General features: G+C 45.8%; 3 protein-coding genes and 1 long non-coding RNA gene across 5 annotated transcripts; 3 read left to right on the top strand and 1 right to left on the bottom strand.

Moving 5' to 3' along the window:
• Positions 1-7722: 7722 nt before the first annotated feature.
• LOC144100012 (uncharacterized) lies at positions 7723-12221 on the top strand. Its single transcript, XM_077633061.1, has 2 exons — positions 7723-8022; positions 11517-12221. The coding sequence occupies exons 1-2, from the start codon at positions 7812-7814 to the stop codon at positions 11753-11755; spliced, it is 450 nt and encodes a 149-aa protein (XP_077489187.1). The 5' UTR covers positions 7723-7811; the 3' UTR covers positions 11756-12221.
• A 5769-nt stretch (positions 12222-17990) lies between these two features.
• On the top strand, positions 17991-26957 carry LOC144100841 (uncharacterized). The gene is made up of 4 exons (XM_077633729.1): positions 17991-19082; positions 20455-20621; positions 22766-23015; positions 24775-26957. The coding sequence occupies exons 1-4, from the start codon at positions 18771-18773 to the stop codon at positions 24913-24915; spliced, it is 870 nt and encodes a 289-aa protein (XP_077489855.1). The 5' UTR covers positions 17991-18770; the 3' UTR covers positions 24916-26957.
• Positions 26958-39963: 13006 nt separating this feature from the next.
• On the bottom strand, positions 39964-47281 carry LOC144100840 (uncharacterized). Of its 2 annotated transcripts, none has more exons than XR_013307860.1 (3): positions 46715-47281; positions 43497-43643; positions 39964-42860 (listed from the first exon to the last, which is right to left on the bottom strand). It is a non-coding gene; the product is annotated as an uncharacterized LOC144100840 (long non-coding RNA). The 2 variants fall into 2 exon arrangements; XR_013307861.1 differs by having other exon boundaries at positions 47013-47281.
• Positions 47282-48101: 820 nt separating this feature from the next.
• On the top strand, positions 48102-53724 carry LOC144100839 (juvenile hormone acid O-methyltransferase-like). The gene is made up of 3 exons (XM_077633728.1): positions 48102-48697; positions 52152-52317; positions 52551-53724. Exons 1-3 carry the CDS (start codon positions 48197-48199, stop codon positions 52715-52717), a joined length of 834 nt encoding a protein of 277 aa, XP_077489854.1. The 5' UTR covers positions 48102-48196; the 3' UTR covers positions 52718-53724.
• The last annotated feature ends 18365 nt before the right edge of the window (positions 53725-72089 follow it).

Raw genomic sequence — 72089 nt, 5'->3', positions numbered from 1 at the left:
CGCTATTAGCTGACGTGGTATTTAAGACGGTATTAATTAGGACGGTTGACGGCCTTTGTAAGTGAGTGCATATATATGCACTTTTCAACTGTCCAAGTATGCCTCCATCATGCCCAGTAAGTTGACAGAAAAATATTGGAATGGTTTTGGCACTGGTTCACTCCTGGTTTGGATCTAGTAGGATAAGCAACTTCCACACTTTGGCCATACTTAGCGTATCTTACATGCGGTCGCAGAGAATTCGCCAGTTGCTGCTGGTAACTCTGTGGCGTAATTCCCGGCCTTGACCGTTAATAGGGTGCGCCGACAGAAAGGCGCCTAGCTTTTTTTTTATTCTGAATGTCTAAAGCGCCCCACGGGCCGTTCAAACAGCTCAATAATGTCTAATAATTGTCGAAGACTTTAATGAGCAGCACCCAACTTGTGGATGAGAAGCAAAAAGCGCCAAGAGACGACGCTTAGCTCGAATAATTCCAAGAGATATCCCTCGAATGCACCGCAATTTTTGCCAGTAATGTTCCAACTTTTGAATTTTTTTTCTTTTTCAGTCTGCAGGAAAGTACTACAAGGAGAAATTTCAGCATTGCCCAATCTCCAACGGTTCAAAGATAGGAAGTCTACACAGGAATCTAAGAATCTATCATTTGCCGTTGGCTTAAAATGAAAAAGATTCAAAACTCACTTCACCAAAGTTTAGCTCGACGGATAGCAATTATTGTGCACTTTAGCAGCTTTAAACTTCATAACACGCTTTGAACAGAGGAACATGGAAAATTAATACAATTATGTAGTTTCTCTATGTTGTGTACGTTAGAAGAGTGTAAAACAAAACGCATCATTTTTTTATATTTCGTGATAGTATTTATCGATTTGAACCCTTTATTTTAGAAGCAAGAAAGTTAATCAATATAGAGGAAACCCGCGCTTCATGCCTAGAATATTAATATAAAAAATTCGATGCTATTGCTTTTTCTGTGATATCTGCTGCAACATACTGGACTTCAAATGCAATGTGATCCGCATCTTGAATCCGGACTCATGACCTCACTTTCCTGAGTGTTTTGAATATAGTAATAATTTTTTTCCTTCTTTCTCTCTCTTTTTCCGCACTTTTGTCCAGGGGAAAAGACAGCGGAAGTGGAGAGAAGCGATGGTGGCGCCGCGCACGAAGACGAGCATGGATTTCCACGCTACGGCGGCACTTGTCCCTTGAGTCGCTACGGGATACGCTATGATAAACTCGGAAGGAGACGTCCAAGTAGTACCGAATACGGCAGAGGCCGCGAACATCCATCCAGTCTGGATCCGCACAACCTGCCACCTTCTAGCATATTCTCAGGCAGTGCTCGCGAAGAGCTTAAGCGTGCACCGGCGCAGGGACATTGAGTTCCTTTTGACTGGATGCCAACTACTTTTCGTCCTACTGGGTTTCTAATAGCCTATTTTAATTTTTTTCGACCACATTCAACAGGATTGTACCAGTCCAGAGAAAACAGTCTATAAATACATTTTAACGTATAAAAATGCATCTTATACTTCGATGCCCTCGTTATGAAGGCGAAGGATGTTTGCGTCAGTTTTTCAATCTATTTGGATGGAATGTTGAGCATTTGTTTGGTTCCAACCAGAAGCAGCAAGCTTTACGGTTGGATAATCGTAGCATATTTATGCACATGTGCATGAATAAATAAACTCTGAGATAAAAATATTATCGGTGCTTGAGTACACCTCATTCTGTCTTAATAAATTTCATTTTCCGTCTGTTTATTATTTATCAACCGATTTCATACTACCAGCCTGTATTAGGCAGAAGCGGGTGGTATGGCATAGTATTCATCAATACAATGTGTGCCAATTCTCAGGAAATATAGCGTGAAGATAGGATGAACAACCCATACAAAATGAAATAAATTAGGAATACTGTGTAAAGGCAATACGAAATCAATTTCCATATGCTAGGAAATATTATGGTTTATAGAGTACATATTTCAGCTGCTGTACAGATGTTCTGAGGATGTTTGAAGAAGCACGGTTGCTAGAATAAAGAACGGCCGGACGCATATTTTTCGTTGCTGAGCTATTGAATATATACAAAAGAATTTTATGCGCCCCATTCCACGAGATACAGTCGTAGAAGCAAAACCCTTTCAGCTTTGGACCTGCCGCGGTCGCTTAGTGTCTGCTGCGTTTCGGCAGCTCAGCCCGAGGACTCCGGATCGGATACCGGTCGTGGCGACCACATTTCGATGGAGGCAAAATACGAAAACATCCGTTTTCTGTCCCGTGCGAGAGCGCGCTAAGCGACCAGGGGTCGTATTCCATAACTCTCCATTGCCCATTTCATTATCTGCATTCGTCAATGAATTACAGCTGCGGCTCTCAAGCGTCCATTTGAAGCGACACGACCATTGGGTAATTGACGATCGGACCTAGCTCACCATGTGTTGCCTGTGGCCGCCAATGGCAGCCAATGATGAGGTCCGGTCGCCTCCTGTTGACAGGGCGCTGCAATGCACCTCACCATTGGCTGCCATTGGATGCATAGCTCAGCCAATAGCAGGCAATGATGAGATCCGGTCGCCAACCACCCGGCGGTCGGATCGCCCCCCACTGGCGCTTGAAAGCCGCGGGTAATCTCAGTGACCAACGAGAGTGGACCAAATGGACAAATCAACAAAGGACAGTTATGAAATACGGTCCCAGATCGCCGAAATTGATCCCGGGCCCTCCACTGCGGCGTCTCTCGTCGACCATGTGTAGCTACGGCATGTTAAACCCCACATACTATGCCACATTGAATAGTCCCATAAGGGAACAGCAGTTTACAATTGGCAGCGATACGCTGGAAGTGGTAAGGGAACACGTCTACTTAGGGCAATACTGACCGCAGATACGCATCACGAGAGTGAAATAACTAAAAGAATAAGAATGGGGTGGAGCGCGTGTGGCAGGTTCTCTCAGATCATGAATGGCAGTTTACCAACATCCTTCAAGAAAACAGTACAGTGTGCAGTACTTTACATTTGTGCAAAGAGCGCTCAGGCGGTGCACTTCCGTGGAAATTCAGATCTTGTCGCACGACTCTAGGGTCCAAAGTTAACACTTGTGCGGAAGTTGTGAAAGATAGAACAACAAAGTAGACACGAGCACTTATCCCAGAAATCAGGGGCGGCTCTGTAATTTCAGTTTGCTACCAGGTACGCACTGCTCGAGCGCTCTACACAAGGGTGACGCGGACTGTACATAAAAATTATATTTTACCAGTACCCACCAATGCGGCAGCAACACGGAGGCCAACGAAAAGGTTTCAACTGAAATTGACGACAACGCAACGAGCTACACAGAGTAACATAATAGATGTATCGTTAAGAGACAGAAAGATAGCAGAGTGGGTGAGGAAACAAACGCCGGTAAATGATATCCGAATCGAAATCAAGAATAAATGGGCCTGGGCAGGGCAAGTAATGCGAAGGCAAGTTAACCGATGGTCTTTACTGCTAATGGGCTGGATTCTAAGAGAAGGCAAGCATAGCAAGGGCTGGCAGAAAGTTAGGTGGGCGGATGAGATTAAGAACCTGGCAGCAATGTGGTGGTCGCAGCTGGCGCAGGACAGGGTGAATTGGAGAGACATAGGACAGGCCTTCGTGCTGCAGTAGGCGTAGCCAGGGCGATTATGATGATGCTGACTATACCTTATTAGATCGTACTTGAACTTTCCTTGTAAGAGACAGTAAGGTGAATTTTGGCTGTCGTTTCAAGTAGCAGAATTAGCAGTGCTTAGTTCGGCTATTCGCACAGATCCTCCCTTTTTTGCTTGAGACAAAAAGGTATTACATTAAACAATCGTGGTTCAATAGACGCGACCCAGTGTATAATTGAGTTTGGAAAATTGGAAGGGTTGTCCGAGCAAGGTCCACGGGCTTTGCCAATAATAAAGGGTCCAGAGGGTTTCTCTCTGGGCCATCCTGTGCGGCTCGTTATGCACTGCCAGCGCTTCATTTCACTTGGCGGTGTCAGCACCTGCAGTCTTCACCCTTGACAGATTTTTGACCTCAAGGAATGCGATAAGAGCCACGCAGCACGCACGGTTTGCAAATGAGTTCCTTGGCCTCATTACTGTTTACAAAGCCTGTACCTGCAGATTTTTCTCTCTGTAGCTCTCTCTCTCTCTTAGCTTACCCTCTTACAGCCACTTCGACCCATTCCTCCCCGCGCTGTTCAAGTGTCCACCCATCGTGAGGCAATTAGCATGCCTTTCCTTTTTTTTCAACCTAACGTAACTTTGTGAAAAAAAAACGGCCAGTGTCATAGTAAGTACGACACAGTACCGTCAACCGGGACTGCGGCAATGGCACCAACGACGACGTCTGAGGTAGCGCTGAAAGCGCAGGAAATGCGCACAACCATTTTGGATGCATTTCTTGAAGAAAACGCTCAGATAACACGAACTGAAACTATGCGAATTTGTTTCACGCATCCTCGAAACGCACGATGTAAGGAATGCTGTCTTTAGCGTTACGAAAAACCACCGTGTCTCCGCACTTATTCTACGAAATCTCTGTTCTTTCGAGAATCACGTTAAATGTTACTGCTTAGTGATAGTTAAAAAAGCGGCAAGTATGGTGCACAACATGCACGAATATTGCACACATAGGCTAACGTAGGACAGAATGCGCACTGCTGAGATGTGCCTAGACGTATCCACATGCGATCCCTGAGAGTCCTCATACTACTCCTGGCGCAGTGGTGCAGCGGTTAAGCGATGCGCCACTGTTCTGCGATGGCACGTGCTGCCACCGGTGGGGCTTGTTTATTCAGGTTGCTCTTCCCAAGCGATCTCTCGCGACCAATCATTAATTGAACTGCCTCCTGCCATGGTAGTCAGTTTTCTCACAACCCGGTGGGTAGGTTGTGATGACGACAGAAGGTCGCGTCACCTACGTAGCCACCCTATGTTGCCGGAGCGGCCGGTTGTGTCCGGCCGCTCTGGCTGCGGGGCTTGAAACGGTCGCCAACGCCGAACATTTTTTTCCGACATTGGGGTACTAACGCTCTCGCTTGAAAATAATTTGTCACTGCCATGGAATCCAGCATGAAATGAATGACTGCCAGCCATGGCAAATTGTGGAGCCAGAGAATCCAGCACAGCCACACATGTCAGTCTCATCGTCAGCAACACGCTATCTCGAGCTGAGGCGCAATGGAACGGCACCTCCTTCTCGAGCCTGCTTTCTTTGCTTCGATTGTGATCGTGTTTGGCGTTTGGTAACTTATTTTTCCCAATGCCACATGGGTCTTTTTTTTTTCAGGCATTCCCACGAAAAATGACACCTTTATGCTTTTTGCACTGATTCTAGGGTGTTTGTAGTCATTTAGTGTAGTGCTGATCCGAAAAACGCAGCTTCGATCCAGGCCGCGGCGTTTGAATTTCAATGAAGGCGAAATTCTGGAGACCCGTGTGCTGTGCGATGTCAGTGCCCGTTAAAGAACCCCAGGTGGTCGAAACTTGCGGAGCCGTTCACTACGGCGTCCCTCATAGCCTGAGTCGTTTTGGGACATTAAACCCCCTGAACCCAACCAAACCATCATTTAGGGTGGTTATATATGGCTTTCGGTGCACGAGCACGCAAAAATTACCAGTTGCGAGATTGTGACTGTACATAATATAAATGGTCAATACGTCTACGGGACCCGAGCCATTCTATAGGAGTCGTTCACACGTGGCAGCGACAATACGAATTTTTCGTTGATTTTAATTAGAGACTAAATAACTTCAACTTAATTAAGCAAAATTTCAGACTGGCTTTCAAACTGCAGCTACACCCTCAGCATGCATCTTGTAGCAGAAGAAACCCCATGTAGCGTGCCTGGCATCTTCGAGCCCAGAAAAAAAAAGTTATTTGAATTTTCGATGACCGGTCCCGTGCAGGAAGGTCCTGGAACAGTTCAACCTTTTATTCAGTCCTGTCATCTCTATGTTTTTTTCATTACTGACAGATTTAACGCACACTCGGAAGAATAAATTCGATTGTTATCCAGGACTCAGCAGCGCATGGCTTTTCCGTCAACACTGAGTTATTTGTATTCAAGAAAGCACCCACACGCATTGTTGGCACTTACAAGCTCTTCGTAAACTGAAGAGACCTGCAGCGCCAGCACATTTGGTGCTCCGTTTTGATGTGCTAGAGCTTCTACGAAGCCTCGCGAGAGTTGTCTTAAGGACGCTTGTTTATCCAGTCCGCAAGAGACTCTAAAAAAAAAAGAGCACCTGCAAGGCAGGTAAAAGGTGTACGAGGCAAGTTTTTACCGTGCACTGTACCGTCGCGGCGCTCGTAAAACTTGATGTAAGCTGTTTTTCTATGCATTTCGGATCCAGGTTGCTCAAAGCGAAACGAATCACCACCCGCCTAGCAGTATTTTTGTCTGACAACTTTGGTTGGGGGCCAGCAGGAACCTTTCCCAAGCTTTTTACATCGGCGAAAGCCAGTCAGCTGGCCGGAGAATGATCTTTCTTTCTAGGAACCGAAAGGTAGTAGGATTCGAAGCCACTACCATTCTTACAATACGTCTCTTGATTCCTACTCGACGTTGACCAATTTGAGCACAAGCTCCGTTATTGCTTTTTACTGATTCGTTTCCGATGTACAAAATTATAATATTAGCGAAAATTGTGGAGAAATTTGGTGCAGGTTTCCTGCAGAAACACTGCCAGGAATATTTTGGGAATACGGTTTTCTCAGATAAAATCGTTGAGAAAGCATTTATTTTCTTAGCAAAATAGCAATAGCCCGAAGAGAAACAACATAATTTAACACATCCGTGAAGTATCCATAAAGAAAAGAAAAATTCGAGCTTATCCGTACTTTCCCTCCTTACAAAGAGGACTTCGGAAGCAAAGCTGCACACATTCAATTTACCAGACGTACAATCAATTGTTCATCACCTTCATCAGCAGCAGCGGCAGCAGCCGAGGTGCATCTATTGGAAAAGAAAGGCCGGACTTGTAGACATCGCGTACTTTCTCCGAAAAAAAGAGAGAGAGACATTTTAATGACTACAGGGCAGGTTTTCTCCATACGTACCCAACAATTCTGGGCAAAAGCATTGTTGAGCGGGAAAACGCTTATGAACGCAATTTTTTCAAATAACGTATGATTTCACTATGACAATCAAAATATTCACAGGTCACCCTACGGCAGTCATTATCTTTCTTTCTATTAAAGTTTTTGCTATCGTCAAAATCGCTCCCTAATGGTTTTTATGGCAGTCATATCTTCGATGAAATCGATGGTAACGCTTTAAAAGAAAAATTTTGCTGCATATAAGAAGAATGAACCATTACCTTCAATATTTCCATAACAGTGCCTTACCAGTTTCCAATTTTCAAAATTTTAGTCCCAGAATGTTGGACATGAAAAGGGTTATGCCCCTGTCTGCGTCATTCGAAATGGGTGCATGCCTCCAACTCGCATTTGGACTTAACCTAGCTTCTCAAAGTCAATTTACTTGCTGTACTTGGACATCCCGGAGCGAGGACGCACGAACTTGGGCCTTGGCCGAGACAAGGAGAGAAGCGAGAGAGCCGGACTAACAAGTCCTCATCAGTCATCATCTTTCTGCGCGTGACAGTCGCAATAATACCAACAGCAGCTGCCCAAACAAAAAAGCAGAGAAAAAGCTGCGCAGAACTTTCTATTGTTGAAATTTGATAACTCTAAAAAAGTCAACGTCTTCGAGTTCATTCTCTTGGTGCACTAGATAGGTTGGCTCACAGACAGCGCTGAGCACTGTCGCTTCGGAGTGCGGCAATCATGGGAGCTGCACTGTTTTGGGCGGTAGTGTTGGCCTCAACCTTAGTGCAACATACGGTAGTGCACTGCTGGTCACTATTTTCCAACTCCCCTTGGGAGTTCCATGACTACTACAGCGGTCAGCGGTCCAACACATACGACCCATACTGGTCATCCTGGCAAACGGGTGGCTTGCAAGACATGTGGAGTAGAGGCCTTCATGAGGACACCGGTAAGTGCTTGCTTTTCCTGACGACAGTTTTTTCATGTTTGTTTGTTAAAAATGTCAGACATTCCGGCTTCTGTACGGAAGCCTTGGCCACTGAACACGTAGCGTCAAGCACGAAGCTTTACTGCGTCGCAGTAATCTCCCCAGGTATCTTGCGTGCTTAGGCAGAAGATTACTGTCATTGCGATCTTCATGCGTCAAGCTTGAAAAATAAAATTGCTCTCACGAATATGCTTGGCGCTCAAAAAGAATACTGCATTATGGTCAACAGCTGCTTCCTTGCAGACTGAGTTTGTAAAATACAAAGTACTTCAGCAATAGGGTAATATGTTGTGCTACAAGCTATAGTGCTGCTGTTAAAGGTACCCATTTTAAAGCGGAAATCACAGAAAACAGAACAACTGCAAATGCTTTTTCCTTCTCATGATTGACTGCTCCAAAAAGGAACAAATAACAAGACAACACAAAGGTGTATCAAGTAGCAAACGTATGTAGTAAACACCGCACAGCACGAAATACCCTTTGCACACCTTCATAAAAACTGTGTCTATAGGGTGATGATAAAACGTTTATTTAGTTAGATTCATGCGTTAGCGTCTCAATTTTTTGTTCTCTTTGAAAGGTATCTCAGACTGTATAAAGTACTGATAGAGTATAAAAACTCCTCAAGTTTGTACTCTTAAAAATTGGCGCTCTAAAAAGAAGCTCATTCTCGCTCCTGCATGGTTACACAAGGAACAAAAAGTCGCCTAGCTATCGCAGGCGATGAGCCAAACTCAGTTAAGATAACAACTATTACTATGCATACTTCATGTCATCAAGGTGCAAAGCACCTTTTTTTCTTTCTTCTATCAATGTGATTGTAGCTTGTCGGAGTCTCCAGGAAATTAAAATCCACAGAAGCCTCTCGACAATACACCGATGCAAAAACTAAATATATTTAATTACCTTTTTTTACACTCATGCCTAGTATAGCATACAGTTGGACAATCCCATTGACTCTCACGTTTATAACTGCAATTTACCGCTGCAATATTCGCGAGACAAACTGCTTAGATCTGGGTCGACTTACGTCGGAGTGCAGAAAATGCAAGCACCTTTGCGCTCCAACAAAAATATGGCATGTACCTTGGCTCAGAAACGAGAGATGCAAACTGCAGTCTGACGTCACTATTTTCTTGAAAAAACTCATGAACGCGAAAGAGATGCGAAATTTTCGGCCCGCGATCTTTGCCAGAAGAGCTGGATGTCAACCTAAGAGCCAGGGCGCATGTATAAACCCAAACCAAGTCCACAAGGGCCAAAAATGGGATCAGTTTTAACACAGCAAATCTGTAGTTTGCTCGAAAACTTCGCTCTGCAGTCGAAGATTAGCAAAGCAGTTTATGCTCTTTTTTGAGCGAAGAAAAAAATTAGCTGTTGTTTAGCTCTGGTTAAACCTGCAGTGCCGCGATAGCTACTACAGCTGGCCGAGTGTAACTCGCTCAGTCGAATTGCAAAGTCAGTCTTTCACCGCTCCGTTTCGCTGGGTGTTCCTTCTTCATCTTCGTCCCTGGACGTGAATTCACTCTCTCCGCCCTCTCCACTCCCCCCCACTCCCCCCCCCCCCCCCCGCCGGCAGCTGCTCCACACCACGTGACCAGCCACGGCACCGCCACGGTGGCCACGGCGCCGCCACGGTGGCCACGGGGTGTCCACGCTGAAGGCTCGAAATGCTAGCGCGATGTAGCTATCGGCACAAAACCAACATGGAACTGTCTTCAAGTTCTTTTCTAGCACCGAATAATACCGAGGTTTCCGCAATGTCTAAGTAAAATGTCGTGGTTTCGCTCAAAAACATTCCAGCGCTCTTGTATTCTAACGCGCACACCTTTTATATTGTATTGATGCCGACACATACATACGCACGTGCACAGTTGTGCAAACCGTGCAAGTTCATAAGCGGGCTGAAGATTTATGCGGCGGCCTTTCCTTTTAGCAATCAACAAACTTCCTATCGAGTGGTATTTGTAACGACGCTGTTACAGTTTCTTCTTGGATGAAATATGGATATTACTACTCTTAAGCAAAAGTCACTTTCCTAGAGTCGCCACATCTGGCAAGGACTGTTCTTTGGTGGGACAATATTGCCAACCAATCCATGTCTCGCGCTCCTCTAGGAGGATGCCAGATTGCCACAACCGCCATAACCTTCTTAACTTAAGATCATTGTGTGACTTGTATTTGGTAGCAATTAGTACTTCGCGAACCGATGAATTGATCAGTACCTCCAGCGCAACATGAGGGTAACAGTGGTGCCACCATGATAAACCATGAAGCCGGAATTAACTTACAATTTCTGTGCAATCAATCCCAAAAAACCAGCTTCTGTTCAGATAATCACAGACCCCGTTTGAAATTGACACAGCCTATGAGTCTTATAAAATAGAATTTTGGAAGCGTAACAGGAATAAAGATTACAGTAGAATAAGAAAACCAACCGTGTTGTGGCTACGCGCATCTAGAAAATCCATACGGTATGCGAAACGCTTCAGCGTGAGCAAAATGCTTACTGCTTTCCTGATGGCCTTGCTCTCTCTCTCTCTCTCACCCGCAATCCGAAAGGCAAGAGTAATGGTTGCCGGATGCTGGAGTGATCTTGTTACAAGTTAACATTTGTCCGCTGCAAAAATATCACAGCGAAAAAGGCACAGATTTTTCTGTGCTCACTGACAGCGGAGGGTCCGTGACAGGACGCCACAGTATGACCCTAGCTTACCAATCGCGCAGGTTGACCGACGCATTTAAGTCCAACCCTGTGACTGGTGCAAAATTTTGATTTTGACGTATGGTCAAGCCTCTTCCGGCGGCCAAATTAAGTGGGTAAAACAACTCATAATACAAAAAAAATGCTGCTTCCATTGCGTTTGTGATAGATATCGCTCATTTGTGGCGCCAGCAACTCCCATGACTTAGACAGTAACCGCGGGACATACCCAGCGTTTTACTAGGAATTCAAAAGTTATCGAAGACATTGCTTGAAGATTCCCTTACAAAAATTTCTTTAGACAGTCTATAGACTAGCCATAGACTTTTGCCTATAAAAGCTACAGACTCTCTATAGAAGAAACTCTAGATAACAATCTATAGGCAATACAAATCCTATAGACAGTCTATATACATTCTATAAATTTATGACCATACACTTTTTGTAGACTTTTGTCTATACAGTCTATAGACTATGAATAGACAAAAAAGAAATATTTATAGGAAGGCAATAGAGTATATAAGAAGTCTATAAACTGTATATAGGCAGTCTATAATAGACAAAAGAAATATCTATAGAAAGACAATAGAGTCTATAAGAAGTCTATAGACTGTCTATAGGCTATTTTTGTGAGGGCATATACACTGTAAGAATAGTAAGACCTGCTAGGAACAAATGCAGCGGCTTTTCGTGAGAAGGCGTTTAGTGTGCATGGAAGACGAACTGCTTTTTTTTTTCTACTATTCCACAGGAGGCGCAAGCATGGGCGATAGAAGCTCTTCTCATTTCGGTGGTGACTACGGCTTCCCGCGCTACGGCGGGTCCGCCCGCGTCAGCCGCTACGGAATCGCCTACAGAAGCCGTCACGATCGTCGGCGACTTTCGAGTGGCTACGGTTCTTTAAGCTACAGCGACAGCGGTGCCTACCCAAGAGTCACAAATGAGTTCCACGGCCGCGAACATCCGAGTTCATGGTACTCGTACTGGTAAAATGTTTAGGGGACTGGTAGGCCTGCGACTCGGACGGTGTGCAGCAATGCCAAAGCAATTCGCTTTCCGTCATCTTGATCATGGTTATTAGGCGAGTAGTAAGCGCGCTTTTATTCATTTAGTCCTTCTGTTCAGCTATTGAATGTTTTTTTTTCCTTGAATACAATCCTTTCCTGGAAATACCAATCACTAAGGGCTTAATAAGGGCTGAGTAAGTGGACAGATGACTAGAGTGGCTGTACTCACATATATAACATTTATTTGTGCACCCGTCCAACCCCAGGGCTCGAGGTGTCAACAAAGTTGTATATTAAAATGGCTTTTATTGCGGCATCTTCAAAAAAAAATTATTCGTTCTGACAGATGCACATCCGACCACAATTTTTTGTGTAGCCCTATTTTTTTCACATAATGTTTACTTATGGCACTTGTTTTATGTTCAATAAATGTTCTTTACAACTATTTTCCTTTGACTTCGCTTTGATTGCCATATTTGTTTCTGAAGCTGGAGCCGCAATGACGACAAACATGTTCGTCGATTCAAAATACGCATAGCCTTTAATTGTTCAGAGGTCCAAACCGTCCACTGGGGATAATATATGTGGCCAACACTTATCTTATTAAAGCTACCAGAAATTCCCGTATTTCTGTAAACGAATAAAAGCAATGGCTGTAAAAAAAGATGTCACGACGGTAGCTTAACGCGGTATCCTTAAGAAACTGGTGTTACCTGCCATAATCTGCAACCATGCTAATAAATATTGCTCTAAATGGTACATATTGTTACGTGGTCCAGGCGGGAACGACGCGAGAACGCCCGGGCACAGCACACAGGTCAAGAGCACAAGGCGGCCCGCACAGAGCACCAGGCACAGAGCACCGAATCCCAGAGCACGCGCGCCTCCAAGAGTCTTCATTCATCTCTTCTTCTATCCGTTGCATGGCCCCCGGTCGCAAAAAAAAAAACACCGTCTCGGTGGAAATTAGGGTGGGGCAAGGGATTGCGACACGTAGGGCTTGAGGCGAGAGACGTGGACAACGTCACTCTGAGATGCACCGGAGGTGGTCTCCGGAAAGGCCGGGGCAATCTCGTAGGTGACGGCGGTGACCTGGCGGAGCACACGGTATGGGCCAACATAGCGGGACATTAGTTTTTCGCAAAGCCCGACACGGCGTGTGGGCGACCAAAGCAAGACGAGGGCTCCAGGGGAAAAAGTTACCATGTGGTGGCGGCGGTCGTAATAGTCCTGCTGTGAAACCTGCGAGGCTTGTAGGCGGGAGCGAGCCAGCTGGCGGGCGTGGTCGGCGCGGGCAATAGCGTCATGGGCATATTCAGAAGGCGGGGAAGGAGATGTCGGAAGCAGCGTGTCCAAAGGTAATTGGGGTTCACGACCGTACAACAGATAGAACGGGGAGTAACCGGCAGTGTCATGGCGAGAAGAATTGTAAGCGAAGGTCACGTATGGAAGGGCAATGTCCCAGTCCCGATGGTCCGGGGAAACGTACATGGCGAGCATATCCGTGAGAGTGCGGTTGAGGCGCTCTGTAAGACCGTTGGTTTGGGGATGATAGGCGGTGGTCAGCTTATGTTTTGTTGAGCAGGAACGGAGAATGTCGTCGACAACTTTAGAGAGAAAGCAACGGCCGCGGTCGGTGAGAAGTTGGCGGGGGGCACCATGACGGAGGATGAGGTCGTAGAGGAGAAAATCGGCCACGTCGGTAGCAGTACTGGTGGGGAGGGCCCGCGTGATGGCATAGCGAGTAGCATAATCTGTCGCAACGGCAATCCATTGGTTTCCAGAGGTGGACTCCGGAAACGGGCCCAAAAGATCCAAGCCAACACGATAGAATGGTTCAGGGGGCACATCAACAGGCTGGAGCAAACCCGCGGAGAGCGTGGCTGGACGTTTCCGGCGCTGGCACTGGTCGCAGGCACGAACATAGCGGCGGACGGACTGGTAGAGACGGGGCCAAAAGAAGCGACGACGCACGCGGGCGTAAGTACGCGAGACACCCAGATGTCCAGCAGTGGGGAGGTCATGGAGCTCGTGGAGGACGTCGTTGCGCAGATGCTTCGGGACAGCGAGCAGTAGGACCTGATGACCGCCAGCTCGCCGCCAAGAAACAGCTGGCTACTCGAGCACAGTCTTCTACCGAGAGCTACGTGGCCTACATTCAGGACATCTTGGCGCTCTGTCACAAGGTCGACGCCGCAATGAGTGAGACCGATAAAGTGGGCCACGTGCACAAAGGCATTGCCGACGATGCGTTCCACTTGCTTGTTTGCAAAGACTGTACCTCAATTGACTCCATCATAAACGAGTGCCGTCGATTTGAGCAAGTCAAAGGCCGCCGCATTTCGCCGTCGTTTTCTTGCCTTCCTAACACGGCCGCGACATCTTCCTGTGAGGACCACCGATCACCATCCCGCACGCCCTCGGACGCCCCTGCCGTCACCGATTCAGTCACCCGGATCGTCCGACGTGAACTGGAGGCCCTCGCACCTGTGATACCCCGCACCTCCACCAAAGATGTTACGTGGTCCAGGCGGGAACGACGCGAGAACGCCCGGGCACAGCACACAGGTCAAGAGCACAAGGCGGCCCGCACAGAGCACCAGGCACAGAGCACCGATTCCCAGAGCACGCGCGCCTCCAAGAGTCTTCATTCATCTCTTCTTCTATCCGTTGCAATATGATTCGACGCATTATCACATGTTACACGAATATTACCCCATCAATGTTACCCATTACCTAATTTAACTATTACGCAACCATTAACAATTCAGTCGCTAACCATGACCACTAACTGTTATCCAAAGTTTCTACAGAGCATTCATTGTGACTTCTTAGATTCTATTCTTCCGGCCGCCGCGTTTCGATGGAGGCAAAACGCTAAGGCGCCCGTGCGCTGTGCGATGTCAGTGAACGTTAAAAGATCCCCAGGTGGTCGAAATTACTTCGAAGCCCTTCACTACGTCACCTCTTTTTTCCTTTCTTTTTTAACTCCCTCCTTTATTCCTTTCTTTACGGCGCGGTTCAGGTGTCCGCCGATATGCGACACACATACTGCGTCACTTCCTTTACCCAAAAACCAATTTTCACTTTTTATTTTATTCTTGCCAGACACGAAACACTTATGCACATTGCCAGGAGCACTGCAGAGCAGATCTACATCTTACATGGACTTGCCAATCTTTCTCGCAAGGGAGAGACAAAATTAGGCACATTCCACGTGATGACATGGCCGCACTAGCGCACCAGATACGATCTAGCACCGCAGCACAACATGCCATCGCAGCATACGGCAGTGAGAGGCCTGCTTCGAGTGGTGTAAGAGAGGCCGACTGATGTAAGACGCGCAGCTCTGAAGGCTATGAAGGTGACCTACTAGAGGTTGCCTCTGCACCTGCAACCCAATCCCTCCTCCTGATTCCTGAACAGCGACCGAGTGTCATCCTTACCTTGCAATAATGGCTTCATTCATACATCCATTAATTCATTCATTCAGCAGGGATCAGCTGTCTGGGAGTAAGGGTAGAATTGTGAGTGTCAAAGCAGTGCCTTGATTAAAGAAGCAACTTTGCCACAAAGTTTGTTCCCAACCTTCCAAGCAAATTGATTCTTTTGACTTGAGTATGGTATTTCACGTAAATCTTCCCAAGGTTCCGCCATCACTGCTTTCCAAAAATATATCTATATGGTTCCATTTTCTAGTCATTCATGCATTTACCTTCAAATATTTAGTACCCACACTAACATCAAGTGGGAAGGCTACAAATAAGCAAGCTCGGCATGTAGTATGGAGTACAAGTGGCAAACCACATACGACAGAGCATACAGCACCTGTTGGTACGTGTTATCGGAAGCGCTCCACGAAACTGCATAAACAGCAGGAGGGAAAGGTAGGTCTGTTATTAGCGTAGGATGTGAAACAAAGGAAACATTAAGCTTACCACTAGAGGTAAATGTTCTCGGACGTCAAATTTTCTGCCGCAAAATTAGCGCGCCATCTTGTTCTGCTCTTTACATCTGCATATGATTGCAACTAAAACGCTCCTCATTTCCTACCCTGCTGTAGGGTTTCTACTGCTGGCCAGAGTAGGCAACCGAAATAACGGGGCTTGTGTGTTTGTGCACTTTGCGTGCCTTGTCCTGTCTTTCTCATTTTCAGCCTTCTCATCACCACTTCCCTAATTCAGGGTAGCCATACTCACTGCCTTCACTCTTTTGCTTTGTAGGTAGTATTGCTGCCAAAAGGCGGAAATGTCGGCGTGTGTCTTTGCGTTGCCGCCGAGTGAAGCCTCCGGCGAGTGAAACCGAGCTCGAGAGTCGCTTCCCGACAAGAGATGAGCGAGAATATTAGCATCGGCGCACGCAGATAGGCGGGCGCAACGACGTCTCCAAGCAGGCGGCGAGAGTGGAGAGAGGGAAGGGGGCCCCGAAATCCAGCTCTCCTCATCGGCTATACAATGTGGCGCGCCATGTAAGGCCACATATGCTTAATTCGACGAATGTAACAGCATAAAAAATCACTAGGAAGCCATAATGCCAGCCAAAGTAAACCGCAGTGCTAAAGGCAGCATATTTAAAGCACAGAACAATTAGCGAACCATAAAAGTAAGCCAAAGTGCTGTGAAATTAACCGGCACAACTTTACGGCGATAGGAAGCGGCAAAAGGGAGAAGCATGTGAAGGCCTCGCGTTCCAGGGAAAGGGGTCCGCGAGCCGTGGTCTCGCCCGACGAGTGACACGCCCACAATCAGTGCCAAAAAAAAAGACCCGTTTATTCCGAACCAAAACAACGCTTCAAAAGTGGCACATCATAGAACAACAGAGCTAAGCATGCGCTACCTCTCGGGAGAGCGCAAGGCTGCGACTATAAGAAAACAGGCGCTACACCTGAGCGCGGCAGAACAAACACACAGTCCAAAAAGCCGTTAAAAGAACTACACAGAAAATCAGCAATACGCGGATAAGACCAGGCGGCAGCTATGAGGGCATCAAACTCTACATGAAACCTGGCTGCTTGCGTAGCAGCCACTCACCGCCGCGGTGGCTCAGTGGTTAGGGCGCTCGACTACTGATCCGGAGTTCCCGGGTTCGAACCCGACCGCGGCGGCTGCGTTTTTATGGAGGAAAAACGCTAAGGTGCCCGTGTGCTGTGCGATGTCAATGCACGTTAATGATCCCCAGGTGGTCGAAATTATTCCGGAGCCCTCCACTACGGCACCTATTCCTTTCTTCTTTCAGTCCCTCCTTTATTCCTTCCCTTACGGCGCGGTTCAGGTGTCCTACGATATATGAGACAGATACTGCGCCATTTCCTTTCCCCCCAAAAAAACCAATTATTATTATTAGCAGCCACTCACGCCAAAGCGCAATTGCATCCTTGCGGATGCCACTTCCATCCGCGCTCTTCATCCCGGTATACGGTGCCGCCCCGCCGTACGTGTGCATCATGCTGGCTCGTGCTGACCGCCGAATCCGTGTCCACGCTCCAGCAACGCTCCCGCAGGAATCGCCCCGCGCGCCGCTTCGCTGCTCTTATCAACGATTCACCGACGCGATCGCCATATCTGAGGAGCAACTGTTCGGTCATGCGCAATTGCGCTGCCTGCGCAGGCACCTAGATGACTGTAAGAGAGCGCGCGCATTTTAAATGGCTAAAAAAGGGGGCGTAGAGCCCTACGTACGAAATGAAAAACCGTCATCCTCAAAGCGCATTCTTCACACACACTTCACAGAATCAGACCCTCTTAGCATCTGTCAATTTTTTTTCTTTACTCTCTCTCGGCATATAGTTTTTCCGTCATCCCCCTGGGACACTTTTCAACCTGAATCTTGCATTCACCCTCCCGCGCTTCAAATGCCGCTTCAGCTGTGACGATAGCGCTTCGTGTGGTAACGCTATGTTGTCGCGGTGCCAATTACACATGTTAACGAGAATAAGGACAGGAAAGTTCGAGAGGTACACAGGAAGAAACGGGATGTTCTTCTCGTGGAAATAGAAAGGTTGAGTGCAGATGGAAGGTCATCATCATCATCATCAGTCAGACTACGCCCACTGCAGGACGGCACTCCTTTGTATGGAGTGTCGCATCGACGATGAATATGTCCTCCCAAACACTGCCTTACACCGGTCTTTCGGAAAATTTGCAATGTGTAGCACACCCTGTCCATGTTCTGCGCACATACGTGCGCACATCACTAACAGATGCTCCTGAGACGTGCTTCTCGTCACATGATAAAACACCGTGACCGCGTCCACGGTCAGCTGTTAATCTCGCGCCTTCTTTTCCCTTGCTTTCTATTCACCGCGTAATCGAAGCTGCAGTTTCACTTTACTGTCCCGTTGCCTTAATATAAGTGTTTATATGGCCTAATTAAAAAACACTGTTCTGCAAGTTGAGCGTTTGAGCTGACAGGTTTTCTTTAATTATGTTTTGCAATCTCTTCGCAATGCCAAGACCCTTAAATGGGGTCTTACATGAGTGGTACAGTACACGACAGCATTAGTAATAATAATATTGAGACGATAAACAGGTTCGTATATCGTACTCAGGGAAAAAGGTTCAAGAGCCTACAGAGCGCGCACCTGCAGGTGCAAGTTGGCAAACTGGCTGTACTTAACGTATTTTTTTAATATAGTGCATATTAATTGTTGCCTAAGATCACAAAACGAAGCCAAATACAGAGCGGTGATATGAGTCCTCTGCCTCCACGAACATCGAAACTTACACAGTTCGAACCCTTTGCTTCCGCATGCCAGATTCTGGTTGGTCGTATTTCAGGGCAGGTTCAGAGCAAGTGATGCAGGACTGCGATTCTCGTTAAGGCGCACTTCTAGTTATAGAAATCGATCGAAAAAGAAAAGAAGCCGAATAAGACACGCACCGACTGGAAGCACGCGCCCTTCCGCACGAGGGTGCCGACCAAGAAGAAGTGGCCGTCGACGGAGCCAGACGCTTCATTTCCTTCGAACGAGTGCCGTGAGCGGAGCCGCGATCTTCATCATGGACGTCGACCCGATCCACGACACGATCTCCTTCGTCCTGTTCACGGTCTGCGCCGCGCTAGTGGCCGTGCTGGTGTGGGTGCTCCTGCGGCGAATGCGCCGCGTGCGCCAGATGCGTGACCAGGAGACCATGACAGCGGGCGAGCCCAGCGCCAAGCTGCCCAGCACCGCGGACTCCGTCTCGGCGGCGGGCGTCAGTCGCAAGGACAGCGCGGTGCAGACCAGTCCGGACAGGGTCCTCCAGGCGCCGGCGGGCATTGCCGAGGGCAGAACGTCTACTGCACCACCAGCTGCTAAAACGATACCGGCGGTAAGTGGCCTTGTGTTAACTGTGAGGACCATGTCATAGTGTTGCCGTATATTGGGTTCCTCGGAAGGGTCCTGTTTCACTATATGATGGCACGTTCAGGTGCTTGAGGTCATGTTAATTGTGACCTCCGCCTTTAATTCAATTCCATTTCAGCCCCATTGGCTGGCCAGCTGACTTGCCGATGCACTCCCGTCTTACTTCTGTTTCAAAAAGAATCTTGAAGCTTAATCTTTCGCGCCGTCATTCAGTTCGGTTCAGTTTCATTTCCTTAAAGGCCTCCATTCAAGGGGGTGCTAGATAAGGGGTGGGATTACGCTTGAATATAAGAAAACAAACGGCGATGATTGTTTAGCGTAGAATATGATCAGTTACACGTTCTTGGAAAGCAGATGAAGCGATGCGACGATGCCATAGGGTAGGCCGTTCCAGACTACAGCTGCTTGAAGAGAGAACGAAGAAAGCGAAGCATGCGGTGGACGATTGAGCGGACGACTGGCGCGGTGATGACTGAGAGAATATCAGATGATCAATGAGCCTTGCATTAATTTCATCGTGAATCAGAGCTACATGGGGGGGAGAGGATTTCGGTCAGTATAAAGTTAAAGGGCAAACAAAAATTGGCCGGATGATGAAACCTCATGCGAGAAAGCTGGAAGAGCTTTGGACTAACCATCGATGATTAATTTGATGCTTTAACTTCACAAACTGTTTTTACTGAGCCGCCGCCGTGGCTCAATGGTTATGGCGCTCGGCTGCTGACCCGAAAGACGTGGGTTCGATTCCGGCAGCGGCGGTCGAATTTCAACGCAAAATTCTAGAGGCCCGTGTACCGTGCGAAATCAGTGCACGTTAAGAACCCCAGGGGGACGCAATTTCCTGAGCCCTTCACTACGGCGTCCCTCATAGCCTGAGTCGTTTTAGGACGTTGAACCCCCCCAAACTGCTTTTACTGGGTGGGTGAACAGGGGTAGTCATTCCCCAAGCCAGGGGAGTGTAGTGGGGATGTAGCTGCTGGGTGACAGTGCGCGCTTTGCGTTTGAAACGAGTTATCTAAAACTTCCAGAAACGACCAGGCACATTCGTTACTTTTGTAACGACAGATCTTCAGTTTTCGCTGACAGCTTTTGCGTTCTAGTTGTCCTGACTAAATTTTCAATACGATACTCATCTGCAAGGGCTGCAAACACTCGTGATCCGAAGTGAGATTGCATGATACTGGACCCCAAGCAGCCCGAAAAATTAATCCCCACTGTCAGCCTACAGCCCCGACACGTTAAAGTATATTAACAATACAAGTGGACGAGATCGGTTGTGGATTAGTAACCCAACGACTGCTTCAGAATCCGCTTTGCCACTTCTGTCTGTTCCCAAGGCCGGTGCTGAAACCGTTTCGTCCCCGCCCGGTGGAGCAGCGACGGAAGGAATCGCCGAGACCAAGGCTGAATCGAAGTCAGCTGCGAAGGCAGAGCCCGACAAGAAAGGGCGCGCTGCAGACGGCGCCACGAGCAAGCCCTCGGACACGACACCCGCCGACTCCAGGTAGGCGCAGTGCATTCCTTTCTGCGGGCTCCCGAGCAATAATACTTTGCTATTCCGAATGAGTATCTCCCCGCATGGCGGCTGCGCACAAAGGGTGATCCGCCGCGGTGGCTGAGTGCTTAGATCGCAAGGCTACTGAGCCGGAGGAGCCCTGTTCAACCAGGCAGCGAAGGCTAAATGCAAAAGGAGCCTGTGTGCTGTGCGATATCAGTTCACGTTAGAGATCTCAGATGGTCTGAATTCCGGTACCCTCCATTACAGCACCTCTTTCTTCTTTGACTCCCTCCTTCATAGCTTCCGTAACGGCGCGGTAGAGGTGGTCACCGAAAAGTGACATTTATTGTGCCCTTTCCTTTCATCACAAACCTCTTTTGGAAATATTAGTAACGGTGCTCGTTCTTACGCGGCCTACAGGGCGCTGGGCATACTCTCAGACTCGCTCAAGACGCTATTGTGGCCGCAGGGCAGTGCGCGCACCCGTGAACGAACCTTGGTGAGCCTATGTGCATTCCTCAAACAGACGGGCTTGACGTCCCGACTGTTTTGAGCCAGGTAGTGACGCGCAGTGACCGAACGCTCCGCGTGAACTACATCGGACGAATACCAGCTGGGCACCCCACCCCAGCTGTTATGTGCAATGTGTTGTGCGCGTGTTTTTATTTTTATTTTTTTTTTCTTGACTGCACATGCGCACATCCTGGACAATTTTTTTGTTTCCCTTTGTAAATAGTGTATATATGACCACTCCCTGTGTCCTTTCTTGCTGTCCCCTCAGCTCTTTCATTTCACTTCTTCAAACTGCCCCAGCTCAGGTGCCGCCGCCACAGTGATGGCAGATGCCGGGGTTAGCAAAAATCTTTTAACTTCCATTTTACTATTATTTTTATTAAACACTTACCGCTACTACTCGTCCTTAAGCGCCAAGGTAAGAAATAGACTGCATGCGAACATGACGATACCGAGCGAGAACAACTGCCGCTGCCACTGAACGTGTACTGGAATCTAGGGAATTGTAATTATATAGCCAGTCGTAATCGTTATAATGCGATTGCTCATTATAATCGCAATATTACGCTCTCCCTGTAAAATTGCGAATACTAGAGGAGAATTGAAATATCGATATCAAAGACACCCAAGTGTTTGTCATGGATAGAATCTCCAAACAATCCTTAAAAAACATTACATTGTAAAACACTCATGACTCATTGTCTAAGGTATCAGATAACTCGGGTAGCATCATTCAATTGGTTCACCACATCTGACGCTTTAGAAATCACAGTATTTCTTGTTAAAATGTTGCTCTTGTCGGCCTTCGGGTCGTCACTGGTATATTTCTGTGTCAGTGCGGGCAGTGATTTGACGCACACTGAAAATCCACAAATCAAATTGAAATACAAAACGCACACAACAAAAATACTCGTAAAAAGTATAAAGACTACTGCTTAGTCTAGCACCGTGCAATAACGTTTCGCTCCGTATAAGCCTCCAGTGGGCGAACCTAAAAGCCCCTCACTACAGGGCGTTCATCATGTACCGATGTAGTGCAACGGCGTGTAGTAGTAAGTCATTTAATCGATGGTTTTCGTGCACTCTTTATTGAGCCGATCATTCGCGTAATCTAAAATTGGCGCAATCGTCAGCCAAATGGTGCGCACTACAAGCCAAAGGCGCGTACCCCCCAATGACCTCGCCATTATTCATGTTTTATATTACTGCTGGTCAGGGAACAAACGCAAGCTAATGGCATCCTAGTCGAAATCAAGAGAAATGAATGGGCGTGGGCAGGGCACGTAAAGGGAAGATGGTCCTTAAAAGTAATGGAATGGATTCCAAGAATGGCAAGCGTAGCAGGGGGCGGCAGAAAGTTAGGTGGGTGGATGAGATTAAGAAGTTTGGGGGATAGGATGGCGGCAGCATGCCCAGGGCAGGGTTGATTGAACATTTATGTGATAGTCATTTGCCCTACAGTGGGCGTAGCCAGGCTGATAACGATGATATAACTGCTGCGCAAACGTTATGCGAGCAGATTTGTTAAGTCCGTCGCGCCAGCTGACTCTTGGACGCCGCCGATATACGTTTGAGTTTTCTTGCCATCTACCTTGAACTTAAATACCCCGCATGCGTCTTCGTTTCTTTCACCGCAGTCAGCTGAGCGGCCTCAAGAAGAAGTCGAAGCGTCGCCGCAGCTCCATCAACAAGTCGGCGACGGAGGGCGGCTCGAAGCCCCCTTCGAGGCGGGACTCCCTACAGCGCTCTCTAATCTCGACGGCCAAGAGCGCGTCGTCCTCGGAGCGGCCCGCCGTCCCCGCCCTCCTCATCCGGAGGCCGTCCACGGACTCCAGGAGCTCGCAGCGCTCCAACCGCTCGACGCGCTACGTCGGCGAGGTGCCGAAGGTATGCCACACATCTTACAGGGCGCAGCAATAGACCACTTGGTGAGACGCTGTATTGTCATAAAACTCAAGCACGATGAGACAAACACCCCCTAGAATCAAGGCCTCCAATTAAACCCATGACGTCCACCTGTTGTCATGACGTCGCGGTCAGTGGACTTGCAGCTGCTAGAAGCCGGTGATCTCATTCTACAGGCACTCGCAAGCCGGTTGACCTCGACGTCCTGATGTCGACTTCTTTACTTGGCAATGGCCGCTTTCTTCTCGAGTTGTAAATGTGGCGGTGCTGAAATCGTTATAACGCTATGACTATGCTTTCCAGCGCACATAAAACACATAAGACATAAGAGAGAGAGAGAAAGAGTTGACGCCACGGACGCGAGGAGGCACCACACCACGGACACCCCAGAGGCACGCCAGCGTCTGTGTTGCCTGGTTTTGCTCTGTCCAGGGGTTTTATGTGCGCTGCAAAGATGAGCCAATGTTATAAGCCACCAACTAGCCCTGCTGCCTGCGTCGCTCGCTGAACGGCTTCCCTAGAACGGGATGCAAAAACTGGAAAAGAGCACCAGCACACGGGATGGAGGAAGACTACCATAGAAATTTAATGTTGGTGGTGTCTTGAGCGAACAAGGGGTATAAAAAGGAGGAAGCAGCAGCTGACGCAGTTCCTCCGATGTTCCTTATGAAGCAAGGTGTTTAAATCTGAGCCTCAGCTATTCGCTTATGGTGTCTACTTGATCTCTTTCTCTGATAATTCCCTGAAATTCTCGTTTTCGATTCTTGCATTCATAACCTTCAAGTGATCTTCCTCTCTTTCTTCTACTCCTTGTGCAGCCTACTCGTCCTAGTCGTCTTATTCTCCAGAAACCTGTTTGTTGTATAAATGCGATATCTTCACGAGAGCAGCCGGCGTCCGTCAGTCCGTGTCACGAAAAACCGGATTGCTCATCTGTCAGGTGCCAGTGAAATTAATTCCAATTCAATGCAATTGACACTTGCCCACCGTGGCACTGTGCATCAGCTCACTGGTCGAGAGATACAGCCTTCTTGAAAACCACCTTTACAAAGATGAGACTTACAGGAACTCGCGAGAAGAGCAAAGCATGGGTCCCTTAAGCCCCATCGGTGGCTACGTTTGCACCAGCCGGGGCAAAGGCGCATCGCTTAACCGGTGCACTACTACGCCATAAGCGGTATGTGGACTCTCCACTATCTATGAATTTATGAAATAGAAGGAGTCCTTCAGTGGGGGCGGGGGGTGATTATCTCTAATGCTATTGTGCTCTTAATAATAGGTTAAGCGTCCTCAAGTTTTTTTTTTAGCAGTTATGATGAAAATGAAAGGATTAACGGATAGTTCACGTTCCCGCAGTTGGTATTTCGGGCGTAGTGTATTTCTCGTATTTTTTGCGTCTCGCGAAAAACCAACCGCTATGTTAAGGTCGCCGTTAGGGTAAACCACACAGGTACGAAGACAGGGACATATTTCCTCCCTCTGATAATGAGCTACTATAAGAAAAACTATTAGCGTCTTTGCTTTTAACGTCTGCGGGACAGCCGTGAGTAGCTAGCCTACATGACAGTCTGTTGTGTGTGCATGTCTGTGAGATGATACGGTGCAGGCAAGTTCGGCGTGCGTCTCTTTGGCAGTACGACTATTTTGTTCATGAAGATAATAAACTTTCTCTGTTCTCCTCCCATCGCTGCCAGTCAATACCCTTAATTTACCAGTATACCACTGCGAATGCATCGCGCAGGTGGAGCCGGCCCTGGACATCTTCTCCAGGGAGCACTCGTCAATGGTCGAGTCCCCGCCCTCCAACCTAACCCAGAGTCCGCCGCCAGCGACAGGCTCCTCAATGTCGTCACCCGGCCCGGTGGCTAAGCCTGAAAGCTAGGCGGCCTCCTCCATTTCCGGGGGCCTAACGAGACGCGGTCCCTTCATTATGTTTTCTTTTTCTTATCATAAAACTCGCAAGTTTCGGCATTTCAGGAAGGTCGCTTCTTTGCAAATAATCTGCGCCTTATCTCATAAGCCTTCCTTCTTTAAAATTTAGTTTCTCGTTTTCCTATCTCCTTTCCCGCTCACAAGTGCAAAGCATAGTCCTTGAATAATCGCCAGATTGTTCTTCCTTTTACTACTGGAGATATTGTTTTTCAATTTTTTTACGGTAATCGTTATTACAAAATATGTATTACATGCCTCGTGTAAGGGCGCCATACCTCCACTCGCATCCAATTTATTAGTCCAAACCTGTATATAATTACGTATCATATTAGACCGCTTTAGCACCACCGCACGGTAAATGCGGTAACTACGGCAACTGCGACCGTACGGCGAATGTGACTTGACATCCCTGCCATGCCTCGTGTAAGGGCCCCATACATCTACTCGCATCCAGTTTATTAGTCCAAACCTGTATAAAATTACTTATCATTAGACCGCTTTAGCACCACCGCACGGTAAATGCGGTAACTGCGACCGTACGGCGAATGTGACTAGGCATCCCTGCCATGCCCCGTGTAAGGGCCCCATACCTCTACTCGCATCCAATTTATTAGTCCAAACCTGTATAAAATTACGTATCATTAGACCGCTTTAGCACCACCGCACGGTAAATGCGGTAACTGCGACCGTACGGCCAATGCGACTAGGCATCCCTGCCATCGCTGCCAACGGCAATGCTTTACCACATTTGCCGCCTCAACTATTCAAGAAGGTAGGCTTAGCGCGAGACAAACGAGGACCTGCACATGATGAATCGCCAACTGGCCCAAAACTCCACTTGGTTCATGAATTGGAATGAAAGGCGAATCTGCGCTCCCATTGTGTGCAAATTCTTTCAAAGCGCATGCTTGCCACTTTAAGTATTCCTGCACATAACTGCGGTTTTTGGTGTGTTATAAAACGAATAAAACGGATAAGTGATTCTTCTGCACACAAACCTACGTGTCCAACTGATCATTACGCAAAGGAATTTCTGTGTTCAGCGAGCTTTACCCATGCTTAGCTGTATGGCGCTTTCTTTCAAGGCAGTGATTCGTCATGCATTTATAACAATTGTGCAACACGCAAACGCCGAGTGGATATTTTGGATCGGAAGATGCAGTGACGTCACTGAACAACTGTGACCGAGGGCTGGCGAAGAGAGTGCAAAACTCTTGCTGCAAGACAAGTGGCGCTCCAAGGCTACTGGCCGCCTTGAGATTCCCGCCAATGAGGCCTATAGGACGATTTCGAGTAATAACGGCACTCCAGCTCTCGCTGTATTAGGTCAGAAGGAGGAAGGCATAGAGGTACTGCAATAAAGTTTGTGCTGGGGCCGCCTTTGTAAAGGTTAATTTGGTTTCATGTGCTGCTCTGCCATTGGTCGCTGCTCCCGACGATGTAGACTGCGGGTATGGCGTATTGCTGTCCAAAGCAGAAACGCCCACGATGCTACTTACCTGCATAAAAAACGCGTAGTATACATAGTGTTGTGCGCTTCTTCTTTCCTTTATGCTGTTCACACGCGTGCAACCTGTATATATGTATTATTTGTAAATAGATTATTTGTGCATGTTACCTCTCCCCCTATCCTTTCTATCTGTCCCCTCACCTCTTTCATTTATTTTTCAATTTTGCCTGCTTTCCTTTATTTCCGTTGCCTAGCTCAGGTACTTCATTATCGATGGTAGATGCCAGGGCCTAGCAAAAATCTTATGCTTCCTTTTTATTATTACTTTAATAAAATAATTTACTACTACCACTCAAAAACTCGCCCTACGTCCATGCCGCATGAGGCACCAAAGCTGATGACGATGGATGACGTAGAACGACGACTCGCTTGACCCGCTTATCTACCGAGCTATAGCAATCACAAATCATAGGCAGTATTTATTTACTACAAACGACTAAGAGACGCCTTATACGCCCTGACGAAACCTAACGGAATTCCAAGGCAATATTTTCTGATAAACAGATCTGCAATTGTTTACGCGCTGTAGATATAAGTCAACCCATATATGAATAGTTAGAAATAAATCAACGTTGACGAACTATAGTCGTAATTCTCGTAGGTAGCTGAATAGTATTCTTATGATATGTAATGGGTCTTGAATAAGAGACTGAGCTCTTGCCAAGCTGATAAACTGAAATTAGAGCCGAATAAAATCACCCCCACAAACGTCACCAAGTCTTTTCTTATCAACGCAAGAAAAAAGGATCGTAAGAAAAAGAAATGCATGAAACTTCCTGCTGGTGGTCCATATATTGTTACAAGTATGTTTTTGTCGCTTAATTGTACTGACGGTGCTTATACAGGGCGTCCACGCTAACTTTGCCAGACTTATATGCCGCGGACGCGACCAAATGCATGTTGCTGGCTATTGCATGGCGCAACTCACACTGTTTTTTTTGTATTGTGCTTAATTTCATAATTAGTCTAGAGTAATTAGCTAACCGCGTGACATGCCCGCTTGCGCGCCACGATTGCAGTGCTCTCAAGCGTTCTGCGTAGGAACGAACAGAACATTTAGCACGGTGTGCTGTCGCTTAAAAGGTGACAGGGCAGCGACGCAGCAGCTGGCTGTGCGATATAGGCAAACGGTATGCAATTCCCTTGTGGCGCTTGATAGCGACAATCAGACACAATCCTTATCGCTTGTGCTCTCGTAAACAGCGCAGTCGGCGCCTGCGTCGCAGCCCTCTCACCTTTTTTTAAGCAGCAGCGCACCAGGCTAAATGATCTGTTCGTTCCTACGCGGAACGTTTCAGAGCACTGCAATAGCGGTGCGCAAGCGGGCATATCACGTGGTATTTTCTTTTTGTATTTCGCGGGCATCTGCAGAAAGCAAAGCCGATGAGTAAATAGATGGAAGTTAGAAACGTCCAATGGGACGTTTTGCGGACCATTCTACAATTTTCTAATTGGACTTGTTCGCCCATCTTCGTTGCTTGCGAAGTTAATTAATCTCGACCAAGTATGTAATTAAATACAACGAAAAAAATGGCGCGAGTTGCTCCATGCAATAGCTGGCAACATACACTTGGTCGCGTCGTCTTAGCGGCATATTTTTAAAGCTTGGCTAAAGTTAGCGTGGACACCCTGTATATCGCGCGTGCAATTTCTGAAAAATAACAGCTCATAGTTTATGGCGCCACATAAATACCAGCAAAAGTAGTTTTTTTTTTCATCTCTGCGAATTCCATGGGTAGGAGATGTAGGTTTGAGAAGAATGCCTTGTGGATAATTTTTCCGCCCGTATTGCCGCTGGGAGCAATACAAATAACTTTTCTGAATTAGCAACGACCTAATGAGTGTCTTTCACACCACCACTAGTTAGTCCTTTACAGCTTCGCAAACTCAATGACCTAAATCCTGCTTGTGTCACATGGCTGTGAGAAACAGGCACAGATACGGATATGAGACACAGGCCTTTACTCTGTCGGCCTCTGTTCTACTAGGTGCTCTCAACCTAAAAGAAAACCTATGCTGTGTCTGTACAATTAAACTTTTTTTTTAAGGACCCGTCATACCTCAGCCGGGCTGGAACCGCTCCTGTCCGATCCCATTGTCCCCAATGCTGTTCTGTTAGAGCTTTCTGTTATCACCAACAGTATATATTATCTTCTTCAAGGTAGACCCAGACACACCTTTCTCTTTGCCCTTTTCTGTATACATGGGTCCTCTTACGCATAAGTGTGTAGGCCACTTGTCTTCCCTATCAGCACGCAATCTATGCAGCTCGATCACTCTCGAAAGCATTTGCCGGCTGGCTCTTTAAGGCCTAACAGCAAGTAGCACTCGTGTCCCGCGGACAGCTTGAGCCACTATGAAGCTCCAACCGGAGTGCTATGTCAAATACGTCCACTACCCTAGCCAGTTAAACGAAAAAGCTTTGAAGAAATCATGCTTCCATACCACATAGGTGTAACAAACTGAAATCACTGCACATAACCTTTTGAGCACAGCACAAAAAAACTTGAGGTTAAGGGTATGATGCGATAGTGCTGATGCCCATATGGGAAATTGGGCATTTTCTACTTTACATTCACAGATCCCTGGAAGTCATCGTATCACTCCTGGCGCACTGGTGCTGCTGCGCTTTGCGAGACTCAGGTTGTTCTTCATGAGCAATCTCTTGTGACCAATTTTTAACAGCCACCAGCTGCCACGGTGGGCAGTTTGCTCGCAATGGGCAGGTTGTGATGACCTCCCAGGGTCGCGTGACCTAGGTGGGCCAGCTGCCACCTACTTTGTTTCTCCGGAGATTTTTCATCAATTTTCTGTTCACAGCCCACGATGCCGGATTATCTGTGACAAACGGATCTTAATGCTACCACATAAACAATTAGAAAACTAATATAGCACATATAGGCTCAGAACACACCAAATGCTTAGTCGCATCACATTTTACTCACTACAGAAGACCCATAGCCCTTGCAAAACTTCACTTGCCATCTTTTCAATTCAAACTTTACATAACAGGAAGCTAACGACAACATGTATAGAAAAACAGGCATAGATTATTGATGATAAAAGGTTTTATTGAACAGAGCTTAGTGTGAAAAGGGGAGGGGGTGCAAGTCCGCAGGGATAAAAGCTCATAGCAGCATTACTTACCTTTGTCATCAGCCTGAAATCTTCAAGGGCAGTTATAGCAGACACTGCCAGACTTTTCAAACACAGCCGTCCCAGAAGAGGTGCCACACGAAGCACCACTTGCAAGCCAGGCTGGTCAGGTCAGGAAGCAATGAGCTGAGCTCAGGTGAATGTGACCAACGGGCTGGACAGGCTAGAGACAGATGAGGAACTGTGCCCCCTGGTTCAGCAGCATGAAGACAGACCCTCACTCGAAACATCACGGGCTACCTTGTTGCTTGGCATACCACATTACCCTGATGCCCCATGTGTCAATAACAAATAACAGTGAAGCAAGCAACCCTGCAGCAGCAAGTCTCCTGATGAGCCAAGGAATGCAGCGAGCAGGTCAGCATTGTGAGGACGCTCACTAGGGCTTGATAATCTGTGAAATGTAAAGCTTAGATGCTGAGGCAGCACTGTAACAGCCGATCAGAGGGGCTTTGCGAGTGGAAACTAGTTTGCCTGTGCAGATGCTGTGCGACTCTACGGTTCATGCAACTCCAGAACATTGAATTTTCTGTTTAGTGGATTTCCCTTGACAGTTTCTACTTTGGGACCACTTTATGCACTAATCAATTTTCATGTATCTCACAACTATACACTTCTTAACAAACCTGGAACCTGTTCCCGTGACTAGTGTCCATTTGATCAATGGAAATGGCGCAGTGAACGCCTGGTGAAAGGTTGGCACACCAATGAAAGCTCTATGTACCTTACACCTATACACCTTTTAATAAACCTGAAACCTGTTTGACTGCTGTTTGTTTTACAGATGGAAATGGTATAGTGAAGGCGTGGTCAAAGGTTGGCACTCCAATGACAGCCGTGCATGCATGATGGAGATCCAGCAGGCTATTAACTTGTTTACTGCGTCATATGTCACTGGTTGGACATGCCATTTATTTGTTCTGAGTGACCACTAATACTGGATCACATGATGCAGTAGGAAAGATTTTATATTGAGGTCCTTTGTCTTATACCTTATCACAAAGTCTGACCTATGGCTTCATCACATGACCCAGTAGTTGTAGCCGCAAAGCATGAATAAATGACATGGCCCACCGGTGACCCACGACACAGTGAACATGTTAGAGCTACATGGATTTGCACAGCTACTTCATGGATATAGTGAACAGGGGCCAACCAGCCCCAAATGCCAGGCCATGAAGTGCAGCTGGAAAGTACATATGCAGTGCTAAAGGCTGCACATGTCCCAGTTAGATGTCAATCAAGTAAACTACATGTAGTGGTCAACAAGTTTTGGACGTAAAGAGGTAAGCCAACAGTGCCAGATTCTGACCAGCACCAGACAGTGAACATTAACGTAGTAGGGACCCAAAATTTTGGCTTCGTCTTTTCTCTGAAATGAGGCACAAGTTATCAGTGAACATGGATCGCCATATAAAATTTGCCCAAGCACAGTAATTTTTTTCTTTCATGCTTTGTTTTCAACTGCTGAACGGTGGCTGCAACATCACAAACATGATGAAACGCTGAGGTAGTTTGAGCTTTACAAGAATTGCAATGTAACCTATTTGTTCATTTGTTGTCATCTTAGGTTTTGCAGAGGATGGAGTAAGAAATGTCTCAATTCATTTGCAACATTTTAGTCGCTGTTCAGAGCTTGAAACTGAAACCCAAACAACACAAGGGAAAAAAAAATTGCTGGTAATTTAGCATTGCTGTTGTCCAGCACTCTGTACCTGAAAGCACAATTGAGGTTTCCACTGGCCCAACTGACCCAGTTGAAGTTGGGTCAGTGGAAGGTTTCTACTGACCCAATTGAAGTTGGTTAACATCCCTGCCTTTCCCTCCTCCTCTTTATCTATCTTCCTTCCCCCAGTTGAAGCTGAAAGTTCATTAATGAATCCGAACAAAGTTACAAGTGTATACAGCGAGAGGTCCTATGGTACAAGACCGTGGGTGGGACCTCCCATGACAATAAATTTCAATAAGCAACAAAACAGGAAATGCACAACACATTCAGTTCAATTCTTTTTATTATCATTTCTTCAGTACAGTACATAACATCACTGTCTGGATCCTTAGCCAAAGGCTAGTTATGGATCCATGCAATAAAAGCAAAGAGATTAGTGAGGACAAGTGATTTCTACTGCATGCCAAAATAATACACATAAGAATGGTGGAAAAATGCAAAGCGTACAAGCAAGATGGTTCAAATTACAGAAATACAAGAGGGCTCATGACAAAAAAACATATGAAGACAGGAACAGCATTTTTTATACAAAATAAACGCAGTTGCCTTAGAAGTGATTATTCAATGACATATGAATGGCAAACCCAACATAGACACTACAGAGAATAATAAGAGACAATCACTAAGCGATTTGCATTGTAAATCAGGTAATTATTTGTGACAGAAAAAAGGTCTTTAGTGAAATATAAGGATTGGACGTTGCAAAGACTGCACAGGGGATTTTATTCCAAGTTTTTACCCCTTGATACTCGAAGCGGCGCTGGCCATAGTCATTGCGAGATGTAGGAACCAGAAATCTTCCCTGTGCTGCTGAACGGCTGTTAGTTGGGGCTCTATGGAATGTGTTCAAAGGAAAGGGGGAGGTGCCGGAGAGGACTCTTAGTACGAGTAGTGCAACGCGAAAATCTCGAAGCTGCAATGCCGGCATTATTTGGAGTCTAAAAAACAAAGGGCGAGAAGGCGTATATGGTGTGGTGCAAGTCATTATTCTCAGTGCCCGCTTCTGCAGGCGTAAAACAGGTTCAATGTAAGTGATGTAAGTGAACCCCCATGATTCTATACAGTAAGTTAATTGGGACTGAAAGAAGCTAAAGTATATTGTTTTTAGTGTGTGTATTTCGAAATGTCGCCGAGCTTTGGCCAGAACGAAACATGCATAAGATAGTTTGCTACGCAATTTTTCGATATGCGGTTTCCAGTTTAATGCAGTGTCTAAGGTTACACCCAAGTACTGAATAGTCTTAACTTCTTCAATTTCTTTATCTCCTATCGTTATTGCGGAGCACGTATTCTGGTATTTTTTTATAAGGGGATGCAAATATAATATATTTAGTCTTGCCTATGTTCAAAGTGAGTCTATTTGTTAAAAACCATTTATTGACTCTCTGAAGCTCTGAGTTTAAAGTATGCTTGGCTGTTTCAACGGAATTAGCGGTCACCAACAATGAGGTGTCGTCGGCGTACATAATGGCACGGGTATTTATTAGGCAATCGGGTAAGTTGTTTATGTAAAGTGTAAAAAGTATAGGCTCCAGTACTGAGCCCTGCGGAATACCTACGGAAATAGAACGCGAACTTGACGCGTGTTCGTCAATAATAACACATTGCCGTCGCCCAGTTAAATAGCTTCTAAAGAAATCGAGTGATACACCTCTGAACCCATATCGTTCTAGTTTCTTGCATAAAATATCGAGAGCCACAGTGTCGAATGCCTTCTTAATATCCAGGAATACACCAACAGAAATATTGTTATTATTGAGTGCTTCATTGATTGAGTCAGTTATAGAAAGCACAGCCGTGGTGGTCGATCTAAATTTCTGAAAACCATGTTGGGACGTTGAGAGAATTGCATTTTTAGTCAGGAATTGCGTAATTCTTTTAGCCAATAGTTTTTCAAACAGAGTGTTGATACAGCTAAGGATTGAGATCGGCCTATAGTTTCCGAGTTCATTAGGATTCCTACTTTTGTAGATAGGGACTACCTTGGCGAGCTTCAAAATATCAGGATAGATGCCGGACAGAAACGCTTTATTAAATAAAGATGCTAAGGTGGCAGCTAGGACGCCACTGTTGTTTTTAATTATGGAAACTGGAATACCGTCGAGAATGAATACATAGTGAAATATGAGCTACCAAAATATTTAAATACAAACAATATAATGCACGAGAATGTACAATAAAACACTGATAGATGCCGCGATACATAGGATTAATAACAAAAAAGAAGAAAAAAAATTACACATTAAGAAAGACAAGCTTTAATTTGACTTTGAACAACAAAAGCGTATTAGTTTGTTTGATATGTCTAAGTTCAAAGAATTCCAAAATGATACGGGTGAAAAATGAAGGCATTGTTTCCCGTAGTTAATTCTGACCTTAGGTAGTAAAAAGTTATTACGCAGCGCAAAACGTGTGACGATGTTGCTTATGATCGTGCCGAGAGAAAATATGCTTAGCGGGAACTGATGATAAAGAATCTTAAAGAACAGGATACCAATGTTGTAAAAATAAAGGGCCGAGATAGGTAGAACGTTTAAATCTATGAACAAAATGCGTGAGGGTGACATTCGAGGTGTATAGGTTATGATGTCCATGGCTTGCGTTTACAGTTTTATTAAAGGCCAACGATGAATATGACAGGCGTTACCCCAAGATACGATACCGTAGTTTAAGTGGCTGTGGATGAATGCGTAGTAAATGGATAATGAAGTTCGGATTGGGAAATAGCTTCTGGCTTTAATTAATGCGCATAACCCATATGAAATTTTCTTGCACGTTTCAGCTACATGATGATGGAATTTTAAGTGAGGGTCAATGATAACACCCAGAAATGAAACTCGATTTTGCGACAAGATAGCAACAGAATTGAGGTATAGCAGTAGTGTAATGGGCAATGGCTTCTAAGGGGGAGGAAAATCTAAACACAACTCTTAGTGACGTTCACAGACAGGCGGTTAATGTGGCACCAGCGCTCAAGAGAATTAAGGTCATATTGCAGGTTATGTATGAGCTGATTAATGTCCTGGTGCGATGATATCATGGTAGAGTCATCTGCGTATAGTATACTATTGCAATGCTTTAAACAGGACGGTAAATCATTAACGTAGGGTAAAAACAATACAGGGCCTAGAATAGAGCCTTGTGGAACACCCTATGCTAGATGCGTGGTCATTAATAGAGACTATATATGTGCTCTCGGTCACAGCGAAAGCTGTTCAAGAGCATTAGGGGAGGTCCAGTGATACCGTATGATTCTAGTTTATGAAAGAAGATGGAGTGATCAATGGAATCAAATACTTTTCTAAAATCTATGTATACTGCTCCTGAGAACATTCCTTTATCAAGAGCGAGCCTAACATAACCTATGAGAGACTCTATCTTAGTATCTGTAGACAGTCCGTGCCGAAAGCCGTGTTGATTATCTGTCAATATAGCTTGACAACCTTATTTCAATTTGTTTTTCTAATGTCCAAAAAGGGAAGAATTGCAATTGGTCGATAATTATTTGGCAGAGCTGGATGAACTTTTTTGAACACAGCTATTATTTTCGTTACCTTGAGCTGCTTGGGATAACTGCCACATTTAAAAACGAGATTGCAGATGTGGCTAAGGACTGACGCAAGCAACGATCGGATACTTTTCACATGCTTTCCATGGATATTGTCAACACCGGGGCCGGTCGTCTTTAAATTAGCAATTACAGATAGAACTTCGTCTGGACACGCGGGGGTAAGAAAGAATGAGGGCAGCGCTCAAGAGAAGATGTGCACAATGAAAAGGAAGGATAATTAGATAAATTAAAAAATAGTTGCTAAATGTATCTTCCATTTCCGTGGGAGCAGATAAAATAACACCATCATGAAAAATAGATGTAACAACATTAGGTGACTTATGAATGTTCAAAAATTCGTCAAGCAGCTGCCATTTTCGTTTAGAATTGTTAGTAAGTTTGGATAACTGGTTTTCATAATAACATCGTTTAGCTTTCTTTAGAAGCGATGTTAGTATACTGGAATACCTTTTACATCTCAATTTAAGAAGATGGTAATGAGCCAGTTATGCACGTCTTCAACTTTTTCATCATCAATGCCAATTCATCTAATGCACGCTGGTGGCTTATGTTCCAATGCCGTGTTCCTGCAGCAATGCTGTCAACACAAAATGCGTATTGCTCTAGTGCCGCGTTTCTGCCACAACGGTGTCCACACCAACACATGCAGTGCACATCTGTCTGCCGCAACCGCCACAAACCTAGAATATGCGTCATTCATTTGGTGTCCTCATCAACAGTACCTTATTAGCAAATTAGAGACACTGCAAAACAGGTCGATTCATCGCACATCAGTACTCGTGTTTCTCAAGCATCACTGTAATAAAAGAAAACCTTAACCTCCCTATAATGGAAAGCAGACATAAGATATCACGTCTTGCCTTTTTTCATAAATTACATTTTAACCCCATACCCTACTCTGCACCCCTAACTAGGCCGGCCATGCACACATTTCGACTTGACCACAATAAAAAAATCAAACCTTCATTTGCACAAACACAGACTTTCGTTTTTTAACCTGGCAATAAAAGAATGGAATGCCCTCCCCTATTCTGTAATTAACACTACCAACTGCAATAAATTTCTTTCAGTACTAAAAGATAATCTGACAGAGTAGGTGTGCAAGAGATATTTTGACCCTTTAGTTTGGCATTCTAGGGACTTTTATGTCTTTTTTCTTCAAAAGTGTTTGAGTATGTTGTATTCCATGCTTACATGTTCTAATTCAGGCATATTGTTTTTCTTTTTGTTGACTGCTTAAACCTTTGCTATGATGTGTTCCTGCATGCTCCTTAAGTGTTATTATATTACAATTGTATTTTGTTCATTGTATTTCTTGCATGATGTTCCCCTCCTTATGTGATGCCCACATGGGCCCTTAGGTTAAATAAATGAAAAAAAAAGTGCAAATAGCAGTACTAGTGGTTGAAGGAGATGATGTGCAATGCACAGAGTGAGAATGTGTTGCAGTTTAACACGAGGCAAGTTCGGCTGCGGCGATAGCCTAGTGTTCTCGCGTAGTGGCCGGTGAAGCTGTTTACGCCCACGGGTTCGAATCCCAGTCACGGGTATTTATTGATTTTTGTTTGCTTCTTTCACTTGGCACAAACCCACAAACACTGCAAGCATACAAACATCCCAAGATCTTGCTCAGGGTTGACCCATCGCAATAGTGCTTCTGCACACTAAAACCGGGCTATAAACTACTTTGAAGATATCAGCAATTTCCGACCTATGCATACCAATTTGTCATGTACCATTTCAAAGAAAAGCCTGGAACCAGAAATTCAGTGCTCCTATCTTTGAACCTTACTGTGTGAATTGGCCCCATCCACAAAGGTTACCAAGATGCAAACATCCCTGTTCAATTACCTTTTGAGCAGCACACCAGCCAAAAACTGAAAGTGGAGAACAAGGTGCAGAAGTGATTTTTCTCTCTGACAACACTCCAACTAACAGTCATGCTGAACAGGTGACATTGACAAGCCAATTCCCCATTTATTTAGTGTTTTGAAAGTTGAAGTAGCAAGTGAAGGTGCTCCTTAGCAGACAAAGGGACACAGTGCTCACTAGCGCTTACACTCTTTGTAGCTAGATGCTGCTTAACAATTAATGCGGCATGAGTGTGCTGTGATCTCAAGTGCCATTTTCCATTCATGCCAGTTGATTTGTAGGAAGACATAAAATAGGTCAGACACGTACTGAGCCAACGAGCTGCCAGTGTTTGCACATGACAAAATGCCATTTCAATAAGAGAGAGTTCTGAGCTCTTTGCGCCAGATTTTTTAGATTTATCACGATCAATGTAACAGACGACATTGCATCAGTATAGTTCAATAACACATTAAAGCACCTTACCAAAAAGAAAAGGCTTTTCCAATCTGCCACATGATCGAACCCCCTAGCATGTGTCAGAAATACTATGAAGCTGAAAAACCTCCTAAGACCCAAGCTTCCAAAATGGAGCATTCATTTTTCTCATCTTTGCTACCTGATAAGCTACGTACAAACCTCCCATCAACTTTGAAAATGCATCAGTTATAACCTGAACAGAATACTAACACTTTCTGATGACTATAACAATTGAATCCAATCGTGGAGCATGACGATCCAAAAATTTTGAATTTAGCCTTCAGCAGTTTTCACTAGCAAACAGAATGGTAGACTTTCTAATTTCCATTCGTTTAACTTCCTGGCTATGCCTGACGTCATTTTTAATGGACTCTTCGAAACTAACGACATTATCGGATATTGACGGCACTGATACAAAAGTGCTAAGAAACACAAAGCATACTAGTAGCGTTGCATTGTCTCGTATTTTTCTCAATTCACTATGACCAGTTGTTGTATTGCATGACTGGTATGTGGGAAGTCATTAGTTTGAAAAGGAGGACCTTCATCTTCATGAAATAATTACCAACCCATATCCCCCCTTAGTATTGCTTCAAAGTTAATGGAGCATGTAAGCTTCTTCCATGTTGTGGCACTAAGTATCCGCCGCCTATTTCGCTCTAACCATGGTTTCCAGAAAGGTTGTCATTCAACATTCAAAATGCCCTCTTCATTAACTTCCATTGACAAACATTGCTGATGTTAACATTCCAGTCGATGTTTTTTCCTAGATTTTAAAATGGCCTTTGATCAAGTTTTTCACAAATGGTTTTTCTAAAACTTTCATGCATGAACCTAAATTGCTTCGGCTTCAATTGCATTTACAAGCTTTCTCACTAAATGGCAGCAATCTGTTCTAGCTAATGCGCATTTTCTCATTCCACTGTAATATCTGGTAGCCCAGGGCACCATCCTGGGGCTGCGCCTAAATTTATGCAAATAAGTAACAAATACAAAAATGACCTACAAACTACCACATGCTCTATACAAATTTCTATAGATGATTGCATTATTTACTGCCCTACAATTAAAAACAATAACCTTCAGCTCCTTCAAATACATCCAACAACCCCGACTGGAAATCGCCACTTCCGAAATCGCTACCACCTAGTGGGTGTAGTCAGGCTGATGATAAAACTCGCTTTTCGCCAGCTGTGGCTACCATTTAATCGACACCACGTATAATAAACAAGACACGAGGCAGGCTCCCAGAAGTACACCTGCACTCCTTAGGAAATGTGTGCACATAAAGCACTGGCCCACACCTATCGTTTCATTATGAACGAGGCACCCGTTAGAGCACCGAAATGTCAATGATTATGTTCTGCGCATCTTTTAGCAAAAGTGCATTTTTTCATACCCGCTAATTTCTCATCTGCCTATCTGGCTCTCTGCCCCCCTCCACTATATAGAACTTTTGGAATCCATTCTTCTACCCTAGGGTACCACCAGTTCACTTTTCTCTGTAGTACATGCCACGCCCATGGCTAATTCTTGATTTCAGCTAGGACAGCGGTTCTCAATACCCTCAGAGAACCAGAGCGACTCTAAAACGTGCTGGGGAACCCTGCACTTTGGCTCTTCCTTCAAGCCTCACATGCATGCATATGCAAGGCCCCTCAAGAAATGCCTAAATTCAATTAAAGAGGCCCTGACACCAATCTTGTGCTCCTTACAGAAAAAAAAATGAACTGATCACGGTCAATTCACCTTAAATGTAACTAATTTCAGTCGCCAATCACAGTTTGAAAGTAACTTAACAATTACAGAGAAGTAATCGATCACTATTAGATTATTTTTCATCCATCTTCTAACAGCACAGCAAAAGTATACACAGAAAAAAATGAGATAATGCAGCTTGCTTGATCTGTAGCCCATTGCATTGCATTTAAGGGTCATAAGTGCCTGCCCCCTTTCCTCTTGTTTCAAACCAAAGTTTCAAACCATGCCACACTGTGCGCGGGTGCTACCTCACAATGCACTCCTGGTGTCGGAGTGCATCATCAGGTGGTACCCAGTGCTCCAGTCTTGACACTGGGTGTGCACCGTCAGGTGTCACCCACAACCAATGCGACACAGTACAGAACTTGGACGGCAGGTCAGACTTTTGACATAGATTCATAATTTAACCTCCAGCTGTTTTCCGAGTTTTCTTTGGAAATTTTTCCATGTTTCTAAGTGAACACATCAATAGTGACACTGAAGAGAATCTCGATGTATGTGCCAGAAGGTACTGCGATGCTTTAACATACGAAGACCTTGCACACCACCTCGAAGTTGCACAAAGTGCCACACTTCACTGCTGTTCACACTCTTAAGAGCAAAGCCCAAGCCGAGTAAACATGAGAATCCGTTGTGCTGTCGTATTGAAATGCGAAGCGGGAACATGAGGCTAGTAAAATGCAGGCCGCTCGGCCTTGCATGTGCGGACATCCTCGTGAGCACGGCTTCTCCATAGCTCGATCACTGTCGCTCTAACGCGAGAGAGATTCTATTTTACACAAGTGTTTGCCACTGAGTTCCCATTCTAGAAGTTATATTACTGGTTACAACTTGTTTTAAAAAAAAAATGCAACAGATTACTAGCAATCAATTACTGAAAAAAAAAATCACACTAAAGATAATGTTAGACCTTAAAAAAAGTAATCAATGCATTACAAAATTCAAAGAAAATAATTTATTACTAGTATTAAATTTGTTGCAGTGGTGGTGGAAGGAGCCAGAAAGTTATTTCATACCCCCTAGTGAAGACAAATGACAAAAATTTTTGAAACGGCTAATGGTAAAAGCTTTAAAGAAGGTCGGGTAACCTCAGCGGCCATCCTTGGCTGGGCAAGGATTCGAGGCTCCCAGCCATAGATCGTATTACTGATCAGATATTTATATTACTAGCACATTATAAGAAACATATTGCTCTTCAAGCATCATCTTATCAGGCTTCTACATTATGTGGTAGATCCCATGTTTGTCTCCACAAACATGTGCCACGAAGAGCATGGCAGAGGGCTGCGTTTTCCCCTGACAAGCGTCGTTACAACATTGACTCAGTGATTTAAACGCCAAATTTACATTAAGCAAGGACTCCAGTGACTCTCACAGCATGGAAGAGGCAGCGTAGACAAATGAGTGAGACAACCACGTCACTTATGGATACCCTTCTCCTGTGAGCCATCAAACACACACAGTAAAACAAAGGTAAGCACACTTTGGCTAGCATCGTCCTGAAATGAAAGCATGGTACACTCCTACCATAAAATCAGTAAAATTTAGCAAACACATACAGGTCCTTTGTGACGCAGACTGGGGCGTGGATCCATCTGTTAGCAAATGTGCTATGTACGAGTAACCCTGTATGCATACAAGTACAATAAATAAGAAAGAGCGAACCAAATTCATGTACACTTGCACATCAAGCATGCAATACAATGAAATTATTTGTAAACAGAAAAAGTAAACAAAGAAGCTAATGAATTGTATACCTGCTTTCACTTGTAATACAAGGGGAGTATAATCACTGATGCGTGCTAACATAACGTTCTCTTTTGCATTAACACAATATTGTTTGTAATTGGTCATGGCAGCACATTTTTTTGTCCAGTCATAGAAAAAGTAAATGAAAATCCTGCTTGCCGGTAGTGTGTGGGTAGTGAGTACCTGCAATTGAATAAATTAATGCGATTACAGTTTTTGCAAAGACAGGATACAGCATGGTTAACTTGTATGCCCTCATTAGTTATTGCTTGGGCTTAGCTGCTAGGAACTGCTTTTAGAAAGAAAAAAATGGTAAAAAAACCTCTCCCCTAGCCTAGAGTCAAACAGCTACACATCTGTGTAGGCACGCATGATAGCACGTTTGCACGAATGGCCACGAAAGCAGCAGCATTTTTTTCTTTTCTGAGATGGTGTTTATTACATGCATTTATGTACAAGGAAACGCCCATATAAAAATTTTGTTTAAAATGCAATCAGCTAGTGGCTGTGCTACACTAGCCTAACTGAAAACAAACTAACACAACAGCCGCCAGGAAGGACAACACATCAACAATGAAAACCAATCCAGTGGGAAGTCACTATCCCCACAAATGTCGATCCTTCACCTGGAACACCAGTTGACTAAAATGTGTTCTGGGGGAAAAAACAGGTTTGGCGTTATGGTCCGATATGTGCATTTTCTGTACAATCTAATGTCCAATTAAAAATTCATGTCATAGGGTTAGTAATCATGCAGAGTAGCAACAAAGTATTGCACATTGTGGGAATTAAAAACGAAGTCTTTCTCTAGTGTCCCTTGTAGCACATCCAAAACAAAATTGCATCTATGCAGTTAATGAAGGAGTGTTCGACTGTTTCCAGTACATCACACAGGTGACAGTTTACAAAAGAGACAAAAGTACTTCTTCCTATAGAGCCATATCTTGACAGGTATAGCTTTTGTTTGCAGTTTATAGAATAACTTTTTTATGCAAGGAGAAATTGGAATTTTACGAACTCGCATTAACACATCATTGCCCTTAAGACCAAGGTAGATAGAACGACATAGCGGAGGCGGAAAACACATTGATATCAATTCACCCATACACAGTCTTACACAAAACAGAATATAAACACTCACTAGAAACTCAAATTGTGAAAAAAATGCACCAAAGCATAAACTTCTTGCATAAATCCTAGCAAAGTGGGTTGGTCAGTAAAATTTGAAAAAAAAAAAGTTAGGTTGAGAAGCAGTCATGATGCTTATCTACACGAATGACCTAATAATCGGGTGGGAACAATCTCGAGAAAAGAAGAAACCAGCAACCAGCTGCCTCACATACAGCTGGTCAGCACAGTCCGTCTGCACAAGCAGGCCTTGTTGTGACTTGGGATCCCACCGCTGCCACCAATGTTGTGAATTTGAGGTGGTGCTGTAACGCTCGCCACCCGTTTTGTGACGGAGCGTCGCCAGCTCTCAGTCGGTAGCGAAGACTCCGAGTCAGGCGTCGGTGAGAACAACGAAAGGGATTTTATACATTATGTACAGAGCATTATACAGGACGAGATTGGCACAGGGGCCGAGAGCTAGCAGCGAACGTGACTGTTCTCGCACGGCGACGTCCGGCGAGGCTCCAACGCGTCACACATCACACTCCACTCGTGAGCGGCACACGGCTCACGGTAGGTCTCTTCACAACGAGCTCGGTAGAACGGAGGCCGGAGTCCTTTCCAGGCGGCAGCGTTGGGGCTTATATAGCCACAAGAAACGGTCGTCACACAAACGGACCAATAAAAACCCAGCACTTGACAGCCATCCGAGAGGTCCAACCAGCAACCGCGCTGGCCACCCGCTTCAAGTTTGCCGCGCACGGTGACTCCCAGGAGGAAAGGGGAACCGGCGCCTGGCTGTCTAGCAATGTTGCAACACGTTTGGACATGTCGCTCGCCGATGCTTCTCCATAACGCGCCGCTGCCTGGCGGCGCAGTATCACAGCTTACAGCACAGGGCTTGTTCAAGGGCATTCGCAGGAGAAATTGTCCATCTTGAAAATGTGGAGTCCGGGCTGGTTGTCCAGGCACAACAGCCTGAAAAGGTTATCATGCATGAATTAAAAAGCAGCCACTGCTTGCCCTCAAAAATATTGCAGTCAGCACAGGTAAGAAATTTTTCGATTGTTTTCAGTAATCTAATGTTTTTAAGCTGATCGGAAAAAAAGCTCCTGGTGCTGCCAGCTGTTTGGAACCGGAAGTTGATCTTGCAGGCTGAGCTAATGCATACGCATAAAGTTTTTAGAGGACACTGGCCTTATGGGACAATGGTAGAGATGCAATCACTTAAATCGGCAACTCTGGCAAAGCAACTGCTGACAGGCCACTGTAAGGCTAATTTCACCTGCACATTTACACCACCACCACGACAACCATCACCACTGCAATATAAGTGACTTATCAATCAAAACAGTAAAAGAAGGCTTAAGCACAGAACTGTTTGCAAATTTGCCAAAAACAGAAGCTTTCAACAAACCGCATGCAATGCAGACTGCACTACAGCGCTGCACATTACAGCAAACTGAGCAGTAGAATGCTTTTCAGCATTCCCACTGCGTTCAAAGCTAGCCATATTTACACATGTTGGCAGCGCTTCGTGAAATGTGCAAGAGCTCCCAGACAAGTAATTAGGTCATCACATGCAGTCTTCTCAACCAGGAGAAGGTTCCTCACAATATTTCCAATGTGCTGCCGTCGATGTGGTCTTCTTTATGTTTCACTCCTGCTGCTGCCATCACCGTCATAGATTCCATCGAAGGTGGATTTGGAGCAAGAACCTGAACTTCGCTGCATGATAATCTGTGCGCTCTTTTGACGAACCTGTTGAGTAGTCATTAGGAGTTGTGACCGCAGGTACACAAGGCCACATTAATGGGTGAGAAAGTGCAAGCACTGTTAATACAGAGTATCAGCAGCTTATCAGAGCCAGCACTGCAGATGACATGGTGGCCGGCATCGGTTCATGACATCACAAGAAGCATTTCAACATAGCGGTCGCTGTTGGTGGGAGGAGCTTCGTGGCCTCGATTGCAGTCACTTATTTTGCAATTAGAATGCATCCAGGATGCTGAAACTTCGGGAATAAAATAATAAGCTCGGTTATTATCTACACGAATGTAAAACGGCAATATGTCGGATAAGCACGTCATGTCCCTTTTAATGATGAATGGCGGTGTGGTATAAAGTCAGCCCGGGAGCTTTGCCCACTGGCCTGAAAGCCATTGGAAATATGCTCGTTTTTTTTGCCTCTAGCGGTACGCAGACTTCTGGAGGCTGCTGGAAGGCTTCTGCTAGGGCATTAAGCCAATGACAGCTGCCAGGTAAAGTGACATGGTGCCAGTGGCCATAATGAATTTAGACTCCACATGCTTCTGCCTTCCCGCATTCCTGGTGGGTGATATTGAGTGTTTGGCCTTCACACAACCTCTCTTGCTGCTCTCTGAGCCATATGCACAAGTTTACATGTTCCATATCCTTGAGTCTCCAGTTTACATCCTTGAAATTCACTACATACAGATGCATTCAGAGCCCAGCATGGAGTCTGTTCAAATTATTGAAAAGATTGTGTTACCTCGGTTTGCAGCTTTGAGCAATGTATTATATTGGTGCACTTAAAGTCTCCACACGTGCAACACAAGCCAAGCTGCAAATGTGCTGGAGCAGCGAGCATATTCTGTAGACATTTTTCGATGCCTTCCGTGTGCTTGTGTATGTGGCATGCTCAGCGTATCAAAGTTACTTTGGCAGCAACACTGATCCTGCTGCACTTTTGCGGGTGTCTTGTCACGAGTAAACATCATCGTGATTTTGCACTGTCGCAGCATTTCAAAATATGAATTTCATAGCATGCTAGCATATACAGTGTCCATTTATTCAGTGGTTTCCTAGATTACTAGCAACACATCTAGTGATGTCAAGAAGAAAACGTACATGCTGTGTCAAAGCAGAAAAACTGAGCTTTCGCATCTGTGTCTTGTAACCGCTCGCTTGCCTCTGCACACTCACAGAATGCATGTCATAACACCACCTTGTCAATGTGTCCCATTAGTCGATGCTACACTCGCGATTTATATGCACGTCTCAGTTACCTGCTGAATCGGTTTGCCCTATTGCATGAAAACAGGATGCATTGCACACCAAAGAGCAGACGACAGCAGAGACTATGCGGGAGCCCGGATTTCGGCAGTGAATCTGCAAGCAGCTTCTGACACTTAAGACTACTTGACCATTTGGTTATTTCTTGGTAAAGTGGAAGCCATGGTCTAAGATTTGACAGTCTGGGATCCCTAAGTCAAAGAGGCCCACCCAGTCAGAGTGTTAGATTTTGATCCAGAATGAAGCTAGGGCTTTAAAATTTGTACACTTTTTTTCCTTTAGTCTGTGATAGTGCAATTAACTCCTTAGCAGACTTGGATAAGCCAGGATAGTCATAAGCCGATTGTAATTTCTGGCTCCTGACGACTTGAGCTTGTGTGCTTTCGGGCACTCTGCATCTGGTTTGAAGTTAATAGAACTGGTCCAAAGCACTTTTCTGGTTTAACAACAGAGTTTAGCACAGGTACTAAATGACCATTGGTACCAGTTTCTAAAAAAACAATCTGTCCATTTATTTATTCTTACCCTCAAGGTAAAATATTACAGAGGGTAGTGGGGGTCACTTCAGTAACACTTCAAACATAAAAAAGGGAAAAGAAAACACAGCATGCAATGAAACAGGAAACAGCACGAAAGAGAAACATGGTCCTAATGACATCTGCTGAGAAAACATCAATAAAATACAGCGTAAAGGACTCTTACACGCGTCAGCGAAAACATTGGACACTAAGGATTGAAGGAATGACAGCTGTCCAATTGTTGCCAATGGAGAGGGGAGATGGCCCCAGTCCACAGATGTTCGAGTTAAAAATGAGTCAGAAAATTATTTGGTATTACACAAAATTAGGCCAACTTTGTGCACGTGATCCAGGCATGAGGATATATATTTGGGGGGTGCGAGCAATTCATTGTGCAGTGTTTCGTGGTAAAATATTTTTTGAAAGAGGAACAGGTGCAGATATTAGCGGCATGCTGGTAGTGGTGGTAAGTAAAGATTTGGTTTCATGGTTAATATGCTGACAGTGCAGGTTATGCAGCATCTGCGAACTTGTATAGTCTGTTGTTGCATCATAGCCATTAAAGGGGCTGTGAAAGCGGGTCTCAACAAAGATGCAATGTAGGATGCTAAAGGACGCCGCTTCACAAATATCCTCCAGCAAGAATTTTTTAGATGCATTTTGTGGCAGCTGAGTTATCTGTAGTCAAAATTTGAATCTGCGTGGCTTCGCGCCTTTCCCTCTTCTCTCGTCACTTTTTGCATGCTGAAATGTCGGCACTCCTCTGCGGCCCTTCGCACTCGCCCCCTCCACCGGCTGCCGACATGCGCAAACCAATGCTAGCAGTCTGCTGCTGACGTAACGAGCACGGATGTTGACATAACGAGCGTGGATTCGGGCGAAAGCCTAGCACCGCAGGTCGCCGCCAGGCACGGAAGCGGGAGTTTTAAAAATGGTAAATTATTGGCTCGCTTTTAAGGTCTTGTACGCGGCATGGATGCTAGTTGGCCTGTAGTCTATGCAATGTGAGAATTTTATAGAGAACCTCAAACACCGTTTTCAGGGAACCTTTAACTCTAACATACGGCACAAGTCCAGAAAACGTTTAAGAGATCGTGAACAAAAAATCTGCCATCGTGATTCATAGCCCAAATGATAGGCATGGCACTGAGTGTGACCAAAAGAACACTCTCTTAATAACAATAACAATAACAATAATAAACGCCCTTAATTTCCAGAAAACATGTTTACAATTTTTAGATAGGTCTGTACAAGCTATAAAGGCTTGTAAAAAAGTACCTGCGACATCCATGCAGTTTGCCACTACACTGAGATGACTTCCACCTGGTTGAGCTGAAGTGAAAAGATGCGCCTGAGGTCTTTTCTGGTGCCACATGCGGCAACAAGTACTAGTATGCTCACTGTCCAGCCTTTGTGATCCCTCAAAGTTATTGTTCCATGACAACAAAATTTTCAGCATAGTTAACAATCGCTGAAGCATCCACAGCTCTCCTGCTACAGCCAACAGCTTGGCAGTCTCCTCACTTTGCAGGTATTCACTGTCAGCTCTTTTCAACCGCACTGCTCCTTGACCTACCATGATGGTCTCCAGGGCACCGTGAATGCTTGGCATCTTGCCACATTTTGACATGGAGGGAACCAGAGAGCCCTCAGCTGTACTGTAAGCACAGTAGGAACTACCTGAGGACGTGATTCAAGGTTCAGTGCAAAAGCACCCACATAGCAAATAGAGCACAAGAGCAAAATAAACAGTCACTCCTCTTTTTGCAATGAACTTTTTCTTCTTTCCCCTCAAAAAATGTCGCACATTTAACTAAATACTGAAAGTACCTTTTTTTCTAATGGTATATTGAGCAGGCGTCTAAAATTTTACACAGCTGTCGTCAGCGGTCAGTTCCACTTCACACATTTGAGAACAGTACTCGCAACCACAGCATCTGCTGTCCGCTGATAAAAATAGTCTTATGTTCGGGAGAGTTGGTAAACTAGAGCACGGTGGCTCTATGTGGCTTTGGAAATAAAATGTGCAACATGCTAGCTCAACTTCTGTGCCACACAGCAGCTGCCAACTCCATTTAATACAGCCTTGAAGCAGACAGTATAAGGTGAGTTTATTTTTAAGACAAACAAGACATGTACAGCCTGCACACCTTACTCTGAACAGACGCAACACCCAAATAAAGTTATGTCATTTAGAACAAACAAATCGGCAAGGCAGCGTACTGCTTTCGCAAACGCGGCGCTTAAAAGGTCCGTTAAGCATTGCACACAAGGCACGGTTACTTATCTCGCCTCGGAAAAGCGGCAGCACGGCATACCGCGCTGCTCCGTTCTTCCTTCGACGATGTAAGCAAGAAGCAGTAAAACACGAGAATCGGTCCATTCCAACATCTGAATGATTTGAACCTTTGAACGGCCGCAACAAATGAAGCGGAGGGGCCGAGGGCGCTGCTGGCGACACTTTCGCTACATAAATAAATGAAAATGTTTACAAATACAAAAATGGAGCTAAATTTATAACTAGATTTTAATGAAATATCTTAAATATCTTTTTGGATACTTATTGAACCGCAAAATACAACACAAAAATGTCGGAACTAAAGTACCTAGATCAGTTTTTAGTGGGTACGGCTGGGGATGTTTTCGACCGAAACCAAGTCGTTGCCTAGGTACAGCGGAGCCGCCACAAGGAAAAGAAGGCAGGACTCGCGTGTACAGCGCGGCTGGGCTTTTTGCAACTCGTGTCCGCGAAAAACCACGATGAAGTTTCATCCGGAGTGCTATGTCAAATACGTCCACTACCCTAGCCAGTTAAATGAAGAAGCTCTGAAGAAAACATGCTTCCAGAAACCCTTGACAAAGGACCAGCAAGTCTTGGAGGTAGGGTGCGGTATCGGGCACTTCGCCCAGCAATTCCTACTGCCTCACTGCCAGCCGTGTCGAAGACTAGTGGCCACCGATCTCCAGCCAGACATGGTCCGCTTTGCGCGCGAGCGCTTTCCTCACGAAGACATCGTGTACGACGTCCTGGATATTGCCACTCCAAACTTGAGTCCTTTCCTCGAGAAATACGGCAAGTTCGACCGAGTATTTTCGTTCTTAACGTTCCACATGATTCAGGACCAGAAGACTGCTTACGCAAACGTATCGAAGTTGCTCAACGAAGGAGGCGAATGCCTTGTACTTGGCTTTGCTAGTCATGACATCGTAGACGTGTGCGCGGAGCTGTGCCAGACGGACAGGTGGAAAGGGCGTGTACCGGTAAGTACATACGACGGGTCTCAGGTGCTTGTGCAACTATCACACGTAACGGAGCTTGCTTGCAACAAGCCTGACTGGAGGAGAGACCTAGCGCCGCCGCAGGCCACGGTGTCACGGTCGCGGCAGTTAATGAGGGCGCGCAGGCCACCTTTCCGGTTTGTCGTCCAACCGGAAATGTGTGCGCACTACTAAAGTGACTATGCACTACGCCACCCTCGCGCCCTCAGTGGCGGCCTGCGGTGGCGCGCGCGCTTTTTGAATCGGAGCCTAGGAGTGCTTCGCCTGGGAGTTACTGGAAGCGCGAGACAGGCAGTTGTCCTGGTAGGACCGCTATGTAGAACCCAGTCCCCCGTCACTCCTCTAGTGTAGCACTTGGAGCACCGCACTGGGACGTTTCTCGTTACTGGGTGGTGATGGGTCGTTGAGGCCTGTTTCTGCTCTTCGACAAGACACCCCCGGGCGCTAATTCCCCTTCCTATCTGGCAACGGGAAGGGCTGGATTTTTGACGTAGTTTGATTCATGGTCAGAGCCCTTGTTTGTATTTTCTTGGCCGCAACCTTGCGCGGTACTACCCCGTTTAAGTGTAAACATACCCGACGTACATTTAGCATCCAATATCAAGAGAACAGTTTGCGCGTAAGAGCCACGAATATCCGCTGTTACTCTGCACAGGAGTTGAAAATGTCTCATGGGCATTATGCATCCAAGGTGAAACCACTTTCAGTCTATAGCCCACTTACAACGGCCGCAGAGATAACGAACGCTCGCTTATTACGAACGAAGGTGGTGCTGCAGTCAAAATATGTATTAGGGTAATTGCAACGCATCTCAGATATAACGAACAAGTTTGGCCGCACCCCTCGGTTGTAGCGAACGCAGAGTCTCTGGAAACTTTCCCCGCAGCTGAAAAACTCGAGCTTTCAACAAACGCCGAGACTGAATGTCTCACAGTCCTTCTGACACCAACCCGGAAACAGTGTGGCGAAGCAAAAAAAAAATAGAAAGAAGGTGGCATTGGAGCTCTAGGTAACAGCTGGGCAATAGTGCGGTGATGGCATACAAGGTCAATCACTCCGTGAATGTGTGCCGAGTGGGCAGAGCCGCAGAGCATCTAACGTAGTAGGAGCGCGGTGTGCGCGATACAGGTACAGGTGCCTCGATGCAGCTTGAGACAGGGGCGGCGTCAAAACCGAAGCTACTGTGAAGATTCGGCGCTGTCGACAACCCATGTTGGTAGGGCGCGGAGGTGGGCCCGCGCGCATCGAGACACCCCACCAACGTGATTAGACGAGTGTGGATTTGGCGCAACGCGTCGTTGATACACAGCTTGTCCGATGTCTCCCGGGATGACTTCGTTGGCTTAGACGTCCATGTCGCAGAAACTTGCTCTAACGAATCCAGTGTACGCGGATATACCAGCTTTCCACGACCCACAGGAATTTGATTAAGAATGCCTACCTACCATCTGCTGCCGTTAACAAGGCGGTTCGTAATACCGCGTCGGCACCCCTAAAGCAGATTGTTAGTAGCAAAAGTCTGGGCGCGAGAACGTGATAGCTCTCGAGAGCTTGGAAAGCCTCGCGATAGAGTTTGCTTTGAAGGAATAGGTGCATATATAACTCACTTTTTAAAGAAATATGAGCCGCTATTGTCGGACTTAGTATTTTCCGATTTACTGCGAACTACCATTTGCTACGAACTTCAGATACAACGAACGTTGTCCGCGTAACCGTCATAAGTGGACTCGATTGTATAACAAAGAAAAAGATGTGTTACACTTATACTCATGGAGTAATGAATGGTCGAATGCGGATAATATATTGCCTTTGATATCGGAGCTGCTTGCAGAGAGCAGCGCGCGAAGAGTCCACACAATTCTCCTGCATAGACCTGACTGATGTTATGTGATCAGAAGCAAGCAGAGTCCTTCGCGACGGGGTCGCTAGCACTGTGTGCTTGCTGCATTATTTCGATCTCCACCCGCATCTGGTTTTAGTGTGAAATCACTACTTAACACGGGTCCAACCAAGAATCTTGTTCTCACAACAATTGTATAAGTATTACCGGAGAAATTATTTAAAATCTTTTTTTTTTACTATGTCGCGGCGGCTCCGTTTCGGTGGAGGCGAAACGCAAAAGGCGCCCGTGTGCTGTGCGAACTCAGTGCACGTTAAAGATCCCCAGGTGGTCGAAATTATTCCGGAGCCCTCCACTACAGTACCTCTTTCTTCCTTTATTTTTTCACTCCCTCCCTTCCCTTACGGCGCTGTCAGTCAAGATATGTGAGACAGTTACTGCGTCATTTCCTTTCCTCAAAACCAATTCTATCTCTCACCATCACAGTGCGACTGTAAGTAGGTAAACAGAATGAATCCATCATTCTTTACAGGTCTGATTTATTGCGTTTTTTTTTTATTTGGCAGCGCAGGAGCAGTCGAAAATGTACGGCATTAGATTAGAAAGCATGCGCTATGCCTGCCTCACTCCACAAATGCCGCTAGCCGTGCTTTAATTATATCTAAGGCTTGAACCTCACATTATAATAAATAAAGCAAGGTTTCAGGCTCTGTGTGGGGTATGTTTGTATATACGAGAAAAGTCCTAAAACATACCAGGGAAGGAAATGGTAGATTTATTTTCTCATCTATACTTCCTCTCTCCTGCTGAGCATGCACGCATGGGTCACTAAAGAGGTAATCACATGGCGTCACGTGCGCCATTTTGCTGTCCAGTGCCTAGCTTCAGCAGTGCAGGCTGGAGCAGGGGGCTATAATCTCATTAGACACGCCCGCGGCCTTTCTCTGTGCTCCAAAGAGAACAAAATGGCGGCCGCTGTGACGTCATTGAATATTACCTGTAAAATGGCCCTTGCATAACATTGTATTCGGCTTTATGGCCTATACACTAGACGACTGAACACCTCTTAGCGCTTTGACGTGTAGTTTGTTCCTGTTTTTCTCAACCCTCACAAGTGCATAAGGCAACAAAACGAGCCTTCCTATGCAAGCTAGTGATCTTTGAGCAAACGAGTCCAATCTAAGTGCGCTGAGAGAACATAAAGGAAAAAACAGGCACTGAATCTTGATCTAGACATCGAATTGGCTTCTGGGAACATGTTCACATGAGCAGCGTCACTGTCTTAAACCGGCCGCATGATTCCGTTCTCTCAACTGTACAGTGCCACAGCTTCCGGTTAAGCAGCACCGCCTTGCGGTGAACATGAGAAATTGATCATCATCATCAGCCTTACTACGCCCACTGCAGGGTACAGGCCTCTCCCATGTCTGTCCAATTAACACTGTCCTTTTCCAGCTGCGCCCACCGTTAAAAGTGCAATTAAAAACACTCGTTATGATAAAAGGTTTACGGCTTCATAGCGGCCCCTTTGCTTCGGCGTTATCAAAGGTAGGCCGCTGCATTTCCACCTCTAAACCAAACCTTGTTCCGATGCAGGACCCACGGAAGGCCGCCCACCCCACTTTCAACTTCAACCGCGTGAAGTCTGCGTCCCAAGTCGAAGCCGAAGTCAGAGACACGCTGCGAGGAACAGGCTTGGAATGCTTGTCGTGCGACGTGTACGACAGCGGATGGAAGTACGACGATATGGATTCACTACTTGGTACGTCCTGACGCAAAAAGCACGCACGCGCGCACGCACACACACACACGCGCGCGCACGCGCACACACACACACACACACACACACACACGCGCACACACACACACACGTGCACACGCACGCGCACGCTCGGCAGAGTTTGACTCGACGTTTATACGGTGTTGGTGAAAATAGCGCGCGCAATGATGTTGACGCTGCGCAGACACATCGTTTCCTTTCTCTTTATTTTCCAGACATGTTTCTGACGACGCTTCCATTCAGGAGTACCGTACCTGACGAAGATTGGGAGGACTTCCGCACCGTGTGGGCGGAAATGATGTTCCGGAAGTTGTCCCCTTCTCCGGGAAAACCTTTGGAAGTGAAGTTCTCGCTCTACGCCGTTCACGCACGTCATGCCTAGGGATGAACGGACGTCTTTCCCACGCCACCGGGCTTGGAAGGAATATGGCTGCCGTGGCCCATGTTGCCAAACCAGCGAACAGTACCATTTGTAGGAGTTTCCATAGAGCGGTGGGCCTCCAAGGCATCTGGGATTTGCTCTAGGACCCGCATACATGCGCAAAGTGTTGCTTCTACGAGTCCCGAAAGAGTTATTACACGATAGCGTATACAGCTCGTTTCGATCGAAAAGTCGTCGGCGTAGCAGTAGTCTGCACCGCGTGTCGGAAATAATCGGGGCCTGCGTAAAAAAATCGTATAGTAATTTGTGGTTCTAGTGGTTGATGATTTATTGGTGTGGGATAGGCGATGACGAGTGAATGAAATCATTGTAATAAATGAAATAAATGAAAAAAATTGGAAAAAAGCGAGTTCAAAGGTTTCAAAATGCTCAAAATGGAAAGCCAATGCTTAATGATGCTAATTAAGAAAGGTTAGCATGTAATTCAATTATTTGAAACAATTGAAAAATGAATAATGTGTTATAAGGTGTCAAACTGCTCAGAACTAAACGCCTAACCCACTACCCTGTCGCGTCATACCCTTCAGACGGAGCTTAAGTGTCATGTCCAGTTTTGTTTCCCGTTTATTCTGAGTGATTGTTCACCTTATTTCCGAAGCAAGCTGAGCAAAGCACGCAGAAGTTTTATCCCTGACAATAACGACATCGCGACGGGGAATCACGGATGCGACTGCAGAGCTGAGAACGTCAGCCAGGGGCAGCCATAAAGCTTCCAAATCTGGTGGCGGGGAGGGGAGGATCGCGGTACTGAGCAACATTTTCCAGTGATTCTACTTCAGACCACAAGAACAGCTGGGAGACGACAACGAGTAAAAAGCAAAGGCAGGGAGCTGACTTGGAATCATGCTGCAGGCCAGCGCCCTTTTTCTAATTTTCTTAATTTTTACCATTTTTTTTACACAACGTTCAATAAAACCACCTGTATATTGTTCAATAAATTTCATTTAAAACTGTTTGTTGTTTACTTGGCTTTGGCCACAATACTTATTCCCCGAACTGGAGCCCCTATGAGGCAAACATACTGGTCCATTTCCAAATACGCACTGCCTTTAATTGGTCAATAGTCTTAGACGACGAGACAGGGTTAAATATATGACTGACAATTTTATGGTTCAAGGTACCCGAATTTCTTTAATACGGTATCCATAAAGGGAATTAGTGGTACCTCTCATTTTTTGTCGCCATTCTAATAGTCAACATTTCTGTAACTCAAATACCTTCTGAAGAATTATCACGGTTCCCAAACTATCGCCTTATTATGATTACCAGTTAGCCGTTACGATAAACGATTACTCATTGAGTTTACAAAGCACTCTTCGTGAAGTGATGAGGTTTTACTCAGCAGGAATTAATTAGCTTTTGATGAGTGACGGTAGAACGTTGAGTCGCAGTGCAATGCCTGCGGTTAAAGGAAGTTTTCCATGACATTCATATCGAGCCATGAGAACGGTTGGATCCTTTTGACGGTCATTTATTGTAGCACTGCGGATAAGAGCTAATCAATGGAGGATACCTCAGTAATCTCAGATTCGCTGGCAACATTGCCATCCTAAGTCATTCAGCGAATTAATTGCAAAACATGGTCAATCACTTAGGCAAAGGAGAACGCCATAACTATGCTCATTGCGGCCCGCGTTGTCATCCTCACTGATGCCCTTCAAGTTGTCCAGTTGCTACGACGCGTTAGCCGCTGTCCAACGATATGCCAGGACATCCCCCGGCTCGCGGCACGCATCCCGCAGCCAGTACGTATTGAGTGGGTCCCACGGGATCTGCTGACCTCTCAAAGCCAGGCAGATTTAGCGAGCCGCCTTGCGAATCCAGACTCATCATTGCCTCGGCTTCTTCATTTGGACAACTTTACCCTCCTTTCATCAAGAAAGGAACTCCTCGGGCGCCGCACACGTGCTCTCATTCCTCCGTGTGCGGTAACCCTCCCCCGCGGTCTTACCCGTGCAGAGGAGGTTGCGCTTAGGAGGATCCGGGTCGGGGTTGCCCTCACACCGGCCGTCACTCGGAAGTGGCCTCAGTACCGAGATTTGTTTCCTCGGCCAGGGTGTCCGATATGTGAACACGAGGACATTGAAGCCGATATTCATCACTTACTGTGGCACTGCCCAGCTCTCATGCCTACAAGGATCCGGCACCTGATGTGAGCAGGTCTTTCACCAAGTAACCCTGTTTCATACATTGCCTGGACGCAGGGACCGTACCATCGTTCTCTGCTTGACTTCATCAAATCAGCTAGCCTTTTTCCATTAATTTAATCACTACTACATCTTCCATCACACCTTCACCCATCATTGATGCCCTTGGGCAATAAATAAATTTCGCTTAAAAAAAACTAGTGTTCGACAGTCGTGGAAGGGAACAGCAGTTTATGATATATGTAACGAGGCGCTGGAAGTAGTAAAGGAATGCATATCCTTAGGGCGTGTAGTGACCGTAGATCCGGACCACGAGAATGCGTACTGCAGCTGCGTGACTTAAGTCATGGCTTGAGCTAACGTTGCAGTCGTCGCTCACGAGGAGCAAAGCGCATGATGCATTTCTGCACGTACGAAGCCCATGAGAATCGCTGCTTGAGGCTGCGGAGAAGAAGACAGCAGTGCACGACCCGTCTCAAGTTCCTAAACACTTTGCGACCGCAGCTTACGTCCTGTCCATCACGCGGGCAATGGTTACGCGTGGCATGTCAGTGTTGTTTGAAAATGAAAATTTGCAACTGACCTGAAGCGTTGTAGCATTTTGCCTAAGGCTTGGACTCTATAGTTTCGATAAGTAGGTGCTCACTAATGTCACTGTAGTTAACTTGTTGCCCAAGCAATTTGTTCTTTAGCCCCGTACGGCTGTCCAACATGCATGCAACTTACAAGTCGAAGCCGCATGCTTTCGAATTCCGATATCGCGGACTTATTTTCAGCGTATACGAACATACTAATCTGAGACAATAAAACAAAAATCTCGAAATGTAGATTTCAGGTTCGAAAAAAAAAATGAACGCTGGGAACCCATCGAATAACCTCGGTGCTGCTTCCGGCTTCAGGTTCGGTATCTCGCTCCGTGACGCATCAGAGGCACTTCGGACGAGCCAATCATCGACACGAACGATTTCATTCACATCGAAGCGTTCTTCGTAGACATCCTCATGAGTGCAGTCGAAATTAAGACCTCCAATTTTTTGACGCTGTAATACGCGCTTCCACTTTTCGCGCCGTCCGGTTTCACTAGCTATAGGCAATATCATCTTTTCCTGCGTTCCTCTGTAGCCGGAACGGCAGCCGCGCCTACAGCAGGTGTTCGCCATTCTTTATGTCTCCAACACGCAGGATACCAGTCGCAGCACACAGAATGAACGAAAAGAGTTACGGTGGGCCTTGAAGGGGATCTGAAACGCGTTCTGAAGGGGGGGGGGGGGTGGTACATAAATTTATTAACTGGCTCAATCCCTAGACTCTCTCGTCATGAATACCTGAGCCAAATAGTAAACTGCTGCATGCAGCAGAAAATTTACAATAGCCCGCGAAAGTTGGCAAGTCTTTTCATGCGACTTTTTTATGCTCGCGCCCACCTCTGCCGCACGTTGCTGGTTAATTCTGTTAAGAGCTGGCTGCCGGTTAGATTCTTTTAGGCGTTACGCAGCTACCATGGCCGCGGCCAGTCAGCAACGTCGCTTCGGCGGGTCAGGAAGCTCCCATCCGCCCATGAAATTGTCGTGGATGGGTCGGCGGAGGAGCGCCGGCCTTTGAGCGTGCAACACGGTGTAAAAATAACATCGCGTGCAAAAAGGGAAGAGAGGAGAGGGAAAGGCTCTAAGACGCCGAAATTTAAATTTTGACGACAGGTACCTCAAACTTCTACAAAACGCAATAAAAAATTTCTTGCTGGAAGATATTCGTGAAGCGGCACCCTCTGAAATCCCAGGAATACTACACCTTTATTGCGAGGCCCTTTTCGAGCCCCTTTAATGTCCTTAAGTGCTGTGAATGCAATCATTTCTTGACCTAAAAACGTTGGCACTAAAGGCATTAACGATAAAGGCTCTTTACCTCGAGGCCTGCACCAAAGAGGTTTTTGAACGAAAGGCCTTAAACATTTCAACATCCTAGTCGAAATCAAGAGGAACTAACGGGCTTGGGCAGGGCACGTAACGCGAAGGCAAGATAACCGCTGATCCTTAAGGGCAATGGAGTGGATCCCAAGAGAAGGCAATCGTTCCAGGGGGCGGCAGAAAGTTAGTTGAGCGGATGAGATTAAGAAGTTTGCGGGTGTACGGTGAGCGCTGCTGGCAAAAGACAGGTTTAATTGGAGATACACAGGAGGGGCCTTTGCCCTGAAGTGGTGGGGCGTAGTCAGGCTGCTGATGATGATAACGGCCTTTACTCGGAAGGTATTTACCCTGAAGGCCTTTGCCCTATAGGCCTTTCACCTAACGGCAATCGTAATGTTTATGCTCGAAAAGGTGCCAGAAGGATCCATCGGGCCTCTGCTGCACTTGCCAAAGAAATAAAAAGAAGCACGTTAACCTTCCGCTGCCATTAGCTCCTTTTTACTCGTGTCTAGTACCCGAGGTCCTCAATAGAGTTCAAGAGGACAGATGTAGATGCAATTTTGCCTTTCCTGCATTGCAGATGCCGCCTTCCGTACTTTCCTGACAGTTCGTTCGCTCCTGGTAGGCCGCTCTGATTTACGCTTGCAGACCGCTGCCAGAGGCGCTCTTCCTGGCAGCCGACTTCTTACGGCTAACGACGATAATGAGTTATGCGACAGTGAATTGAACATTCAGGAAGTCAGCAACGCCTTTTGTCTGCTATAAATCATGTCTGGCAGATAAAACTAAACAAGGGACATTTCACGTATCTACTGAGCTCTTCCTGAAGCACGCCTCGGATTCTCAGTAAAACAACGGATCACGAGAGTTTAATGCAGAAACCTTACATTATACAACATTGTAGTTCAGAAAGCATGTCCTAGACCTAACATTTCCTGTTTTAGACAGCCTAATACTCGAGGCCGTTACATTGGTCTGGGGATCTTACAATGTGCTATGTCCAAGAACTGCCTAATCTCCTATTTAGACGTTTGATTGCGGGAAAGTGTAAGAATAAAATTAATTGTTTTCATTAGGTATCAGAAGTATCCTCTGTGATCTTATTCCTCAGAAGCAGATTATGCAGGTTTGTACCATGTTATGAATCAGCTCCCTAAGAGCCCGCAGATATAAAAACCACGACGTTTCCAGCCGACATCTCTGTCACAACGAAAGTAACGAAACTGCAAAATCAAGCTGAAGAAAAGGCTTTAAAAAATGCTTCGGAGCTCACTCTGGAAATACTCGCTGAACACGCAAGATAAGCCATTGTAGTTTCGATTTTTTAAGTGTCGCCTATGAGAGTCACATTTCGCCGAAAACATCCGCTGCGAAAGCACTTTTATTGCATCAGATGAACACAATCGCCCAGTGATTGCGGAGCAGGTTTGGAAAGAGAAGTAATAGAATTTTTAACCGCACTGCAGTTGTACGAAAAGCCCCAGGAGTCTTGTGAATATTGGTGAACTTAATTTTGCAGGCAATCCAGGCTACAGAGAATTCTCTCATAGTCAGTGTATTTAATTCCCTAGTTTAAACTGCTTATTGAAATTTAAAGCACTAGGGAGACGTGAAACGTTTACAGTTTTATGTTTAACATGAAGAGTGAAGCTTTATATTGCTAAATCCTGGAGCATCACAAAATGCCCGCAAATACACTACTTTTCAAATCGTTGACATAACTGCGGAAAGGTTTTCCGCGTGCCGAAAAAAACATAAAAAACAAAAACCGGGCGCCACCAGCGCGTGTTTTGAGCACCATGTGTTAATAAGCTCCCTCGCACTAATTGTACTCGCCGTTGACATGGAGCGAGAATTGTAGTGCAGTCGCAGCCATTGCCGGTTTGCGGAAGCGTCGATAACCTTTCTGCCTTTCTTGCTTAAGCACAGCTTTCACTCATTGTGAAAAAAGAATTAAGAGGAAAGGTGCCGTTCAAAAATTGACGCGTTCTTTCTTTGTTTTGCAGCTCTCGAGCATTGCAAATTGTTCCATGGCATGAGGTAACAGCCCATGGCATTATCTGCACTGTATCAGAGGGCAAATAAATAGTTTGGACTAAATACTGAGAAAAAACCACGAAGAGAAACAAAAAGATTGCACTTAAGTCTGCTTATGAGCGAAAATGCGAAAGCCTTTTCCTGAACTCTCGTTCTCCCTCCATTTTTATTTTTATTTTCTTTACTTTTATGTTCTTGTATTTCTTTATTCTTATTTTTATGCTTTTGTAATTTTTATTTTCATTTTTGTTCTTTAATTTTTATTATATTTATTTATTTATTTCCTTTCTTTATTAATTTTTTAATTTCGTTTGACTGACTGGTGTAGCGTATACTTGTACACATTTCCTGCGGACAGGTCTTGCGCACACTCATTAGCCAAGAAAGGCTTTCGCCTTAAAACGTTTTTGGTTCAGGTGACGAACAAGAACACTTCTTCATTTTCATTCATGATATCTGGACGAATCTTGAAAACATTCGACTAACAGTGGCTGGGACGACTCTGAATATGCATAAATTTTACAGTGCATTTATATTTCTCTTCATGAAGCCATTGTTATTTATATGCCGCAAAATAGGGTTAATAGAAAGCAGCTTGTGATTTATTGGGAACGCATCCTATTATACGGTCATCGAAGAAAATCAGGTGTGCAGCGGTAAACTGCTTGCTGTGAATTGAGGTCCACCCGTCAGAATTAGCGGGTATAAAACAGATTTATTTACTGCATAAAAGGTATAAATTAGCAGATTTATTCTTCTGCGCTGACGGACGTTCGGGCAGGCAGATAATATAAGGTTTATAAAGTTCACTGCCTGTTCTGACTTCCGGAGTTTTCAATTATTGGGTTCCTCTCAAACCTGTCACTGACGCCGAAAATGCAGTAAGGCAGGCTTGTATAAAAACACCGCATATCTACTACTGATTTACACGTTGTTAGAGCAGAGGATCCACAGCTCCGCGCCAGGTGGAGTCCAACATGACCGTGATCGTTCTGCTCGTTGCAGCCGCAACAGTGGTTCTGCAAACCACTTTCGCAGGTAAGACTGCTGCACTTCCATACTTAGTTTCGGCTATCTGTCACACCTGGTACTAAAATATTTCAGTACTCAATGCTGATTTACATATTATATTAACTTTGCTATTGAGGCTGTGAACGAATTTCAGAACGTGTTCTTGCAGGCGAATGATAAGTGCTTACAAAGCGTCCAGAGGCTAAATAGGAAAAGAAGCGTAGAGGAACACTATACTGGGATCCTAGACACTGCCTCAACACACTTAACAGGGAATTGACAGCGAGCAGGCCAAGACGAATCCTCGGGTCTATAGAAATCTTGTACGTTCTGTCTTCCCAGAGCACTTATTTTCAATGTAACTTCGAAAATAATACTTTATTGGAATAATTTACACACAGGCCACATTGATGCTTATAAAACAAATTCCTCATCGTTAAATACATCGACTTCGAAATTCTTTGCAGAGCCTTCGTCCTGGTAATTGTGTTATTGTGTTATTGTGTTTTTTCCTTAGCAGTATGACGTGAGTTAAATGGTATGACAAGTCACTAAAGGTAGACAGACTGTACTCCATTTCGGAATATTGTCACATCACAAATAGGACGTGCTAATAAGAATTCATTTTGTTTACCATGCCCGCTTTCTTAGTTCTTCAAAAGACATCATGCACTCATTGAAACCATGCGGGCCATCTACTTTATGTAAGCAACTGCTTTCGAGCTATAGTTTTATGGTTAGATTCTCAGTGAAGGATAGCCCTAGACGCTTCTGGTAAGTTCCGTTAAGCTTCAAATCCTCTCCATCACAATACACTAAACATTTGCAGAAACTAGAAGTTTTTTTTGTCGCCCTTTGTCAAGATCCCGGGCAACCTCTGGCTGTCAACATTATTTATTCTATTCTTTCATTACACTTTCTTCTTCGCTTCAATGCTCAAATGCCTTTTTTTCTCGTCGTCACTTTTGACGTCGTCCTCTTCACTCCGGATGTCGGGTAATTGCCAAGAGATAAAGAGGACGACATCGAAGATGACGTGGAAAAAATCAGGAGAATAGAAGTCAAGAAGATTGTGCTCGCGTTGTGAATGCGAGAGTAGAATAAATGATTCTCACCGCCCGATGGCTGCCATGATTTTAATGGCTGTCCTACTAGAAATGGCTGTACAATTATTCCTAAAATCACTTCTTTTTATTATTTTAAACATCAACAATTACAGATTCACGCAGGTGGTTGCTTTCCCGAGTGCTTTTATTTTGCCTTTAATGAGTACAGGAGAATAGCAACTTCTTCCTCCCGATTCTTGGCCGATCCCTCAGTGTGGGTATGTGCCATGTTTTAAAAGGCTAACTACACTACAACATACAGGACAAACAATCACAGCTGGGGTCAGATAGGGCTAGATGATCTTTACAGACTCCGATAATACATTGAATTAACATGGACAGCAACGCTAAGCAAATGTTTATAAATAAGGGCCCGCGAAATTCTGCAAATGGTATGCCAATCAAAAGAAAGGGCGTTGGGGCAAACACGATGTTAGGAGTAAAGCTGTAGTGCGGAAAAAAAGCCCAGTGCGCAAGCAGTGATATCTGTTTGAAAGCATCAGCGAATGACCGAGAGAGACCAAGAAAAACATGCCCTGAAGTAGCATGGAAATTTTTAAATATTATTTTTGGATTCGCTTCATTACTCTCTTCTTATTGGCGTGCCTCGATTCCGATGACAAAGCTGACGAATCACGTGATGCGTACTTTTGCAACCGATGGCGTCACAAGTGGTCTAATTCGTTACTTGTCACACATTAGGCTACTTTCTAATGCGTCACAAAGGTGAAAATACGGGGCAGAATTGTTGAGAAATACTGCTTTGAATTCCAAACAGGGCCAGTGCACTCAGACAGCCAGGATGCTACTCAGCGAGCCAGCACAAACGGTAGCCTGCCAGTCAACTGGAATGCTGGCCAGCCAGGAGGAACACCAGCAAGTCAGCAGGAAGTGCCATCCATCAGCAAGAACAAGCAGTCAACTGGAACGACCCCCTGTGAGGACAGTGGACAAGCCAACCGCAACGTTACACAAACACTAGGAGCCCAAACCAGTCCAAATGTCACCCAACCAGATATTAAGAATGCCAGCCAGACATCAGGAACTCGATCTGGCCAAAACAACAGTCATTCACCTGAAAAGACCGTTAGCCAGCCTAATGGACCACAAGGCATCGAGAAAGCCAATCAACCAGCTTACCAGTACGCACCCCACATTGTAAGAGTGCCGAGCGGGCAAAATACCAGCCAGCCGCCTAACGCGATTTTCAGCCTACCAGATAGTATATTCAGGCAGATAAACGGGAACCTCACACGCACCATTAGTATACGGGATATGTTCAGCCAGACACTAGAAGCAGCAATTAATCAACACGACAACAAGCCAGCAGAAGCGCCAAGCAGCCAAAACACCAACCAGTCAGCTAAAACCGCCGATAGGCAGCCAGCAGAAAAACCAAACATTCACAACGCTACCCAGCCATCAGGTTCTCCTACTGGAAAAACGTCTAGTATTTCAGCTAATTGCACTGGTACCCAGCCAACAGAACAACCTGTAGGCAAGAATTCCGGTCAGCCAGCTAACCAGGACGCCAGCCACCAAAAAGGATCACCCGCAAGTCATAATGCCAGCCAGGCGGCAAACTGGACCGCTAACCAACAATCAGGAACTCTAACCAATCAGAACACCAGCCATTCAGATAATAATGACGCCAGCAAGCCATTAGGAACAACAGGCCACAATTCCGGCAAGTCATCCAAACAGGAAGCGAGCAACTTAGATGGGTCAGTGGCCAGCCATAATACGAGCCGGCCGACCAAAGGGAGCACGAGTAAGTCATCGCAAACTTCAGCCGGTCACCACACCGGAAAGTCAGCTAACAATAGCCAGTCAGTGGGTACATCAGGCCATAATTCCGACCAGCCAGATAACCAGAAAGCCAGCCACCGAAGAGGATCAACGGCCAGCCATGAAACCAGAACACCTGCCAACGGAAGCACAAGTCAGGCATCAGGATCTCTCCCTAACCACAACACCAAAAATTCATCTGATAGGAACCATAGCAAGCCACTTGGCACACCACCAAGCCATACTTCAGACCAGCCAGGAAAGCAAAAATCTAGCCAGTCAGAAAACTGGAACCCTAGCGAGCCTTCAGACAATCCAACCAGTCACAAAACCAGAAAGTCTTCCAACAAAACCACAAGTAAGCCGGTAGATACAACATCTGGACATAATTCCGACCAGCAAGATAACCAGAAAACCAATCACCCAGGAGGATCAGCAGATAGCAGTAAAGATAGACAACCGGCCAACGGGACCGCGAGCCATGCATCAGGAACTCCAACCATTCATAACACCAATAATTCAGCCAAAAAGAACCATAGCAAGTCAGCCGGCACACCATCAAGCCATATTTCAGGCGAGCCAGAAAACCAAAAAGATAGCCACTCAGGAGGTTCACTGGCAAGCCCTAATACAAGCCAGTCAGGCAAGTGGAACGACAGCGAGCCATCAGAGAATCCAACCAGTCACAAAACCAGAAAGTCTTCCAACAAAACCACAAGTAAGCCGGTAGATACAACATCTGGACATAATTCCGACCAGCAAGATAACCAGAAAGCCAATCACCCAGGAGGATCAGCGGATAGCAGTAAAGATAGACAACCGGCCAACGGGACCGCGAGCCATGCATCAGGAACTCCAACCATTCATAACACCAATAATTCAGCCAAAAAGAACCATAGCAAGTCAGCCGGCACACCATCAAGCCATATTTCAGGCGAGCCAGAAAACCAAAAAGATAGCCACTCAGGAGGTTCACTCGCGAGCCCTAATACAAGCCAGTCAGGCAAGTGGAACGACAGCGAGCCATCAGAGAATCCAACCAGTCACAAAACCAGAAAGTCTTCCAACAAAACCACAAGTAAGCCGGTAGATACAACATCGGAACATAATTCCGACCAGCAAGATAACCAGAAAGGCAATCACCCAGGAGGATCAGCGGATAGCAGTAAAAATAGACCACAGGCCAACGGGACCGCGAGCCATGCATCAGGAACTCCAACCACTCACAGCACCAGTAATTCAGCCAATAAGAACCATAGCAAGCCAGCGGGCACACCATCAAGCCATATTTCAGGCGAGCCAGAAAACCAAAAAGATAGCCACTCAGGAGGAACACTGGCGAGCCGTAATACAAGCCAGTCAGACAAGTGGAATGACAGCGAGCCGTCAGACAACCCAACCAGTCACAAAACCAGAAAGACTTCCAAGAAAACTACAAGTAAGTCGACAGATACAACAGGCCATAATTCGGACAAGCCAGATAACCAGAAAGCCAGCCACCAAGGAGGATCAACGGGCAGCCATGAAACCAGACCCTTGCGCAACGGGACCACGAGCCATGCATCAGAAAATCCAACCAGTCACAACGCCCATAAAAAAGCTGATAAGAACGATAGGAAGCCAGTGGGCACAAAATCAAGTCACATTTCAGGCCACCCAGAAAACCATAAAGCGAGTCATTCAGGAGGATCACTGGCGAACCGTAATATTAGCCATTCTGACAGCTTGACCGCCAGCAAGCCATCAGGGAACCCAACTAGTCACAAAACTAGAAAGTCTTCAAAGAAGGCCACTAGTCATCCGGTAGGCACATTAGGCCATGATTACGACAAGCCAGATGAGCACAAAGCCAGCCACCCAGAAGGATCAACGAGCAGCCATAAAACCGGACCATCGCGCAACGGGACCGCGAGCCAGCTATCAGGAACTGCAACCGGACACAACACCGCGAAGTCAGCGAATAACAACAATAACAAGCCAGTGGGCAAAGCATCAAGCCATATTTCACGCCAGCCAGAAAACCGAAAAGCTAGGCGCTCAGGAGGATCACTGGCGAGCCATAATATTGGCCAGTCGGAAAACTGCACCACCGGTGTGCCATCAGAGAATCCGAACAGTCACATAAGCAGAAAGCCTAACAAGACCATTAGTCACCCGGTACATACAACAGGCCATAATTCCGACAAGCCAGATAACCACAAAAACAGCCACTCAGGAGGATCAACGGGAAGCCATAAAACCAGACCCCAGCGCAACGGGACCGCGAGCGAAGCACCAGGAAGTACAACCAGCCACAACGCCAAGAAAAAAGCTGATGAGGCCATTTACGGGCTACTAGGAGCACTAGCAGCAGCAGGACATGATTTGGGCCAGCCAGGAAACCAAAAAGGTAGTCACCCAGGAGGATCACTGGCGAGACGTAATATTAGCCATTCGGACAATTGGACCGCGAGGAAGCCATCAGAGCATCCAAACAGTCACATAACTAAAAAATTTAACAAAGCCAGTGGTCATCTGGGAGATTCATTAGGCCATAAATACAACAAGCCAGATAACCACAAAGCCAGCCACCCAGGAGGATCAACAGACAGTCATAAAACCAGACCTACGCGCAATGGCACCGCGAGTCATGCATCAGGAAATCCAACCTCTCACAACACCAAGAATGGAGCTAATAAGAACAATGGCAAGCCATTGGGCAAACCACTAACCCACATTTTTGACAAGCCAGAAAACCAAAAAGGTAGCCACTTAGGAGGATCACTGACGGGCCGTAATAGTAGCCATTCGGACAACTGGACGGGAAGCAAGGCATCAAAAAATCCAACTGACCACATAATCGGAAAGTCTTCCAAGAAGACCGCTAGTCACCCTGTAGGTACATCAGGCCATAATTCCGACAAGCCACATAACCACGAAATCAGTCACCAAGGAGGATCAACAGGCAGCGATAAAACTAAACCCAGGCGCAACGGCATCGCGAGCCATGCATCAGGAAATCCAACTACTCACGACACCAAGAATGGGGCTGATAAGAACAATGGCAAGCCATCGGGCAAACCGCCAACCCACACTTCGGACAAGCCAGAAAACCAAAAAAGTAGTCACTCAGGAGGATCACTGACGAGCCGCAATATTAGCCATTCGGACAACTGGACGGGAAGCAAGCCATCAAAGAATCCAACCGGCCACATAACCGGAAAGTCTTCTAGCAAGACCACTGGCCACCCGGTAGGTACAACAGGTCATAATTCCGATAAGCCAGATAACCACGAAACCGGCCACCCAGGAGGTTCAACGGCCAACCATAAAACCACACCTACGCGCAATGGCACCGCAAGCCATGCATCAGGAAATCCAACCACTCACAACAACGAAAATGGAGCTGATAAAAACAATGGCAAGCCATCGGGCAAACCGCCAACCCACACTTCGGACAAGCCAGAAAACCAAAAAAGTAGTCACTCAGGAGGATCACTGACGAGCCGCAATATTAGCCATTCGGACAACTGGACGGGAAGCAAGCCATCAAAGAATCCAACCGGCCACATAACCGGAAAGTCTTCTAGCAAGACCACTGGCCACCCGGTAGGTACAACAGGCCATAATTCCGATAAGCCAGATAACCACGAAACCGGCCACCCAGGAGGTTCAACGGCCAACCATAAAACCACACCTACGCGCAATGGCACCGCAAGCCACGCATCAGGAAATCCAACCACTCACAACACCGAAAATGGAGCTGATAAAAACAATGGCAAGCCATCGGGCAAACCGCCAACCCACACTTCGGACAAGCCAGAAAACCAAAAAGGTAGCCACTTAGGAGGATCACTGGCGAGCCGTAATATTAGCCACCCAGACAACTGGACCGCCAGCAAGACATCAGAGAATCCAACCAGTCACATAAACGGAAAGCCGTCTAACAAGACCACTAGTCACCCGGTAGGTACATCAGGCCACAATTCCGGGAGGCCAGATAACCAGAAAGGCAGCCACCTGGAAGGATCAACGGGCAGCCATAAAACCAGACCAACGACCAATGGGACCGGGAGCCAGGCGTCAGATATCAGCCATACGAGTAGGAAGCTGGCCAACGGGACCGCTAGACAGAGAATAGGAACATCAGATGGAAAGACCGTCAGCCATCCAGGGGGAATTTCAGCCGCCCAGAATCCTATCCAACCATGTGACCAGAATTCCCAGCCAACCGGAAAGCCAGCGAGCCGACCAGTCTGTGAGTGACTCGTTGTTTGGAGATATTGGCCTTATGTTGATTAGGATGTGTAGAGGCGGTTTAGCGTTGTGCGTGTTTTTATTTAAAGCTGTGGTCATATCTAGGGCTCATTGATTGCGGTGTGCGGCTCTTGTACTTTGCTTTTGTATTTAATTCGAATGCAGTTTGTCACCTCATCCTTTTGCAGTGTATGCTGAGCTTGAGTTTTTGTAAACTCAAACATATGTAAACGAACTTTTCAGGGCCGTCATATATGCCATCAATTTAATTCAGCTGACCGGTATGTGCGATGCACAGGCGCTGATCCACTGTCTTCGGTTATTTTTCGTTCACTGTCAATGTGTAAGTTGAAGGACATGGAGAACGCCGCGTTTGGAGTTTGAGTCAGCGTCCACGTTGCAGGATCGGAAAGGGAGTTCGTGAGAAAAAACAAACAAACCAAATAAGTTCTGCCGTAGCAAAATAAACCACCAAACTTTTTTTCATTCAGTGAGGCAGAAATGTTTTAAACCTGATACCGGGGGCAAAGTTTTCTGTTGTTGGCCCATGTGTTTGAAACAAAAGTACCGCCTCTTAGAGAAGTTAACGGGGTGGGGATTAGCGGAAAAAGATTTCTGCATTACCTGTCCATCAATTCAGATAGCGTTCATTGCAACGACTGGAGCACAGATGTCTTCGTGCATCTACACCGCTAATTGAACTGATTTCTGTTATCACGTTCAAATAATGCTTTTTCATGATTCCGTATCCCGCAATCGTTTGTCCATGACCGTAAATGCATGAGCACTTGTAATGCCTTGAAGGATGCACGAAATTATAAAGATTTCAGAAAAGTTGTCATCCCATTAAGCAGTGATAATTACGTATACCTGTTCTTCCACATCCTCGCCCACATAAGATTAGCTGTTCATTTAATAGCCAGGCCTTCATTAAAACGCCATGATATCACGTATTTGCGAAACTCATAGAAAACGCGGAAACTACAAGAGATTGTTGAATTGGTAAAAAATCTATTCAGTATTTGCAGTCCCTGATTCGCCAGCCTATCGTGTCAGCGCCTATCGTGATTTATTTGCCTTTCATACAATGAGACTATTTCCAGGTGCTTTTAAGGTGGTCACGGACAAAGCGATCTTATCCAAAATAATTTTGTTATGAATACAGGGCCTTGAGTCAGTGATTTCAGTGCTTACTGTTTTCTGGCTGCGTATACGCTGCAGTGGCTGTCGCCGCTTTTGTTTCGGGAGGACTGCCTCTTTTTTAGCCGGAGTGTCACTGCCACTCTTGTGCGTACATATCAACACAGTCTTTCTCTCTTGCTTAATGTAGCAAGCCGCGACTGCGAGGAAGACGAGGTGTACAAGGAGCTCCAAAGTAGCAGCTGCGCTGAGAACAAGTGCGGAGAGTCCAGGGAGAAGAACGGGCCTTGCTCTAAGGACCACGTCAGCGGGTGCTTCTGCAAGGACCATCTCTTCCGCAGGCAATCGGACAACAAGTGTGTGCAGCAGCACAAGTGCTGACAAAATCAGAACGGCGGCTGATAGCGGGCGCTTTTGGGCTATGCAGTATGTACAGAGGCATTAAAATAAAAAGATAGTGCCTTGGACAATTCCCTCACTCAGTATTTGTCATCGGCAGCGTTGTTATGGCGTGCTCATTACGGATGCTAATTTTAGGCTCTCAGTTTTTACATCTTCTTAATGTTTTGTACAAACTGGAGGATATTACGGAACATTACGAAAGAACACAGCATTCATTTATTGCTCGAGTGTATAAATACACGTGAAGAATGCTTGCGCAGAAGCAGGAAAAAAGAAAAAAATTAGAAAACATCGCCACAAGCAAAGCCACTGGGGATATTAATTCAGGAATTGTGTGTGGTAAATCTGTAGAAACAATAGAACAACTCATACTAAAATGTGATGGTATACATCGCGATATCGATTTGGGAGGTCACTCTTCCTGAGGCCCTATGTTTTAGAGAACAATAGTCATGTAAATAAATTTGCGGTGGAAATTAGCAAAAAGCTATTGGAAGATTGTTGGCTCAAAAGCAGAGCGGTGACACAAGGTTAAAAGTGTAGGAAGACGTATTTAAAGAAAATGGCGAATTTTAATAACTGACAACACAGCTAAACAAAATAAAGGAAATAAAAGCTGAGCATAGTGGCAACTGCCATCACCCGGTTTCAAAGGGGACGATCCATCCATCCATCCATCCATCCATCCATCCATCCATCCATCCATCCATCCATCCATCCATCCATCCATCCATCCATCCATCCATCCATCCATCCATCCATCCATCCATCCATCCATCCATCCATCCATCCATCCATCCATCCATCCATCCATCCATCAATCAATCAATCAATCAATCAATGCACCCACCCACCCATCCATCCATCCATCCATCCATCCATCCATCCATCCATCCATCCATCCATCCATCCATCCATCCATCCATCCATCCATCCATCCATCCATCCATCCATCCATCCATCCATCCATCCATACATACATACATACATACATACATCCACGTTTGTTGACACATGATGCCTCCTTGGGCGCGATACCAGAGACTTCAGAGATTTCTTTTGTGCATGCATCGGAGTAATGCCTAAGGATGACGCACCGATCGAAAAGTGGTAAACACACTGTGCAGCTTTTGCAGTGGAGCGCCAGGTTGCCGTTGGGGGCATTGTTCCGTCATAATATGCAGGGGAGCGCCCGTAGACAAGACACGCAGCTGGTGCCGGGTGGCTGGTGTGCCAAATGGAGCCGGCATAGCAAATGGAGGCAGCGCCAACCAGCGGCAGGCAGAAACCATTTGAAGGCTGTCGGTATTAACGATTTCAACGTGACAGCGTTAAGGAGTTCGTGTGGCAGAAAAACTGGCGTCGCCTTCTGTGTCCTTGACCGTGAACGAAAAATCCTCAAAAGCAACCTGGGAGGTGTTTACCGTGTAGTTCTTAAGTTCTTGCCATTTAATTTTATTACGCTCCTATTTCCTGTAATAAATTGGTTCGCGATTTCGGCAAAATGAGGCGAACCTATGTAGTTGGACGAAGGAGACTGCTGTCGTCCTTTTCCGCACTGTCAAGCACGCTTGCTGTCTGTTCTGTAAGAAATCATCCAAGCCCTTCCAGTGTTCAGAGGTATTGCAGGCTGAGCCAGAGTTTGTCGGGGCACCAGGGCTCCAAGGCAGAACCTGTGGTTTGCTAGAGTGAACTACTGAGTCTGGGCGATGCTCACTTGAAGGTGGTAAAGTCTAACACACCACATTATGTGGCTTCGAGCTCGGACACTGCCAAACATTCTGGCTCACCCTGAAATACATGTGGACACTGAAAATGCTTGGATGATTTCCACATTCATATTCTCCGCAGGCTTCACCCTAACACCCTTCTCACCCCAACTTACCTGCACCTCTTTCACATGCGGTCTGCCCCTCACCCGCTGCCAATCTGGAGCACTGCCTTTTCCGTGCCCAGTAATCCTTCTAACACATTTTTTCCCTTTCCCGCATTCCTATCTGGAGTACCTGACTGGCGTGGGATGAATTTGAGGACATAAGGGCATTGGTGCTCCCAGCCCAAGATTTTTTGAACGCTTGATATGTCGCTCTTTAATAAAATGCTTTTTTATCTTTGCTAGAATGCATGTTTGGTGCTCGCCAAAGACCATCGGCGTGCTCCCTTGGGCCGCGTCAATAGCAGTGTAAACACAGAGATGTTAGCACTTACAGCTCGGTCCAGACTGAAACGGGCCCATTATTCCCATCCGAATAATAATTGCTATGCAGATACTAATAAAAGCACAATGTTTCCTCTCAACACTTTTTCTCTGAGCGGAAAATGCTCGCGAGACATTATGAACTTCAGTGTTGAAGTAGCGGTAGAATTTTTTCCTGTGTGCACATTGACTTCTTTCACATTGAAGCAACCTGTACTTGTTCCCGGGCGGTATTTTCAAAGCGGCCTCAGCCATGCAGCAGTCGTAATTGGCGTCCTCTAGAAAGAGAAAGTCTGCGTGTGAGAGCGACTAAGTCTACCTGTGAAAGCGCAATGCGCAACTTTCCTGCTCAAGGCCAGCACCCTTGGGAGCGATGTAAACGCGCATCTGGCCGGGTGGTTGTTTCAATACCCGAAATCCCACAGCGTTGTTTCTAATTGCTATTCCGTCTTGTTAGCGCACTGTTTCCACCTACTGTTTCTTGATTGCCTCTGTTTTATCGTGGACCGATTAATAGCAAACAAAGCGCGCTGCTGACATCCTGCGTCCACCACCCGCTTTCTCGTAAATCATTACCATCGTCAGCAAAGTGAAGTCTGCTGCCGCAAAAAAAAAATAACTTCTCGTCGTGGTCTGCCTGCGTAAATCCACTCGGTCTACCAAGAACCAAATGTCAAATAAGTATGGGAGAAGCCACTCACAACGTACGGACAACACAAATATATCTGCTTCTACTCCCGTGAACAAACTGATGGCCTTTTTGAGGACACTGGGTACTAGAGAGGTGCAAGAACAAGGTACTGACAGCGGAAGGACAACGTGGGGAGGGGGCTTGATGGATGCTTCCCGGACTTTTAGAAGCCTAAAGATTACCAGTTCGAAGGGACTCACCGGCGGCATCAAGGACATACCAGTAGCGCTGTAGTGTGCTCTCGCATAGCCCCGCCCGTCCGCAAAGGGCTCACAGTATAGCAATAGAAGAGCTTTCAGATATCACTGTCAATTATACTAAATACAATCTTATTCGCGATAACGTTTTAATTTACACAAATAAAAATATTGGCTTTTGAACTCGCCAGGAAATAGAGCGTTTAGGTGGACTAGTTGGTACTAGCTTTTTTAATTCGCAATTACTAGCAAATTCAAACACGCACACACATGTCCGCGGCTAGACTTCGCAAACAAGAAGTATACAGTTTGTGCTCTCCCTGCCCGTCATGTCTGCGTGTTTTAATCAGAACGTATTCCAATACTGAACGCATCAGAAGAAAGATCGAGAGTGGAAACCCTTTGTTATAAGCCTCAAATTGGCTAGATTGGGTATTTGGCTGTAAGTTGCCTCAG

The sequence above is a fragment of the Amblyomma americanum genome, chromosome 8 (assembly GCF_052857255.1).
Source record: "Amblyomma americanum isolate KBUSLIRL-KWMA chromosome 8, ASM5285725v1, whole genome shotgun sequence".
Classification (NCBI taxonomy): Eukaryota; Metazoa; Arthropoda; class Arachnida; order Ixodida; family Ixodidae; genus Amblyomma; species Amblyomma americanum.
The sequence above is the reverse complement of the archived record's forward strand: the minus strand, read 5'-3'. Positions and strand labels throughout refer to the sequence as shown.

Excerpts from the sequence above, each read along its gene's own strand:
- LOC144100012 (XM_077633061.1), top strand. The coding sequence starts at position 7,812 with ATGGGAGCTGCACTGTTTTGGGCGGTAGTGTTGGCCTCAACCTTAGTG. Across the intron at positions 8,023-11,516 it reads AGGCCTTCATGAGGACACCG|GAGGCGCAAGCATGGGCGAT; the intron begins GTAAGTGCTTGC and ends ACTATTCCACAG.
- LOC144100839 (XM_077633728.1), top strand. The coding sequence starts at position 48,197 with ATGAAGTTTCATCCGGAGTGCTATGTCAAATACGTCCACTACCCTAGC. Across the intron at positions 48,698-52,151 it reads GGTGGAAAGGGCGTGTACCG|GACCCACGGAAGGCCGCCCA; the intron begins GTAAGTACATAC and ends GTTCCGATGCAG. Across the intron at positions 52,318-52,550 it reads CGATATGGATTCACTACTTG|ACATGTTTCTGACGACGCTT; the intron begins GTACGTCCTGAC and ends TTTATTTTCCAG.
- LOC144100841 (XM_077633729.1), top strand. The coding sequence starts at position 18,771 with ATGGACGTCGACCCGATCCACGACACGATCTCCTTCGTCCTGTTCACG. Across the intron at positions 20,622-22,765 it reads ACGACACCCGCCGACTCCAG|TCAGCTGAGCGGCCTCAAGA; the intron begins GTAGGCGCAGTG and ends CTTTCACCGCAG. Across the intron at positions 23,016-24,774 it reads ACGTCGGCGAGGTGCCGAAG|GTGGAGCCGGCCCTGGACAT; the intron begins GTATGCCACACA and ends TGCATCGCGCAG.